Source organism: Hyaena hyaena, unplaced genomic scaffold (assembly GCF_003009895.1).
Source record: "Hyaena hyaena isolate Hyena2069 unplaced genomic scaffold, ASM300989v1 scaffold_262, whole genome shotgun sequence".
In the NCBI taxonomy this organism is placed as follows: Eukaryota; Metazoa; Chordata; class Mammalia; order Carnivora; family Hyaenidae; genus Hyaena; species Hyaena hyaena.
Window position 1 is genome coordinate 1,343,368 of NW_024080895.1, and position 68,797 is coordinate 1,412,164.

Here is a 68,797-nt window from a genome sequence, read left to right on the forward strand (position 1 = left end):
CTGTCTCTCTCAAAAGTAAATAAACATTAAAAAAAAAATGGACAGAGGACCTGAATAGACATTTTCCCAAAGAAGACATACAAATGGCCAACAGACACATGAAAAGATGCTCAATAGCACTAATTATCAGTGAAATGCAAATCAAAACCACAATGAGATATCCCCTTACAACTGTCAGAATGGGAAGTACCAAAAACAAGAAATAGCAAGTGTTGATGAGGATGTGGAGAAAAAGAACTTTTGTGCATTGTTGGTGGGAATGTAAATTGGTGCAGCTACTATGGAAAACAGTATGGACATTACTCAAAAAATTGAAAACAGAGGGGTCCCTTGGTGGCTCAGTTGGTTGAGCATCTGACTTCAGCTCAGGTCATGATCTCACAGATCGTGAGTTTGAGCCTCACATTGGGCTCTGTGCTAACTGCTCAGATCTGGAGCCTGCTTCGCATTCTATGTCTCCCTTTCTCTCTGCCCCTCCCCCACTCATGCTGTCTGTCTCTCTCTCAAAAATAAACATTAAAAAAGTTTTTTAAAAAATTGAAAACAGAAATGCCATATGATCCATTAGTTCCATGACTGGGTATTTACCCAAAGAAAATGAAAACACTAATTCCTCTGTTAATTCCTATGCACCCCTATGTTTACTGCAGCATTATTTACAATAGCCAAGATATGGAAGCAACCAAAGTGTCCATCAATAGGAAAGAAGATGTGGTATATACAAACAATGGAATATTTCTCAGCCATAATAAAGAATTGAGTTCTTGCCACTTGCAACAATATGGATGGATCTAGAGGGTATAATGCTAAGTGAAATAAGTCAGAGAAAGACAAATAGCATATGATTTCACTCATATGTGGAATTTAACAAAACAAATCAACAAAATAAAAAAGAGATAAACAAAAAAACCCAAAAACCCACTCTTAAATAGAGAACAAACTGGTGGTTGCCAGAGGGGAAGTGGGTAAGGGAATTAGTGAAATAAAGGAGAGTAAGAGTACAAATTTCCAGTTTCAAAATAAATCACAGAAATGAAAAGTACAGCATAGGACATACCGTAAATAAGATAGTAATACCGTTGTTTGGTGACAGACAGACAGTGGCTGCACTTATTATGGTGAGCACTGAGTAATGTGTAGAACTGTTGAATCATTATGTGTGCACCTAAAACTAACATAACACTGTGTGTTAATTATACTTCAATAAAAACCTGAGCATATAAGATCTTAACTATAAGAGGGGACATTTGAGAGTCATCAGTGTATAGGTGATAATTAAAAATGTTGAAGTAGATGAGATCATCCAGAATGCAGAACATTAGAAGGAAAGAGAGCCACAGCTGTGCAATGTGTCAGTTAAAACAGTAGCTAGAAAGCATTTTGAGATTTGGGGTTATTTTTGTTGTTTCTTTAAGATAAGATGAAAAATTAAGCATGTGAGTTAGAAGACTGCTCTCAAAGCCTGAGAAGCTGATCTGAGTATATAATTAAAAACTGAAATGAGAGTTTGGACATTGGCATCCTCTGGGCCCAATATGGTACACAGATATTCTTTTTTTGGCCAGCAGTGTTGATAGAAGTTCCATCCTTTAGATGGAACACATGCTTTCTAGTTTGCCCCAGTCCTCATCACTCCCAGCTGGCCTGCTTCTCTCATTTACATCCCGCTTTTATCCCATGAACACATTTGGATTTGTGTCCCTTTGGCTTAATAAACAGTTATCTACTATGTAATTTTACATTTTCTAAATTTAAGGTCTTCATGGAAATTATTAAGGATGTCTGCAAATATTCCACTTTTCCTCTTCCATCCAGGAGTGTGGCAGAATTACACTTCCCATCCACCCTGAATTTAGACTTAGCCACATGTGGTAGGCAGAACAATGGCTCCCCAGAGATGTCCATGTCTTTATTCCCAGAACCTGTGAATATACTGTAACATGTGGAAAGGGAGAATTAAGGTTGCTAATCAGATGACCTTAACATAAGGAGATTATCCTGGATGATCTGGATGGGCCCAATATAAGTAAAAGGATCCTTAAATATGGTAGAGGGAGGCAGAAGAGTTAGTATCAGCTTGATGTGATGTGAGAAAGATTCAATCTGCCATTGCTGGCTTGAAAGATGGGATGGGATCATGAGCCAAGGAATGTGGGCAGCCTGTGGAAGCTTTTGGAAAAGGAAAGAACAACAACAGACCAAAAACCTAGAACCCCCATGAGAGATGCAGCCCTACTGACACCTTGATTTCAGCTAAGTGAGACCGATTTTGGTCTTCTAACCTCCAGAACTGTAAGATAATAAATTTGTGTTGTCCTAAGAGCTAAATTTGTAATAATTTGTTATAGCAGCAATAGGAAACTAATATGCCACAGAACTTAATGAAATACAAGAGTGACATTTAATTGCCAATGTGAGATACTACTGTACTCTCTGACTTGCCATTGTAAATTGTAGATGATACAGATGGGGTGTTCATCCAGCTTGAGTCTCTGAATGAGGAGCAGTGATCTAGCATGGACATGTAACATGAGTAAAAACCTTTGTTTTCAAGCCACTGAGATTTCAAGATTTGTTACTATAGCATAACCTAACCTATCCTAACTGGCACAACCCTCTTAGGAAGGAATCATACACCAAGTTGTTACTCTTACTACATAAGTGGGGATGAAGGGTGGTTGTTTCAGCTTCTGGTAAATACTGCACCCTTATTAAAAGGACCAATTGTGGGGCACCTGAGTGGCTCAGTCAGTTGAGCGTCCAACTCTTGATTTTGCCTCAGGTCATGAATTCACAGTTCATGAGTTTGAGTCCTATGTGAGCCCCATGTCGGGCTCTGTGCTTACAGAGTGGAGCCTGCTTGGGCTCCACACGAGCCCCACAGCACTTGGGATTCTCTGTCTCCCTCTCTCTCTGCCCCTCGCTCCTTAAGATAAATAAATTTTTTTTTAAAAAAAAGACCAATTGCATAATAAATGAGGTAATGAAAACTGTTGTCCTAGTAAATTACTTCACAATGAAAAGTGGGAGAGATGGGCATCTGGGTGGCTCAGTAGGTTAAGCATCTAACTTCGAATAGGTAATGCTTGAGGATGTGTCCGTGTTGGCTGAAAGCTCTCAAACTTCCCCTCCCCTCTGTAATTTCATGGTGTATATCATATGAGTACTTCTTCACAGGACAGAGATTTTGTAATGTTTCCTATGGAAATGAAAGGGAGTCCTGTCTTTGTTCTAAAATGTTGATCAAAACTTTTTTTTTGCTATTAAAGATATCAAAAGTTTCATCTTCACAATAATTTCGAGTAGATGATTAGAGTGGTGTCCAAATTTGATACAACTTCTATCAAGTTTTTTTCATAAATGAACTGGCAGGTTTCAAGGCATTTCAAGATTTTCTTGTGCAGCAACTAATTTTAAATACTCAATAACCAGTTTTTCACTAACGTCCATATTGTAGTGACAATAAGTTTTGTGTTATCTCTTTAGATATCACTATTTTGTGTCAAATCAGCAAGAAATTTGTATTTTTTTCCCAATGTATTCTCACATAATTCCTCTTAATTGCATTATCAGACAATCCAAAAGTCTATTATTTTTATTAAAAATTTCTCTTAAGAATTACTGCTTTAGTATAACCTGGAAATATTTGTTACAATTTGTCACTAAATGTCAAAATACTTTTTTCATTTATATGCTTACTTTTTAAACATCATTTTTGTTTTATATTGTTAGTTTTTTCATCTGAATTTTCCCTTGGTTCCTTTTCTTTTTTTTTTTTTTTTAAGTTTATTTATTTGAGAAACAGACAATGGGAAAGGGGCAGAGAGAGAGGGAGGGGATAGGCTCCATGCTGCCAGCCTAGAACCTCAAACGAGGCTCGAACCCACGAAACTGAGATCATGACCGGAGCTGAAAGGAAGAGTTGTACACTTAACTGACTGAGCCACCCAGGAACCCCTTGGTTCCTTTTCCTTTAAGAAAAAATAGCCTTGTTAAGGTATAAATGAGGTATAAGTTGTACACTTTTAAAGCACACAATTTGTTTTTACATATACATATATCCATGAGGCCGTTACCACAGTTGAAAGTGAACATATTCTTCACCTCCAAACATGTCCTTGTATCTCTTCAACACATATATATATATACGTTGCAAAGATTTTCTCACAGTCTTTTCACTATCTTAGCAGTGTTCTCTTAAAAGCATCGTAAGTGTTTAAACTATTTTGAAGCTCGATGTATCTATTTGTGCCTTTCTTGATTGTGTTTTTGGTGTTGTATCTAAGAAATCTTTGAATAACATCTAGGTCATAAAGATTGTCTATTTTTTTCTAAAAATTTTATGGTTTTAGGTTTTTCATGTAGGTCTGTGATCCATTTTATTTTTTATATGTGGTGTGATATATGGGTTCAAGTTAGTTTTTTTGCAAATGGATGCTAATTGTCCCAACACACCATTTGTTAAAAGGCTATCCTTTTTCCGCATTGCCTTTGTGCCCTTAAAACTTTATATATTTACAGAAAAGCTGCAAAGATAGAATGGAGGATTCCATCACCCAATTTCCCCAGTGTTAATATCTTAGTTTTGACAAATGAGCTGGAGTTATGTAAGATGTTAACATTAATATTAGTACATTACCATTAACTAAATTTAAACTTTACTTAGATCCCACTAGTTTTTCCACTTATGTCCTTCTTCTGTTCCAGGATCCAACCCAGGACACCATATTGCACTTACTTTCATGTCTCCTTATGTTACCTTGGTTTATACATAAATCAAATAAAAATGCACTAGACCAAAGCCTTATAACAGAGACAAGAAAGAACTTTTAAGTATTATTCTTAACTGCTAATTAATAGCTGTGGCTATTAATATTTAAAAGCAAAACAGAGGATTCAGAGTTCATAATGGACAGTAGCATTCTTAAGAAACATTTCATCAAAGTCATCAAAATAATTGCTCCTTTTAATCCATGAGCACCTGAGAAAATATTAAAGTGAAAAAAGCAAATTTAGCATTTATCCAAAAAGCTTTATTAAGAGTTAATTTTAAAAATGGGAGTGTTTATATAGAATTAGGTGGTTAAAATAAATTAGCAGGAATTAATAGGTAATTATTGGAGATTTTACTTCAGATATGACAACCCTGATCAAGTGCTGACTCTTGTGTACTATAGTTATGATTGAAAATCCAGGTGTAACTTTTAACTATTGAGCTGTGGCTTTATTCAACCAAGTGAAGCAAGTTCTGGATGATTTGAACCTACTATTGAATGACATTTGTGGTCAGTTGTTTAACAACACAGCTGTAATGACAGGTGTGAACAGAGTGTTCTTTAAAAACAGGAGAAAGTACATAATATGTGCTCTGTCTAGATATTTTTTTTAAATCTCATGGGAGAAAATATGGCTTCTTCATTAGAATTTGTTGACGTGGATTCAATATTTCGCAACTATTACTCATATTGTTTTCAGATACATCTCACAGAGGAAGTTTTTAAAAGATACATGCCAACTAGATGATCTGCCCATGATGAAGCTGTTCAAACTTTGCAGCATTGATTCAATACCATTTTAAGGACTTTGAAATATATTTTCAAATAGTTGAAGAGAAGCTGGAACATTATTTCTCTTCTAAAAGCCAATAAAGCTGAAATATATCATTAAATTCCTTTTACATAAGCTTACAGGAAAGTTGAAAGAATGTTGTAAAAATTGTTTTCCCTGAATCATTTGAGAATTGCTGAACTGATGTCCATCACTTTAGGCATATTCTTACAAACAAGGACATTCTCCTACATTGCCATGATCAAAATCAGAAAATTAACACTAATATGTTATTATTATCTGATTCTTAGATCCCATTCAAGTTTCACTATTTATCCCAAAAATGTCTTTTAGAGCAAAAGAATCCTTTCTTGACTTTTATGATCTTGACAGTTTTGAAATCATAGTTAATTCATTTTGAACAAATGTCCCTCAATTTTGCTTTGTCTGATTTTTCTTCATGACTAGATTCGGGTTATGCATCTTTGGCAGGAATACTATAGACATTAGGCTGTGTTCTTCTTCATGCATTCTATCAAGTAGCACATGGTATCCATTTGCCCCATTACTAATAATATTCACGTGATCATTTGATTATGGTGGTTTCTACAAGGCATCTTCAAATAAAATTAATGTTTTCCCCTTTATAATTAGTAAGTAGTTTGTGGGAGCTTTTGAAACTATGCAAATATCCCATTCTTTATCAATTTAACCTTCAATTTATTTTTTTTATCTGTATAGGCTCATTCTTCTTATTTTTACAATGTGTTAAAATCTTTTATTGTCAATTTTTTTGCAGTTTAAAAAACTGGTAAAATACATAATATAAAATTTAACTAAGTGTACAATTCAGTAGAGTTAACTATATTCACATTGTCATATAACAGATCTCTAGAATTTTTTTCCTTTTTCCTTTTTTTTTTTTTTTTTAAATGTAGGCTCCAATGCCCAATGTGGGGCTTGAACTTGCAACCCTGAGATCAAGGGTCACATGCTCTACCAACTGAGCCAGCCAGGCCCCCTTCTAGAATTTTTTCATCTTGCAAAACTGAAACTCTATACTTACTGAACAACAACTCTCCATCTATCTCTTTCAAGACCCTGGCAACCACCATTTGACTTTCTGTTTCCACAATTTTAACTGGAAATTTGGAATCATGATTGTGATTGGGGATTACTCTAGCTATCTCAAAAGAGTGGAATCATACAGTATATGTCCTTTAGTGACTGGCTTATTTCACTTAGTATAATGTCCTCATATGATATAGCATATTACAGGATTTCTTTCTTTTTAAGATCTGAATAATATTCCATTATGTATCTATACCACACTTTATTCATCTGTCGATGGACATTTGGGCTGCTTCCACCTCTTGGATATTGTGAATATTGCTGCAATAAACATGGGTGTGCAAACACTTCTTCGAAATCCTTTCAATTTTTTGGATATATACGCAGAAATATATCCAAGTGGGATATATTGGGATTGCCAGATCATATGGTATTTCTATCTTCAGTTTTTTGAGGAACTTCCATGCTGATTTTCATAGTGGTCGCAACATTTTATATTCCCACCAGCAGTGTACAAAGATTTCAATTTCTCTACATCTTCACCACCATTTGTATTTTGTATTTTTTGATAGTGACCATCCTAATGTGTATGAGGTGATATCCTATTATTACTTTGATTTGCATTTCTCTAATGATTGGTGATGTTGATCATCTCCTCATATGCTTGTTGGCCATTTGTGTATCTGCTTTGGAGAAATACCTATTCATATCCCTTGTGCATTCTTTAATAGGGTTAATTGATATTTTTGTTCTTGTGAGACTTATTTATCCTGGGTATTAATCCTTTATCAGATATATGATTTACAGTTGTCTCCCACTCTATAGGTTGCCTTTTTACTGTATTGTTTTCTTTAATGTGCCAAAGTTTTTAGGTGTGATGTGGTCCTATTAATCTATTTTTGTTTTTGTTGTCTGTGCTTTTGTTGCCATATCCAAGAAATCATTGCCAAATCCAATGCCATCAATTTTTTTCTCCTACATTTCATCTAGGAGTTTTATAGTTTTAGGCCTTACATTTAGGCCTTTAATCCATTTTGAGCTAAATTTTGTATTTGGTGGAAGAGTCCAACTTCATTCTTTTGCAGGTGAATATCTACTTTTCCCAACACCATTTGTTGGAAGAGATTATCCTTTCCCCATTGTGGTCCAGGCACCCTTGTCAAAAATCATTTGACCATATATGCGAGGAGTTACTTCTGATCCCTCCATTCTGTTTCATCGGCCTATGTGTCTGTACTATTACTTTTTTTGTTGTTGCCTAAATTGTCCCCAATTTGGCGAGGGGAGCACTCATCCAAGATGGCTTCTGGGTTGTTTTGGTGTGTCTCCATTTTTTGAGAACTTCCTTGTTTTCTGGCACAAGACATTCTGTTATTATTCACTTGGCCTGTTACAGCCTCAAAATCAGGCATTTCTCTAAGGAGAATTTCCTTTAGTGGATATGGCATTTAGAAGTCAAGACTAGATACTAGATATCTTCATTGATATTAAAGTGTCCCTGTTCCCAGTCCTCTGAATGGATAGAGGAAAAAAATACACACACAAAACTCCAATTAAAAAAAACCTTATGGTTCATTGCATTTTTCATCCTTTCTATGTTTTTACCTTTCTTCTCACACAGTGAGAAACTTGTCTTCCTTCTTCCTGTTTAATCAGTTCCCTCATATGGAACCAATCTCCCTTCTCCATTGCTATCCTCTTAGACACACAGATCTCTCCTCTTTCTGCTTGGGTTCTGCCACTCCACAACCAGGCCACATTCCTGCATGGATGGCCCCCTCACACCTGCTTAGCCTCTGACTCACCATGTTGCCTTACTCCCATACACAGATGCTCTCCGACCCTAGAAGATGTGGCAACCTGCAACAGGCATTCTTGGAAGACCTTACTCAAAATCTGACTCCCCATGTCAAGGCGCAGCCCATCATGAACCCCTTCCTCATTTGCTTTGGGCTGTAATGCTCTAAAAGGCTATTCCTCTCTGTGGACACTCTGGACTCTACCCTCCCCAACCCACCCCTCTGCACCACACACACACACCCCACCCAGGCTACTCCTTCCATATAGACACTCTACTAATTCCACTTGGGCTCCAAAGCCTCATCACCCTGCCTGGCTCTGCACCACACACTGGGCCAGCTACATGCACAGACTCCCTCTTCACCCTGCTCAGGGGAGGCCAGGTCACTCTTTTCTATTCTATGGAAGGTTTTATGTAATAGATGTTATTTCTTCCTTAAATGTTTGAAAGAATTCACCTGGTGGTTTCTTTGTGGGAATTATGGAATTCAATTTCTTTCATAGACAAAGGATTATTTGCTTTTCTTCTTATGCCCATTTTGTTAAGTTAGTTTCTCCCCTGTGGAACCTTTATTAATTTCTCCTTTATCATTCCTGATGTTGGGTAATTTTTCCTTGTCTTTCTCAATCTCTATCAATTTCATTAGGGGCTTAGCTTTTTAATTATATTTTGGAAGTACCAATTGGTGACTATGTTGATTCTCTGTTTAGTATTTTACTAATTTCCGCATTTATATCTGTAATTGCCTTCCATTTTTAAAAATTTCCTGTTGTTTTGGTATCTTATCAAGGTAGCTTAGTTAGGGAAGAGCAAACTTCTATAAATATTTTTGGTAAATACTTTTGGCTTTGTGAGCCATTGAGTATGCTGTCACTATGCTGTTAGAGAACAAACGCATCCACGAACATACATATGTGAATGACTGTAGGTCTGTTCCAATAAACTTTTATTTATAAAAACAGGCAGGGGGCAGGATCTGACCTCTGCACCATATGTTGCTGATCTCTGGCTTAGATCATTTGATTCCTTATAGGCCTGTTTCCATTACCTGTCATTTCTTTTTTTGTCCATATCTTGTCTTCTAGTAGGTAAATCACATTATTTTTTTTTTAATGATCACATCTTTGTTTTTTTTTTTAATGTTTTATTTATTTCTAGGAGAGAGAGAGAGAGAGAGAGAGAGCGTGAGCAGGGGAGGGTCAGAGAGAGAGGGAGTCACAGACTGAAACAGGCTCCAGGCTCTGAGCTGGCAGTCAGCACAGAGCCCGATGCGGGGCTCTAACCCACGAACCGCGAGATCATGACCTAAGCGAAAGTCGGACGCTTAACCGACTAAGCCACCCAGGCGCCCCAAATCACGTTATTTTTCATTGAGTGCCAGAACTGCACCTGAAGAAGTGTAATCTTCCTCCAGATAACTACTCTTGTTTCTACCAGGTAGGCAGACTATCACTTGCAGTACCTTTAATCCAAACAGGGATTGAGAAAATGTGAAGCCAGATGAGCCCTTTGGGGTTCCAAATGTAAACCTGAGGAGTATACTTTTTCCCGGCAGCCCTCAACTCTAATTTGTGCCTCTTCAGCCCTGTGCATGTGTTAAAAATTGTGTTTAGCAACTAGACCTCTTGGCCTCTACTTTCAGAATTGAAATTTTAGAATACTTTTCAGAATCTCAAATGCCGGACTCCTATTTCCTTTCCTAGATTTTAACCCTGCAATTCTTCACTCATGTTTGGTTTTGATGCTTTTAAACAGATACATAATTTCTCCAGCTGTTTGAATTGTTTTCAGTGAGAAAGTAAGCCTCATTTATTCTGCCATTGCTGGAAACAGAACCCTCTTTGTACTAACCCAGTACACAGCGTGCCTTTTCAATGCAGAGATTTGAGTCTTCAGTTCAGAAAATTGTGTTCATTTTTTAGAAGTTCCATCATGAATATTAGGTTTTCCTTTTTCTTTTTTTGCCTGCCTTTCTCCTATTTTTGGAATTTAAAATTTATTTTTTTCAAAAAATTTTTTGATGTTTTATTTATTTCTAAGAGAGAGAGAAAGACAGCGTAAGCAGGGAAGGGTCAGAGAGAGAGGGAGACACAGAATCTGAAACAGGCTCCAGGCTCTGATCTGCTGTCAGCACAGAGCCCGACGTGGGGCTGGAACCCATGAACCATGAGATCATGACCTGAGCTGAAGTTGGACGCTTAACTAACTGAGCCACCCAGGCGCCCCTAAAATTTCTTTTTTTAAAGCAATAGTCCTTAAATCTTAAAAAAAACACTTATTGTGCTCCTCTTCAATTTTATTTTCATCTGATGCTTTTTCTTTTCTTTCCTCAGTCTGTCATTTCATATTTCATCTTCTGCTATGTGGCCACCTATATTTTTGTATCTTGACAGTTTCTCCTACCACAGCAGTAACTGTTTCACTGCCTATAGCTTTTAATTCATGGCAAATGTTTGACAGGTTGACTCCTTTCATTTGCAGAGTCTGGGGCAGGAATATAAACAGGAGCCTTGAACTGTATGTCTAAATTTAAAAGTTATTCGATCAAATATTAACTATTAAATATACTCAATTCTTCTCCTTGACAAATACACTTTGAAAACATCAAAGAAAGATGTATAAAGCTATGGTTTTAATATGAACTGAAATTCAGTAAACATCAGATAAGTTAATATTTTTACTGTACATGTCTAGGTGTTCTCTTGAGGGACCAGGAATTCTTGGATGTCATAAAATAAGCATATATTTCATAACTTCTTTCACTTATTCCATGAATTTTATTTTTTGCCCTTATTTCAGCACAATCCTTAATGTTATACTATTTTCACACAGTTTATGTTCTACTGACAGTAATGATCTACAAGATCACAAATTTGAACATAATCTTATTCAAAGTATACCAAATTTGTACACAGGTGTATACACTTTGATCATAAAGAGAAGAAAATGAATGGTTGGCACTTATGGGGAAACAATGCTTTGTCACGTGGGAAGGGAATATTTTGCATTTATGCTATGGGAGAACGTGACAAGTTAATTAATCTTTTCTGTGTCCCCATACTTCTGACACTCAAATCCTCCCTGCTCTATGAAGCAATGTCAGTAGCAGCACAACCCACAAACCTGCCTGGTATTTGGACATGCTTGTCTTTTGAAGATACTAGGCAGAGATCTGGGAAAGCATTTCCCTAGGGCCTGAATGGGGTTATTTAACAAGAACAGAAGTTTACAGTTGCTAAGTGCACTCTGCTGGCACTGAGCATCAGACTCGAAGTGACAGGGCTGCCTATGTGTTCTTTAATAAATCTGTGTGCTTATGGTATGTGGGTCCCACACTTTAGAGGGGGAGCAGAGCAGAGGCTCCTTTTGTCTGGGTCTAAGGGTGGTACTGGAATTTGGTTATAATTTTCATCTTTTTTTTTTTTTCGGTTACTTTTTTTTGTCTGATGCCAAGTTTTTCTACTCTCCCTGCATTTTTTTCTTTAGTATCTTTGTATCAGTGCAGCGCCAAATACTTCACACCATATATGCTTGCTGGCTTTTTAAAAAACTATCTATCCCTCTTCCCCCACAACTCCAATACTTTTATCTGCTCACACTTGTTTTCAATACCACTTACATATTTTGTCACTTAGGGATTTTGATCTATAATCCAGTTTTACAGGCCAAATGTGTGCCCCCCAGCCAAAAAAGGTATGCTGAAGTCTTAACTCCTAGTAATTCAGAATATGACCTTGGAAATAAGGTCAAGTGCAGATGTAACTGATTAAGACTGAGTCATGCTAGGGTAGGGTGAGCCCCTAATCCAACAGGATGGGTGTCCTCATAAACAGTCATGAAAAGTTGGAGACACACAGGAAGAATGCCACGTTATAATGAAGACAGTTTGGAGATCTGCAACTGCAAGCCAAGGAGTGCCGAAGACTACAGCACACTGACTCCTTCCTAGGAAAAGGACCCCACCCTACTGCTTTCAGAGGGAGCATGGTCCTACTTACACCTCGATTCTGAACTTCTAGGCCCCAGAACTGTGAGTCAATACATTTGTTGTAGTGCAGGTACTTTGTTACAGCAGGCCTAGGAAAATAATATGCAAGGTGTCCCTCCTGCCCACTTGTTGCTCTGGTTGGTGTCTAGAAGGTGGAGGGAACTTTGAATCTAAGCTGTCGTGAGGTTGACTGCCTACCATCCTCCACCTTTACAAAGAGATGGTCACTAGAAATGCCTACATGATTACCGCAAAAGGAATGGACTCCTATTCCATATGCTAATCTATCAAGGATCCTGAATAAATATGTATAAAGAGCATTTTCCATGGAGGCAAATGAACTTCTCCATAGTGTAAATGTGACTGCAATATATGACTTTTGAGTTACTGTGAGCATGTGTCCTTGCTAAGTACTTGCACTGTTAGGAACAAAGGTTCTCTATAAGTAGCTACACAATAAGTTCTGGTAAAAGTCATTAGGTCCTCCAAGTCTCATATGGCACACAGGCTTGCTGTGAGAGAAATGGGAAGCTCCGTTGTTCGGACTGCGGAGGCCTCCGTGAGGTCACTACTCCAGACCTTTAGATACTGCTGCTACTCCCTAACCATCAGTAGCTCACTGGAAAATAGCTATTTTGCAAAACTGTGTACTTCTTGGGGGCTTCAAATTTAAAAAAGGCAACAGGTGCAGAGGGCTTGGCCACTCTGAATAAATCATTCCAACACTTGGTTTGTGCAACACTCCAGACATCAACTGATTAGTAGTAACATCCCCTCCCAACTACTTTCCCACTTATTTGCTCTTTACAGTACTCTTTCAAAGACTATCTCCTCTCTCCCCTCCCATTCCCTTCCAAATTCACTCCAATCATTTTTATGCTCACCACTCCACTAAATCATACTATTCGGTCACCAATGAGTTCCAGATTGTCAAATCAAATGGTCAACTCAGTCTTCATCTTGATGAATCCCTCAGTAGCATGTGACACACTTCATGCCTCTTTTATGAAATGTGGCTTGAGACATCTTCCTGTTTGTCTCTTCCTTCCCCTGTTCCTACCTTCTTCCTTTCCTTTCTTTTCTCCCCTTCCCGCCTTTTCTTTTCTTGGCTCCCACCTCACAGGTGGTCATAGTATTCCATGTGTGTCATTCCATTTGCCCTATTTCTAGCCATAGAAGCACCCTATAGTTCAGTCTGCTCACCTTTTCTCTTTAGCCATCATCACCCTCTTGGTGATCTCACCTGGCCCCACTGCTTTAAATATCATTTAGATACCGAGATTTCTCACAATTGTATCTCTGGCTGTAAAATTTCCCCTGAATTCCAGATAAGTATATCCAATGACTACTTGATGTCTCCAATTAGACTTCTAAGTTTTCTTAAACTTCACCTTTCGATTTCTGCTCCCCCCCCCCCCCCCCCCCCCGCCCCGGCGCCTTAGTCTTCTTCATCTCCGTAGAAGACAACTCCATATCTTGTTTGTTTCTTAGGTCAAAAACTTGAGAGATTTCTTGATTTCTTTCTCTCACATTTACTTCTTGTCCATCAACAAATGAAATTGGCTCTACCTTAAAAATATACTCGAGATCTACTGCTTCTCCACTGCTATTACCACAGTCTAAACCACTGTAATTTCTTACCTACACAAATGCAAAATCATTCCAATTGGTCAACCTGCTTCCACAATTGCTCTCAATGGCCTATTCTTCAGATAGCCATCAGTGATAAAAATATAAGATTATGTTGCTCTTTTGCTCATGTCTTTCCATGTTTCCTGTCACACCATGAGTGAAAACTAAAATTTTTACCATTCCCTATAGAGCCCTACACAACCAAGTCCCCAGATACCTTTCTAAATCTATTTCCTACCATTCTCTTCTTTCCTTATTTTAGCAGCCTTTGCTTCTTCAGTTACTCTTAAGGGTATTTGCACTTATTATCTCCTCTGCTACAATGGTCTTCTCCTTAGTATCTTCTACATGACTGACTTCCTCTACCTTGAGATCTCTGTCCTTTGCACTTTGCAAGGATCTTCCCTGATGAACCCTTACAAAAATACACTTTGTTTTACTTAATAATGCTAACATCAAGTGGTATATTTGACCATTGTCTCTTTCCTCACCAAAAGTAAATTCCAAGAGCGATGCTGTCTGTTACATTCAGTGCTGCATTTCTAGTACCTCCACTGGTGGTCAGCACATTTGTTCTATGAACAGATGACCTACCTAGAGACGTTAATCATACAATGTGCTGATTCAGACACTGTATCTGACCTCACAGATATCCCTGCTCTAAGACTTCTGGAATATTGCAGCACAACCTCTTCTGGAGCTAACTGTGAAAAGTACACACATATAAACACACCTGAAAAGTGAAATTCCCAAGCTATATCTTCTTCAACCAAGGTAATCAACAAGAACTCAGTCATAGTAGGTCGGGAGCCCTCCAAACTGATGAAAATATACCATTGCTTTATAGAAAAATTAACTTCTCATCTCCCCACTAGTTTTGAGATGAAGGTTTTTTTTTTTTTTTGGTTTTGTTTTTTTTTTTTTTTTAGTTTGGCTGTAAACAGTGCCTGGCATCTAGTGAGCAACTCAGTAATTCCTGTAAGAATGAATACATGGAACTCACTGGTAATCAAGGTGTTTAAGTATTGAAAGACACTATTCACTATCATACAATAGGTTTCCTTAACCCAGCCTGGCCTGCCACCTAATGGTAGTTACTTCCAACAGTGTGCTAGGTAGGGTCCATTCTGTGCCATGAAGACTATCTACGGTTCTGAGACTTCCATTTTAGCCAATTGTTTTTAGGAAGCAGACTCCAAATGAGGTCAACATTCCAAGACTTGGGAGCAGTTAGCACAAATAGCTATTTTTCAAAACAGCATTTGGAAAACTGGAGGCAGAGTGGAAATGGATTGGCACAGGCAGAGAACTGTCCAAGTTGGGCTGAGATACAGGCTCACCAGAGTGGCTCTAGAAAGCATAAAATTCTAAACATTCTGCTCGTGAGGAAGGATAGCTGTTTAGACTACATCTAAGTATATTACTTTTACTTATCATTGCACCACACCCAAGACAATGAATACATGCACTTTTGTGTAGCCTCATGTGCAGTTCAAAATGTTTATCTTGTTAGTGACCATTATTGGTAATTGTACTTTTCCTAAAACCCACTCCAGTACCCTGGACACTGGTGACCAGGCAGTTGGCTTCCTCTATCCAGCAGTGTGTGAAGTACCACGTGAATTTTAAGGTTGTTTCAAGAGAAAGTAGTGTCATGGGCTCACTTCTGATAATATACACCTTATGCTCTCCTTTGATGTTATCTGAAATTTTAAAGTAGGTCAAAGCAACCATTCTGATTAACAGGACACCTTAGGAGCCCCTTTGGAATATTTCCCTTGATCGTATTCCTCTAGCTCTCCACCCCCAGAACTACTATGCTGAATATTGGTAATGGTTTCCTTGTATTAGTTTTCTGTTGTTTCCTTAATATAGGAACCCCACCCCACCCCCACCTCACAGTTTTGCCTGTTTGGGAACTTTATATAAATGGAAAAACAGTGTGTGAATTCTTCTGTGACATGCTTCTTCCAGTAAACCTAATTTTAAAATTCATTTAATGTTGCTGCATGCATCTAGTTTTTGTATTTTAAGGCCAGGGTGTTTCATTGTACAAACGTCCTATTTGTGTATTCGGTGGACATCTGAGCTGTTCCGTTTCTCTGCTTTTAAAAATGTTGCTATAAACATTCTTGTAAATGCCTCTTAGTGCAGAGATACAAATTTCCCTAGGGTATATATGCATATTTACTTTACAAAATAATGTTAAACTTGTTTCCAAAGTGGCTTTACACCCCTTTGGGCAGTATTTTTCATTGCTTCATATCCTAGCCAATACTTAGAACCAATTAAATATTTTTGTCACTTTTGTATATATGAAATGGCACCTATAGGGGTGCCTGAGTGACTCAGTCAGTTAACTGTCCGACTTTGGCTCAGGTCGTGATCTTGTGGCTTGTGGGTTCGAGCCCCATGTGGGCACGGACAGCATGCAGTCTCCTTGAGACTCTTTCTCCGCGCCCCCCCACCCCCCGACCCTGCCTCATCTCTCAAAGTAACTAAAAATATCTTTTTTAATGTTTATTTTTGAGAGAGACAGAATGTGAGTGGGAGAGGAGCAGAGAGAGGGAGACACAGAATCTGAAGCAGGTTCCAGGTCCCCAGCTGCCAGCGCATAGCCTGACGTGGGGCTCCCAAACCAAGAGATCATGACCTGAGCCAAAGTTGAACACGACCAACTGAGCCACCCAGGTGCTTTTTTTTTTTTTTTAATAATTGTTTTTAATAGTGTTTATTTTATATTCTTGATATTAGTTCCTTCTTCCAGACTGTAGCTTCTCTTTGCATGATCTTTGTGGTATCTTCTAACAAGAAGAGGTTCTTAATGTATTCACCTTCATCTATCCTTCCCTTTTATACTTTGCCCTAAGAAATTCTTCTCTAATGCAAGGTCATGAAAATATTTCCTTTGGTGTCTTATGTTTTCCTAGATTTTCTAGTCTTGCCTGTGCCATTCAGTACACATCTAATCCACCTAGAACTCATATTTATGTAGATAGAAATCCTAGTTTTTCTCAGTATAGACAGTAGTAATTTCCATTCTAAAAATCCAATTCATATATATGTGGTTTTGGTCTCTCTATATTGTTCAATAGTCTGTTTATCTGTTCCTGCTGTAAGACTTACTACTCTGCACTATTTCTTACAAGTTTTGACTGAGGGCATCTTCACCCATCTCATTCTTGTTTATCATTTGCCTTTAACTTCCACATAAAGTCTAGGAATGGATTGACAAGTTCAATGACAAAAAAAAATAAGTCTCTTGGACTTTTAATTGAATTTGCATTAATGCTAAATCAGTTTAGAGGAACTGTCCTATTTATAATACTTTTTGTTCATGAACATAGTATGTCCATTAATTTGGATCTATATTCATGTCTTCCGATAAGGGTTTAACTTTCTCCAAAGAGGGTTGCTTGCACATCTTTTATTAAATTTAATACTAGCCACTTTATATCTGATATCTATATTGACTGTGTTCACAGAGCTTGCTAATCTATTTATTCTAATAATTTATATTTAGTCTTTCATATTATCTCTTATCATCTGTAAATAATGACCACTAGGAAGACCAACTATCATATTCTCTAGGGTGGCTCTTCTGACTCCATAGTAAAGTGGATTACTGCTTTGCTGCTACTGGATCTTTCTAAATTTGTTTCCCTGTAAAATGAAGAACCCCAATAAGACTGTTTTGACACTTATGAAATGACACATAGGAAAGTGGCCAGCATATACTAGTTTCATCAATTCTTTTCTTCCAGACAGCCCATTGCTTTCTTTCTTTGTATGCTCAAGGTACTTTGCACACTGCAAAAATTTTGAGTATTCACTGAATAGAAATTATCCTATTTCCTGGCTCCCAAACACAGAAAGAATGGGCTTATAGACCATTCCTGGATCCCATACTTAGCAGAGTAGGCACTCAAATGCTAAAAAAGATAGGCTTTCACCTAGGGTTAAAAAGAAAATACAGTATTATATAACTAAATAAAATTAAGCCCTCTCTCTTATACCTATCATGAGAATTCTATTCAGAATGACATTAGGATACTACACACATTTCTTCAAAGAAATGTCAAATACATTCTCTAATTAAAGTAATGGTCTATGTATAGAATTACAAATTTGTAGGTACAAAACACCTTCCTTTCAACTGACTTATTGTATGCACTGAGCGTCTGGATGGCTCAGTTGGTTAAGCGTCGACTTTGGCTCAGGTCAGGATGTCACAGTCCATGGGTTCGAGTCCTGCATCAGGCTCTCTGCTGTCAGCAAAGAGCCCACTTCAGATCCTCTGTATCCCTCTCTGTCCCTCCCTCGTTTGCACTCTCCTTCTCTGTCTCTCAAAAGTCAATTTAAAAAAATATTTTCAGTATAAGGAAGCAAGTAGAAAAAAGTTCCAATGCCATAAGAAAAACCAGGGTATTACTATTTTTATTACTTCATTTTAGTTTGACTGTACTGCTGTGACTTAACAGGTATACTGGATTAGAAAAGAATTATTCGGGTCTTTCTTGGATATTGGAACTTGCCTTGAATCTCTCAGTTCTTGTGTTTGCCCTTTATTGGCTCTATTACTTTGGGTCTGAATGCATACACTGAACTCAATTATAAAATGGAATTACTAAACCATAACTTACTCTTTTCTTATATAAAGCTATCACTAGATGGCAGCACAGTAACCTTTTAAAATATTTTTAAATGTAAAAATATTTTAAAATATTAAAACATTCAGTAACTAAAAATCACAAAACATTTAAAAATACCAGTTTTCACCTCCAAAATGGATAATATACATTTTAAAGGCAACCATTATTGAAAAGTATGTGGAGAAATATGATCTTTCATATACAGCCGGAGTGAAGGTAAACCAGAGGACAACTTTATGTGCAAAAACCCTCAAATGTTCATATTCATTGAATCAATAACTCTTAAGAAACGACTTTCTGCAAAACAGAGAAATACACTTAGATTTACTTAGAAGGATATTCACTGCCATATCCTTCATACTAGTAAAAAATCAAGTGAAATAACCTGAACACCTAATGACAAGAACCGATGAAAACTGTAAGTTGAAATACCAGGTAGCCAGCCATTAAAAGCAGTTTAAAAGCCCAATTTGTTGATCATTACTGTGCATAAGTCTCTTAGGCATCTTCTCCAAATGCAGATTCTGTTTCCCTGAGTCTGGGGTGGGGCTCCTGATTCAGCATTTGTAATGAATTCCCTACTCAGGTGATGCTGACGTTGGTAGTCTGCAGGTCACACTTTTAGACCATTTATAAGAAAATGTTGATACTGTGAAAACACTCCAGTGGCCTCCATAACCTACCTGTACATTTTCTCTATAAAAGACTTATTCACAGAATATGTATGTCCCAAAACAACTTTTTTTAAGTTTATTTTTTTAGTAATCTCTACACCCAATGGGGGGCTCAAACTCATGACTCCGATTAAGAGTAACATGTTCTTCTGACTGAGCAGTCAGGCACCTGAAAATCTCTCCTTACTAATTATATATTTACTATGAGTTAACTGTGTTTGCTCTTAGACTATGTCAACAGTACTTTTTCCTGTGATTCCATGACTTTGTATTATACAAACCAATGACATTTAAGTGCAAACAGACTTGGTTCAATGAAAACTAAGTTTAATATTTTGGAAAGACTCAGTAAAGATGATTCACTTTAAAAATCGCAGTTGATAATATGCTCATTAAGATAGCTATTACCAGAAAAATAAAAATTAAGTGTTGGCCAAAATGTGGAGAAACTGAAATTCTCATGCACTGATCACAAGAATATAAAATGGTGCAGCTAGTGTGGAAGTTTTGGGGTTCAGATATTTATACACCAATATTCATCATAGCAAACAGGTGGGAAAAGCCCAATGTTCATCGAGAGATGAATGAATAAAATGTGGCATATACATACAATGGATCATTCAGCCATAGAAAGGAATTAAATTCTGATACATGCTACAACATGGATAAACTTTGAAAACATTATGCTAAGTGAAACATGCCAGTCACAGAGGACCACATAGCACATGACTCCACTTATACAAGGGACCTCAAATAGGCAAATTCATAGACAGAAAATACAGTAGAGGTTGTCAGGGGATAGGGGTGAAGCAGCAATAAGGAGTTATTGTGTAATGGGTACACTGTTTGCTTGGGATGATGGAACAGTTCTGGAAACAGATTAGTGGTGATGGCTACACTTTGTGAATGTACTTACTACCACTGAAATGTACATTTAAAAATGGTTAAAATGATATTTTTAAAAATGTTTACAATTTGAAAAGATGCTGACCTAGTTCTTACAACTAGTATTACAGATTTCCCTGCTAACCTAAAGTAGAGCTAAGATGGCCTAAAGTGAAGGAATTACCATGAATTCATATGGGAAACTTTTTGAGCATTCCCAGGTCCAAAATATCTCAGGCTTCTGATACCTTAGGACACATTTTGCTAAAGGATGTACAAAATAATCAAGATAAAGCCCAGATGCTCACAGTCCAATGCTAGGGCAGTTTGACGCGGAGTGCAGTTCCCAGGGAAGGAGCTTGGCAGTGACACTCAACTGCTCACGGTGCACACACAGCCTCTTTAATGGCTTGTTGTAAAACAAACACAACACTATTTTCACTTTTTACCTTTTCTCATAAAAGCAAAAATCCTCTTCAGATTTCCTTAAGTTAGCAAAAACAGGCACTAATGTAGGTCTTTCGTGAGTGAAGTAGCAAAAATGCAAACTTTTGCAAACTGGGGGACACCTGTATTGGCTTAAGCTAACAAGGTAATGTGGTAGACCTACACTTGCGACATTCATTCAAACATTTATTGAAGACCTAGGTGCCACACACTGATAAGAACTTGGGACTCGGAAAATAAAACAGGATTCTTGCTTTCATGGGCCTGTACATTCTAAGGGACAACAAGCATACCTTGTATTGTGTAAGGAAACATAGTATGTTAGTAACTGCTTGGGAAAATAAAGCAGAGGAAAGGAGTTATCAGGTTCCATTCTTCAATAGAAAGGTGAAAATAAACCTCATTAAGATGACATTGTTATGCAGATATCCAAAACATTCCTTGCCGGGGAAATAGCCCCTGCAAAGACTGAGAGGCAGAAGCATGTCTGGCCTATTTGAAAAAGTGAGTGGCTGGGATGCAATGAGCAGGGTGGGGAGTAGTATTGGGAGATCTGGTCAGAGAAGGAACAAGGGCCAAATCATGGAGAAACTTTTTAAGGACTGGAGCTTTCCTGATCAAAATGAAAAGCCACTGCAGGATTTTGAAGGGACATGATAAAAAATTGACAGTTGTGCTGAGAAAACAAGGAGGGAAGCAAGAACAGAAAGCAGTGGAATTCGAAGTGGTCAGATTCTTGGTATTTTCTAATTATAGACAAAAAGATTTTCTGATATACCTGATGTGAAGTTTAAGACTGATTTCAAAGTTTGGACCTAAGCAATGGAAATGATGGTATTGGGTGTTAGTTGTTGAGAAAGACTGAGGACTTAGCAGATGGCGGGGGAGTGGGAGAGCGTGAAGAGTTGAGCCTTGGCATGTTGTTAGATATGGCTATTAGGTATTTCAGGTGTCTAGCAGACATTCTGGGGAAAATGTTTGAACTGGAAATTTAAATTTAGAAATTGACAGCATACTAATACCCAACGCCAGGAGACAAGAAAAGAGCACCAAGGAATGCAGGGAAGCTAAACCTCCTAAGAGTATCCCCAAATTAAGTCTAGGGAAGAAAAACAGCAAAGGAAACTAGGAAGGATGTAGGGAATAATGAAAATCTCTATGACCCTCAGCTTTATCTGCCTATTTATGCTAACTGATCAACAGCTGACAAGAGGGTATGTTCCGTTCTCAGCATTTGTGTAAGCAGGGGTAACAACTGGCAGAAGGTAACTCTAGGTAGATCACTACAAGGCATCCTCAACAGAGATGACAAGTTGCGCCCTTCATCTCCATCCTCCATTTAGCATCCATTCATATACTCAGATCACTTAGAAAGCCAAGGAACAACATAAAACAGATTGCTATGGAAGTTTATAGGTAGGCAGTCTCCCAGTGTGCACAGATACACATAACATGTTCATAAGTAACGTGAAATATGAAAGAGTTTAAAATTTACACATTTGGGATAGAATGGCTGCCAGCAATCCTGGAATAATTTCTGAGCTGCATAAAAATAACTGCGACAGACAAGCGTTTACAATGGATATACTATTAACCAAAAACAGCCATCACTAAATTCAGTAACAATTAGCTCTAGCCTTCACATTCTTGAAAATCACCTTCTCTTAAACTGAGCACATTCTCAGGAGATTAGATGCTTAGGAAAATTCTTTGGTTTATATTTTCATTTAAAGTGATTGATTCCCCACTCAACCTATCCTCTACCTGCAGAAATGTGAAGAGGCAATAATGTATAATGGTTTAGCCAGTTTGGGGGATAAAAAAAACACACACACTAAAGTGATACACAGTGGTACCAAAGTTTCTATTCTGTACTGGGGTGAAGCCTAATTTCTTAGTCAATGCCCAAATTTTCCACAATGTTAACATTTCCACAAATGCTATTCATATCTATCTTAGATCTAAGAGGATAGCTAAAGTAATTATGCAGGTAGAACCCATACAAGTATTTACATATTAAAAAAAAATACCACTAAGCTGCTAAAGGTCTAACACGTAAGTATCTAGCACAGTATCTTGTACAGAACAGGGATGCTCAGTATTTGTAGAAGTGTAACATTCCACAAAATTCCATACACATGTATGTATATATACACACGTATACACATGCATACATGCATACACACATATACATACATACATGTATCAAAGTAGACTCCATGCCCAGTGTGGAGCCCAACACAGGGCTTAAACTTACGGCCCTGAGATTAAGACCTGAGCCGAGATCAAGAGTCAGACACTTGATTGAGTTATCCAGAAGCCCCTAACGAAATATATTCCTAAATGTTTACAGTTCCGCTATCAATAAAGCTTTCTAAATGAGCACTTATGGTGGGGGGGGGACATAGTCTGATAACATTCAGCAAATAACTGAAAAAAGCTGATTTGGAATCAACACATTCTAACTTTGAATCACCATTCTGCTAGCAGTCATTTAACTCTTCAGAGCCCACTGGCTCACTTGAAAAAGAATACTATCAATCTTTTACAGTGATTTAATAAACTAAGAGAATAGGTACAAAATCCATTTCTAAAAATGCTGTTGTCACCTTTCCCCTATCAAACCAACCATCCAACCATCAAGAGGGCAGAGATAACTCTATTCTGTAGCTGGGTTGACAGAACAGTGAAGAAAAAACCATTACTAACGTCTTCCCCATCCCAGAGCTTGACCCAACTACCTACCTCATGGGTGACACAATGTGTTACTAAGTGGACTGCCACAAAAACGGAGCCTTACTCTCAGCTAGACTAACCAAGTCCCAAGTATCAACATCAATTCATTCTCCCAAACTTAATCACAAACCCTTGCACAGTGCCCTCAAATGTAAAATGTCACTAGATATACCACCTACTTGTACAGCCCCCAAAATTCCATGTATTTTTATCTGTATCTTTTCTCCTGAGGAAGGAGGGTTTCTCTTCTAATCGAAAGCTACTTGCTCTGGGTACCTGGCTGGCACAGCTGATAGAATACATGCTTCTTGTTCACAGGGTCATGACTGCAAGTCCCATGCTGGGCTTAGAGCTTAAGTTAAAAAAAAAAAAAAAAAAATCCAAGTCTCCAAAGCTACTTCCTCTCCTACTGCTGATTTCAATGAGCATCATTTCCTAAACCAGAAACCTGAAGTAGTACCAAACTCCTCCCATTTCAATGGTTTTTTCTCTATTTTGAATGTTACTACAAAGTTATGGCTTTAACCCATGTCTTCACAACTCCAAGACTATATAACTAATTACTACTTGCTATTTCTTGGATCTCAAAAGGCACTAGGTCCATACCATCTCCATTATCTTTCTCCAAAATTTCCTCACTTGGGCAGTGACATGCCATTACATAAGCTGTCAAAACTCATTCTTCCTACTTTCTCATATCAAAACATCCACTAAGTATTATCAACTTAGTTTCAAAGTCTTTCACTAAATCAACTTTTCTCTACTTCTAGTATCTTCACTTTTTCCCTGTGGCTGAAGACTTCTGTAATGGTTTCACTGGGTTACCTGCTCTATTCTTTCATTGATTTTACAGCCAAAAAGTTCTGAAATGCTAGTAACGGACACTTCTCACTTCAATGATTCCACATAATTTGGGGGGCAATCTTTAATGTGATTTTTAAGCCCGAGTCTTGGCTCCTGCCTTTTTCCTGAAACCCATACACAGGTTAATGATTCTCACTTCTCACTTCTACCAAACTGGTGTTCTGCCAATTCCTACTAATCTGCTCCCTCCTGCCAAAAATCCTTTCATGCAAATCTCTTGGGCCAGAGGTTTCCCTCTTCACCAAGTCTTACTCGTTCTTCAGGTCTCAGTATTAACAATAAGGAACCAAACCCTCCTTTTTAGACATTTCATATAAAGCTAAATATAGTTTTGTTTACATGTTTTATTTATTTCTGAGAGAGACAGACAGACAGATGGACATCATGAGCAGGGGAGGGTAAGAGAGAGAGGGAGACACAGAATCTGAAACAGGCTCCAGGTTCTCTGTCAGCACAGAGCTCGACACGGGGCTCGAACACACGAACCAGGAGATTGTGACCTGAGCCAAAGTCGAACGTTTAACTGACTGAGCCACCCAGGCGCCCCTAAATACAGATTTTTGAAAGGTAAGATATAGAACGTATATATCCCTTATCTGGCACTGACAACAGCAGCTGAGGGGAACTGATATAACATAAAAGTCCAACAGCTCTGTTAGTGAAATATAAAAGGGAGACAAGATGAAAACAAGAAGCACTGGAAACCATTTCTAATAACGTTTCTTGTTTCATGGTAATGGTTAGGTAATAAAACTAGGAGAACTGGGAAAATTCTGTCTACAAATCCTTTAAAAGAAAAGGTCCATCTGGGGCACCTGGGTGGGTCAGTCGATCTCAGGGTCATGGTTGATCAAACCCCGTGTCAGGTTCCATGCTTAGTGTGGAGGCCGCTTAAAGATTTTCTCTCTCTCTCCCCAACACTTCCCTGCTCCCACACTCCCTCTCTCTAAATTAAAAGGGAAAAAAAGTCCACAAGTCCACCTTTCACTAAATCGGGCCTTGACTGACTGCTATGGAGTCTTAATGTGGCATAGGGTTAAAAAAAAAATGTTCCTAATAATCTTTCTTTCAGTCAAATATTCTCTGCAAGAATCTCAATTAATGAAAGGATAATCAATGAATGCAGTCTTCTTCAAAATGTAAACATGTAACAGAGTAATCAGGAAACTAAGACCTTAACCACAATTTTAATGGGGGCATGGAAACAGATCCTAATAATGGTAATTTATTTCCTCATATGGCTAGGACTTTTATAGGCTTACCTTCAACATACTTTAAAGCATTCAAGTGAGAAATCTGGGGCCTAAATCCTGGCATACAAATCCTTACTGAAATCACAATTTGTTACTGGTTAAAAGTACTCTATACTGTCTCCAAGCTAGCTGGTAAAATATTTTCGCTGTGATCTAGAAACATTTTTACTTGACCCAAGTCTAAGCAGATCAATAATCCCCTAAAACTAGACAAATATTATTATCTGAACCTTAGGTTTGAGAATAAAACAGCCTAGAACTGTTTTAGGTTTCTAAATCCTAATTTTACAATGAACTATAGATAATAAAAAAATTTAAAAAAATATATCCTAATTTTAGGATCCTAATCATCAGCTTTAGAGATCATCAAAATATCAATACAGAAGAAAATAACCACCAAGTAGGAGGCTGGCTTAAACACAAAATATAGACAAGAGTCCAATTTCTGTCATACTGTATATTACCAAAAGATATGAATTATTCAAACCAGACACAATGGTTAAATTATGAATCAAACAAAAAGACAAACTATAAAGTATTATCAAAACTGTTTTATTTTCAATACAAGATAAATACCATGCTTGTTACTAGTGCAGTTTAAGGCCAACAATGGCCATATAGCAAACTGCTGAACAGTCACCTAAATGCTAAAGAAAGAAAAGACAGAAAATAAACATTAAACACAAAATTGCAATTACAAACATTTTAATAAAATGGAATGAGCTTTTTAATAGAAGCTAATATGGAAGTCTAGTTCTCATGGACACCAAAAAGAGGTCTATTTGATCAAATATCATCTTACCTTTTGCACAGAAATCTTATTGTGAAGTCACCAGAGTCAATAGCTAAAATTTTAAGACTTTCTTTGGCCTTCTGGTATTAGACAAATTATTTACAAACTGTGATTTCAGTTAATTCATGGATACTGGTAATATGATACAATTTTTTTGTTCAGGGCTTTCCATTAAAAATTGTAAAACAAATCTATAAGGCTGTACAAGGCTGTAAACTACTTTGCTAATATACCATGGGATGAAGAGGAAGAAGAGTAAGAATAGACCTTTTTTAAGGCTAAAGTCATCAATGTTATAGATGCATTCCTTAGAATACATTATGATTTACCCCAAGGATCCTTTCCCCTTAAATACCACCTGAGTACTACAATTTTCAAAGTAAAAAAATAAACATGAATTCACCATTGTATTTTAAAATAATTTAACTTACAGAATGCTGAGAAGTGTTATGCAGTAACAGTGACCAAAAAAACCACATCTTCAAAATTAAATGTTTTTACTAAATGCAGGGTCTGTCCAATTATGAAATTAACGCAAAACATTTACACCCATGGCAGAGTTTAGGATGCTCCCACATGGAAAACTTTCTGTATTATTTACTATCTGCTAATACCATTTCAAGATTTGTGTGACTTCAATTAAATACTACCTAATATTTTAAAAGACTCCTATTACAATATGTTAAAATAGCAGGACGTCTTTAAAACATTAAAGTCTGTCTATACCTAACCAAGTGTTTGTATGTCCCATACAAAAACCACAATAGCTGCATACTCAGGGTGAATGTCAACAACCTGAAATTTTAAAGAAACATCGGTTAAGACAAACCTAAATCAATCTAAACTGGATACAATTGCTTGAATATTCATAAAAATCCATATTGCTTCTTTCTAATGCCAAGAAAGAAGAGTGAAAGAACTTCCTCCCAGAAGCCTAGACATTTTGACACATTTTCTATTTCAACTTACAATGAAACTTTAATCCAGAATCTTTTGATTTCTCTAATCAAAAATCTCACATTACAAACACAAGGAATGCTATATGTAAGGCCACATCTTAAATTTATTATTTTTGGTTGAGTATTTACTATAAAATTAGTCTAAGGCTTCTAAGAGTCAAGTTGCTAAAAAATGAAATAAATACTCCAGTGTTTAAACTGAAGGTTAATGTAAAAAAAAAAAAAAACAACACACACAGAGTAAGAACAGAAAAATAGAATGCTTTGCTACAAAAATCCCACTTAATATATTTTAGCACAAAAAAATGTCTAATATGTACAATGGATAAGCGTGCATTTGAGTACATACAACTGCAAGAAACATTTACAGACATCTATGGGATGCAAATGAACTTAATGAATAAAATTTGAAAGGCAGTTATCTGTAAAACAGTAAGACTCTCAATACTGTATTCTCAGTAAAGAATCAAAACATAAACTTCCTCTTAAAGTAACAGGCTGAAGCTTAAAACACAAAATTGGAGCCATCTTATAAAATACAGAAAATAAAATGATCATTTAGGTATGAAAACCAAAATGTTGAGAGCACTCCAACAGAAAGTTTCGTATTAAGTAGCATTTCATTGTATAAAACAGTATGTATTTAGGTTATTGGCACATTTAAATACATGAGGGAAAGAGAAGTCTTTACCCTTCCAACAATTTTCCCTTTCCACTATAAAATGTTATACAACATTCATTAAAATCCCGTGTTTGTTTTAAGAACTGACCTTAAACTAGTAAAAAACAAAGCAATATTCTCCACAGGAGAATTAAATGAAAATAATACCTTAAGCTACAATCCATAAGTTTTCTGTGAACTTCAAATTGTAGTTAACTGCTTAAGAATATTCTACATAAAGGGGCCATTAAGTGGGCTAAACTATGATCAACAGCCACTGCAACTTACTCCAAATCTTGTTGATGAAAACTGACAAAATATAAACACTTCCAAATTTACAACGGAATGTCATTTCCAAAATGTATGTCCTTTAACTAAAAGCAGCACATTCAATTGGAAGTGTTGCTTCAGACGCAATACCAGTGAGGTGCTGCATCAAGTCATTCATAACTTTACTGGCTGAAAGGAATGTCACTGCACAGCACTAATAAATGCCTATGGTTCAAAGTTAAACTCAAGTTTGTTTTCATATTCACTACAATTATTATTAAGAAATGAAAAGGTCTCTGAAACTCTTTCTTTTTTTTTTTCTTTTTGGTGACGTACGTAATGATTTATCTCTTTGGATTGTTTTTACATGTTTAAAAAAAAAAAGAAAGAGTTTTTGAATAACATTAGCTCGTAAACAACAAAAGGGATATGACAAATAAAACAAGGCTTGCAATTTTCACCTTCACTGCTATACATTCATGTGTTATCAGGTAGAAAAATTCTAAAAATTAATGGGCCAAACCAAAGTTGTTTCCTTCTGACACCGCTTAAAAATAATGGGCTAGCAGCAAACAATTCTAGTACACTCACATTGTCTGCAACAAAAGTCACGTAATGAGATCAGTCACATAGGGAGAAGAGTGAAACAGAATGAGCAATTAAAGGGTTCCACTGATAAAAAATGAAAAGGTAAATGAAGGATTTAATTAGTACAAAATTTCCAGTTTCACCTCAAGTTCAAGCGGTTAGATTTTTATAATTTCATTTTAAAACTGTATCTTATTCTCATGGACATTTACTTACCTTTTAAGCTTACTATTAACTAATTTCCCTTGTAATATACGCATGTCCACACTTCTTCACATTAGAGCATTGTAATTAAAATATAATAAAGCTAAGGAATGACAAAACAACACCTATGCACAAAACAAGGAAACTGATTTTGATACAACTCTCAAATGTTAAAAAGGCAACTGCATTTTCAACAAGATAGAACACTTCAAAAATCTGAGAGCAAACAGTTTCAATGAATGCCAGTGATCCCATGCACAGATACTCTAATCACAAAATGTTTTAAAATAAAACTAGCAATAATACGGATAATTTTGTAAGAACTAGTGTGATAGGAAAAATGAACGTGAAGAACTGCAGTGCAAATCTCTGGAGGGCTTCTACAAGTTGCACATGACATAATATCTAGGGTACCTAAATACTTTAATCATTGTCCTGAAATTTGGCTATCTTTTAAAATAACCAATGTATATTACCAGATCTCTCAGATAATCAGATCTTAAAAACATTAAAAACAAATTAACTTGCTTAGGATTTCAACTCAAATTTCTGAAGTAGTGATTCGGAATGACCTTCCTAAAAAAGTGTCTAATCAAGTTGACACTGCCTATGCTAATTTTGCAATTAAGAACACATGCTAGCCAAGTGCTTTTAATGTGGGCCTATATGCAAGGCAGATTTGAAAAAAATCTTTGATTAAGTAACTCTAGCATGAATCAAAAGGTTGCATGAATACACACAAGATTCCTTAAACTGTGGTGACAGTGTACACCTATAATCACCCATTACACATACAGGAGAATACAACTTGACATTAGTAAGCATCACGCCCTTCCAAAATCTATAGTAACCAGAAAATAAAACTAAATGCTCTCCTTACTCACATTTGTCTTCTGCATGGCTGTATTTACATTGCTCATGGCTTCAAAAATAAACCATAAGCGCTATTAATATAAAACAGCAAATAACTGCCGCATCAAATTAGAATTGTCAAAATATTTCTTCAATGCTAGCAGTTTACAATTAAGCGTTTCGGTACATCTGTGTTGTAATTAAGCTGCATTACTGTAGCAAATAACGTATGGGTTTTTACTAAAATGTTAAAACCACAAAAATTTTTTTGACCCCTAACACATTGACTGGATTGCTATGTCTGTGAAATTTTACAAGTTTACATACCATTCAGCAAAATCACAAGCTAACTAGGTAAAAACAGCTAGAAAAGCAGAATATAGAAATATTAAATATCCATGTAATCACCTACTCTAATATCAAAATCAAGGGCAAGAAGACACTTAATTAGTATGTTTAATTCACTGAACGCAAAATTAGATTGGTGCATATCCAAAAACGCTATTGCAATGCTTTTTTAAAGGACAGTATAAATGTCATAGTAACATTATCTTTAGATATTGCTGAACACAAGACTTTCCCTGAGGTGTAAACATCAAATAACTTGAACAGCTTTACACATCAGCCCCATTGAACAGTTTATTACAACACTACATCTATAGTAATCAAAGTGGTGCTGTTTACAGACATTATCATATGAACATTTTTAACAAGAACAAACTACTATAAAAACAAGCATTTACTTGACGTTTTTTCCAATTGCTTGCACATTATAATGGCCAAATGTATATAACCAGTAATAAAGTTGCAAAAGCTATAACTTTTTTTTTTAATCACACAGGTTTCCTTCAAATAAAACAGTTAAGCAACATAAAAAATAAAAGTAGAGCTACTGGTTACCATTTATGCAGATTTGCTTTATTCAGATCTATTCCTGTTCATTTTATCCATGAATCCTTACAGGTTCAGTTCAATCACAAGAAGCAAACTGCTGGACAAGCGTCATTTTTCCCCCATGAAGACTGTTTTGTCTTGGAAGGTGTTCCTCTTCCTTCAGCTGTAATGTGTCAAAATTTGTGATGTAGATTTTGCTATTCCCCATAATACACAGAAAAACGCTGGCTTAACTATACATACACAAGTCGTGCATCTACTTCACTGTTACGTATTCTAACACAATAAAAGTTAACTGAAACAGTAGCTGCCTTTGTGGTGGAGAAATGCTCCCAAATTTATGTGATGATTAAAACTGAGACATTCTCATTTCATTCTTCTTAGTTATTCCTGCCTTATCAATTTAATGACTGAAAATAGAAATGAAAATATAGCAGCTGCTGTTTCTGTGATGATGGAAACATTTAGAAGTCATTTTCTAAAGTATGTATACTACAAAATAAATGGAAATGCTCGAATGATTTTAATGTAAATATTTTTCATTCACCCACATATCAATTCTATATAACTCATTAACAATTAAATATGAACTGAATATAAAATGCAATATTTTACAAATTAGTTATATTTATTTGACAGTATACAGGAACTTCTGCAAATGTTATAAATCAAACTGTTCCATGTTACAAAATTTATAAATAAAAAGCTCAGTATGCACATTTAAATAAATATGACATCCACGTACAAATCTTTAGACATGATACAAATTTAAAACATTAACTTTACTTTCACTCTATGCCACCTATATTGAAATACCTAATGTAATAGATAATCTAACCCAAAACAAACTAAATAAGAATCTACAATGATAAATTTCATAGGAAACTCACATAAAGAAAAAAAAAACAATAAATTTGATAAACTAAAATTTCAACAATACATAAATATGCAAACTTCAGGTAGAGGTTCACAAAAGAAGCATTCAATTAACTTGCATATAAGTGATCACTGAAATACTGGATATTTAAAATATAAATTCCAAGAGAGCATTTCAATAAGATGATGTAGTGAGAGGTAAAAGGGCATAATATTTAGTGATATTCTTGCCATAGAAGTATTGGAAAATACTTTCTGCTCTATAATTAAGAGTAATTAATATTGTCACAACTATAAATGTTATATTTTATGTCCTTTCCTCCCCAACTAGGCTATAAGCATCTTAAGAGCATCAACATACATATGCATTCACAGTGCCTAGCAGTGAAAACCTAAATTTTACAACTGTAAAAGAAAAAAACAACAACCAGATGTTACAATCCTGGACTTTTTCTTTAAAATAATTTCTTTTGCCCATATTTTTCAATGAGATACTAAAGCCATTGCTAATGTTACCTTTTATTGCACCTTTATGTTGATGAGGCTTTAAGTAGAATTATTTCATGAAAAAAAAATCTAGAAAGGGAGCTTTCATGTTTTATTTTTATTCCCTGCAATGCATAAAGATAAGAAATATGTTCTAACCTGAAAAAATGCACTACTGGGAAATTCATAAATCTTACTACAAAAGTATGTTATGTCCCTAATCTTTTTGTTGTGATGTGAGAGAGAAAGAGAGATCTGGTCATTAAGAGGGGAAAATTATTTAAAGTCACAGTGAGCAAAACAAAAATATCCAATCCTTCCAAAAAAAACATATGGCATACACTGCAACTTTATCTTATTCATCACTCCAAAGGAGAATTTTACTACATTTTATGTAAAGAATCCTGTTCGTGAAATCATAACCCACACCTTTATGCAGGACAAATGCACTCATCTTTTGCTTAATTATACTTCATAGGTAGACCTTTACTATTAATAAGTCTCTCATTTTCACCATATAGACATAAAATCTGGGGGGATAGTCTGACAGTTTTTATTTCTATTTCTAAACACTTTACATTTATCCATTTGGAAATACAAATTTTACAATCTCAAACGGAAGCAAATTTGAAGGCAATACAACCCATTTCCAATAATCCAATCCCATATTATACTCTCAAATTTCTAGGACACCTACATAAACAAAGATATCAAAAAAGAAGCTTAAAAGTGACAAATACATTCAATGCTCACGTTTTCAGAAAACCATTTAGTCAGATATGTTAATATCAAAGCCACACAATTACTAGTTTTAGCTATCAGTTATAAAAGGAAGATCTATGTTAAACAGTTGATAGGAAATTAAGAAGACAAATGGAATCTACAGCTCTTAAACGAAGTATTTAAAGTAACCGCTAAGTAAAATCTCAATTCAGAGAAGCACCTGTATTTTGAGAAAATGTAAGATCAAGCCAATACTAATAACTCAAATTATGAGCATTTGTTAGAAATTTGTCTAAGAAAATTTGTTAGCATCAGTGTTCCTAAATTCATGGCAAATTCACTTTTCTAGAAAGATTCAAATACATATTTAACATGGCTCTTTTATAGATTTTCACATTAATATTGAATTAAAAGAATTAACTGAAATAATACTGAATTAAAAAAATTCTACAATTTTAGAGATATGCTTCTATTAACTCAGTGAAATAAAATTCACTTTTCTCTTCTGAAAATGTCTCCCTAAGGCAACCAATAGGGAAGGAGTGGGCAAAAGAAACAGGAAGTATCTGAATATAAGTTAACTCTTATAAATCAAAATTCTTGTGCTGACTAAAACGTACTATATAAAATTCTGTTTATTGGAGATATTTACAGAAATTCCCTTACTATCACAACATTTGATATTTCCTTCTTTCTACCTGTGGACATAGTACTTACCTCATTTTAACTAAAGTTTTCATTACACTATAAAACATACACAGGATTGTTGCTCTAGGCAGTTCACTATAAAAATAAACTTCGTCATAGTCAAAGAAAACTCCTCTTTGCCCCCTAAATTTCACAAACATATTTTTTCAAAATAAGCTGTTTATATGATTTAGAATTTTCTCTGAGGATTAAAACATGCTATCACAGAAGGCAAATTAGTAAATTTGGATACCACATATGGCACACTTCCCCCTTTTTGGTTATTAGATTTTCTTTGAACAACGCTAACTAAATAAATATTCATTCAAAACATTACTTATTCAAAATGATCTGATTTACAAACTAAAACAATGGTAGTATATTTCACACTGAGATGAAGGTGAGAGCAAGGTGACCCACATTGGCACTGAATTTTCTTTTAACAGGGAACATTAATCATTTGTAAACAAAACATATTCTTAAACCACAATGAGCAAAAATCACACTACACATCCATTCAAGGGATTACTTCCTACCCTCTGTCACTTCAATTAAGACAGTCATATAGTCAGATACTGCAAATACTAAAAGCAAGGAAACTTTGAGCAAAAGAAGAGGAGAGAGCTAGCATATCCAGATGAGGCAGAGCAGTTAGGATATATGGGAAAACACAAACACAGGCTGGATAATATGAGGCAGATCTCAGATGACCTAAGAGTTGCAGAAATAATTTTTAAATATCATTAACACCAGTATAATTCATTAGATAATTAAAGAGAATTTAATTTTCACATAAGCCTCAAAGTAACACTACATCTTAAAGACCTAAAACACCTTAGCACCTAAGAAAAAACTTTTTATTCTTTGGCTTTTTATTCATTTTGGCTTTGTTTTTTTCCAAATTAATGAGCAACTATCAACTAAAGACTGCAAAGCACCTTAAATCTTGTGCAAGAACAACACAACCTAAAATCATAATGTCTATGGGAAAAGAAATCTTATAACAAATGTAGTTATTTAATCCAGATCTCACACAAAATGATTAAAATTTTATCAAAGAAATGGATATTGATTTGAAAATATATTTTAAAAAATAATCTGGATTCATCACTCTTTGTACACAAAGAAAAACTGAATCATTACCAAAAATTTGCTGTGTAGCATTTTTCCAAACAAGAGGAATGTAATCTAAAGTAACTCAACTGTGAAAGTAAAATTATGTTAATAAAAACTGTACAATCTTAAAACACTGAACTACTTTTGTTTTGCTCAGAGTGGTCTGAGAATAGAGGCAGAAATTACAGAATATGAAATACAATGTATTTACAGGCTGAAAATTTACAATACTGATATTCCCATTAAAATATCACCTACTTGAACTTACTGAAAGCTTTTAGAAAAATTAATACATATTTTAAATGAGAGAATGCAATTAACATTACCAACAATTCAAACACAAAAAAATTAAGATGGGACAGACAATAACAGCTTGCCAACATCATTAAGTTTCCAGTTAAATTAAGAACTTGCCCTTTTAGCCATTCATCACTTTAATAATAAATTACATTATTGCTTTATTTATAAACACGCTTACTGACATTCACGTTAGTTTCCAAGTTACTTGTATTTCATTTAGTCCATTTAAGATTTACATGAAAGCTCAAAAGGACTCATATTTTAAAACTTCTAAAAAGGTCAACAGACCCTATTATAATAATTAGATGTGCAGATAGGTTTTTTATTTGTTTAAAAGTTTTTCACTTGAATATATTTAATCCTGGCCCCCACCCCTGTGATTCACAACTGCATTGCAATAAATACTGTTTGGTATAGCAAAGTTACATTATTCCAGGATAACAGATTTTTTGTTCTAGAAATGCTTATGTAAAATTTTGCTTGGATGAAGGCACATAACAATATTACAACTCAATTCTGATTAATGTACAAACAAAACATGGGAATTCTGGTATGGTACACATCAGTGATTAAGAAAAAATGTCAACAATAGTTTGCAAGTTAGGAATTCATAGTTAATGTCTGAATGTAATGAAACTCAAGTCATGATATAGTTAGGTATGCCCATTACTAGAATGTATGTTAGTTAATTCAAGGTATTTAAAATTAACAATGGACTTTTCAAGGAGTTTGCTTGGCTGACTATGCTAGTTTAGCTAAAACCAGGAAGAAATCAATTAACTTTGAGTCTAATCTGGTTCAGAAGCCCCTTGATGGGCACATCCAGTCTCGGAGAGGACTAAAGATGTATGCAAGTTTTGCTTATCATGCCTTCAGGAATTAGAAGCTTGTTGATAACTGACAAAGTCTAATTAAAAACATAACTTGTTTGTAGAAACTATATCTTACTATATATAAATGAAATGGCTGATACAAGTAAGCATTTCAAGTAATAAATTGGCCATAATTCACCTTAAGCAACATATGGACTCTTAAGAATTTTTTCAGAAGATGGGATTAAGATCCACTCCAGACAAGGGGAAAAAAACTACATCTTTAAAATTTAGTGTTTAGCTTTACACGACACAACACTTAATCCTTACTCACATCCAAAAGCAGTATTAATTTCAATAAGCTCAGTTTTAAAAGTGAAAAATGCTTTGCCTCATATTAAAGAAATGTTTTGAGATTTTAGTAAGTTCCGTAATACAATACGTGGAAAACTATTTTAAAATTAAAGTTTTGATAAATATTCAAGATGTATATTCAAAATGCTAGAAAAGTATTTAAACTGGTCTTTTCACTTCAAAAAGCCCTTATTCTGTAAATAATATAATAGCTTACATACCATAAAAATAAGACTTACATGTTATTTTATAAATAGTATTATTTAAAAAGGATCTCGTTTGCTAAAATATATTATAATGAAAGAAAATGCTATTCTGTCACAGAATTACATACACTTTTAGTCTTTGATTCTGCTCATTACAATTTAAATACTAACAATAGCCATGACTAAATTTTCAGTGTTTCCCAGGATTATGGAAAATAATTGTGTCAAGTGTAGTTACCTATAAGGGGTTTGTTTTTGCCTAATTTAATTTGGATATGCCACCAACATATAAAGTAAAATTTTTTGTTTACAGAATAAACTCTGTGTCACATGCACAAACCTTATAGTGCCTTCCCCCTACTTTTCACATGAATAAATGCTGTTCACAAATATAAAAATAAAATTACACGTGAAAATGAAGTATAAACAGACAACTTCCCGCTTTATGAAAAATGTACACAAGAAATAGTTTTAAAATACAGAAAAAAAGACACAATGATTATGATTTATGAATGAAACATCAAAGAAAATTATTTCAAGGTTATTCTAACCTAGAATTCATGATTCGATACAACTTAAAATTCTTAGATATGAAATACCCTGAACCCATTTTAATTAAGTTTCATATCTTCTTTGCAAATTAAAGGATATGGTTTCTTTTATTTTGAAACAAAAACCATATGCCAGGAAAAATGTCTTTTCTAAAGAATACTTTTTAAAGTACAAAAGCTCTTTCAATACTAAGAAACCATCCTCCTGTATTATAAACTATTATAGTGTTAACTTTTCTTTAAAAGTTTTAGGAACAGAGTTAGTTCAAGGAGAGAAACTTTCAATCTAAAAGCCCAAGCACGATTACATATATATATATTTATGAATTAACTCCCTATATTTTGTATTTCAAACTACATGCAAACTACGTATGTAATTATAATTCCCATTTTTAGATTTTAGAAGTAGACATGAGTCCTCTTGATTATTTTCTTGCTTTCTTAAGACCATTAACAATCTAAAAGTTTTCACTCAGCAATATTTAAGGATAAAAGGTCAAATTTTTTTTAACTTGTCATTACTTACCTGTCATTTCTCTCAGATGTTTCCAGAAGATTAAATTCAGAACAAGTAGTTGGACCATTTAAAATGTAGGTATATACTGGATAAACAATAGCCTTGGAGTTATAATTACTGTTAATAACACATATGCTACATATAACAGGAACAAGGAATACCCACCTTCTAACGATGACGATACTCGCGCTCTCGGTCACGTTCTCGGTCCCGGTCCCGGTCCCGGTCCCGGTGTCTCTCTCGTTCTCTGCTTCTCTCTCTATAATAATCATCATGACGATCTCTACTACGGGATTTATGACGCCGACTCTTTTCTCGTGATCTACTATGGTCCCTCTCTCTTGATCGTTCACGTCTTCTAAAAGAAATTACTGGATTAATGCTCTCTGTAAGTGGATAGCAGTGTTTAGCACCTAAAGCAATAAAATTCCTTATAAATCCAGTTTAGACTTCGGATATCCTGAACATCCAATAATGACTTATTGACTCACCTATAAGCATGAATTAGAAATCCCATTTTTGGAGCACCTGGATGGCTCAGTTGGCTAAGCAACAGACTCTTGATTTTGGCTTAGGTCATGATCTCATGGTAGTGGGATCTAGCCCCATGTCAGCCTCTTTGCCAAGCATGAAGCCTACGTTAAGACTTTCTCTCCCTCTCCCAAAAACCAACACCCCCCTCCCCACAAAAACAGAAATTTCATTTGTAAAACTAATCACCCCCAAATTGGGATCCAGACACACCAGGACAATACATCTTACCATCTATTACATCTAATTGCCTGCACCAGACATGTATTTATTGAAGGAACAACAGAAAAGTAAAGGAGAAAAAAATTTCAAAGGACAACTTGTTTCAAACCAAAGACTGTATAGAAGAGTTTTTTAGGCATAAAATTCATGAAATTATTCAACACAGTGAGATTTAAATATATAAAATTACCACCCCACTAATAGGTTACCTAAACCTATTACGTAAGTATTGATTTTACATTTATAACTAACCCAAATCTGATTTGATTCACCATGAGAGCTACTCCACTAAGAAAATTTTTATTTAATGTTGTAAATTATTTATGTATTTTAAGAGAGACAGATAAAGTGCAAGTGAGGAGGGCCAGAGAGAGGGAAAGAGAATCCCAAGCAGGCACAACACTGTCAGCACAGAGCCCAATGTGGAGCCTGAACTCACAAACTGTGAGATCATGACCTGCGCCGAAATCAAGAGTCAAACACTTAACTGACTTAACCACTCAGGCACCCCAGAAACTTTCTAATAACATATATGCCTGCTTCAGGGGTGGAGGTGGCTGGGGGGGCACGGTGGGTAACAGAATTCAAAACTTAATATTTATGACCAGTAGAAAAGACTGGGATATAATTCACATTGTTATTCAATAAAAAGAAATGTTTTATAAGCTGCCTTCAAAAACAAAACAAGAAACAGGAAATTTAACCAAAAAGTTTTTTTTCAAAAAAGTTTTCTTTTTTCCTTTTTCATTTTTTTCAAAATGTTTCCTAAAATATTTCTAAAAATTCTGCTACATTCTGAAATTCCTAATAAGGAAATAATAACTGCCTGTAAGTTGAAAAATCTATTTTGTATTTTGTACCAGACAGCTAGACTTAGCTCTTTGATCAAGAAAGCAATTCTTACACTGGACTTAAAAAGTTAAAAAGAAGACTAGGTAAGGTATGGTCTTCAGCTATGACACATCTGTTCAGATACAAAGATCCTTAACTGGGTCCTGAAGGTAGTAATTAGGAGGCTGGGAACCATGACAAAGATAAGCTCCTTTCTGTTATCTTAATGAAGACTCTAATCAGAGTACACTAAAGACAGACCTATGAATATTACATAAAGATTAAAGATCTATCTTTCAAATATATGCAAAATTTCAAGGTTAGCTGTACTGCTAAAAAAAGGAATTACCTAATCAGAAAATAAGAACAGATAATTCATTCATTAACTTCTTTGTTCAAGAAATTCTTATTTAGCACCTATCCTGTACCAAACACTGTTTAGTCATTAGAAATCTCATAGTGAACAAGACAGGTATGGCCCTTTTCCCTTTTCTAGAGGAGAGAAATGTGCAATATAAAAAATAGATTATAGTAAGTACCATAAAAGAAACAAAAAGAACAACATGACAGAATGACTGGGAGACGACCTCTCCTGGAAGTAAGATGGACTTGAGACATGAAGGATAAGAAACCAGCTTTGCGAAGAGCCAGGAAAAAGGGCTCCCAGCGGAAGGAATATCAAGTATTAAAACAGTAAGTATGGGCTGCTTGGGTGGCTCAGTGGGTTAAGCGTCTGACTCTTGATTTTGGCTCAAGTCATTATCTCACCATTTGAGGGTTTGAACCCTAACCTGACTCTGCACTGGCAGTGCAGGGGCTGCTTGGGATTCTCTCTCCCTCTCTGGCCCTCCCCCACTCATGCACATTCTCTAAATAAATGAATAAATAAATAAATAAATTTGAAAAAAAGAAGGTATAAGTACAGTGAGGTGGTTAAGTGCTAATGTATCAAAGAAAAGAGAAGGGAGACCATTGTGACTAGAGAATGGTGAGCAAAGAGGAAGTACACAATGAAGCTAAAGAGAAGGCAGGTATCACACAGTTCCTGACTGTTCAGTCTTATTCTAAGAGTAACCAGAAACTCTTGAAGAGTTTGGGGGTTTTTTTGTTTGTTTTTTTAATGTTTATTTCTTTTTGAGAGAGAGACAGAACACAAGCTGGGGAGGGGCAGAGAAAGAGAGGGAGACACAGAATCTGAAACAGTCTCCAGGCTCCAAGCTGTCAGCACAGAACCCAAACTGGGGCTTGACCCATGAACCGTGAGATCATGACCTGAGGTGAAGTCAAGACACATAACTAATTGAGCCACCCAGGAGCCCCTTTTGAAGGGTTTTAAAAGCAACCAAATATCTGACATTTGATTCAATGTTAAAAACAAGAACAAAAATATCTAACTCTAGCTGCAGTATAAACAGCAGTAAGTAAAATCAAAGTCCTATTTTAAAGTTCCAAACACAACATTTTTTCTATTTGTAAAGTAATAGTTTTAAATAGACATGAGACAGGAAAGTTTTACCTTGATCCAGACCCATAAGACTTGGATTCAATTCCATGAAGGCAATCTTGCAAAGAGCTAATAAGAACTTTGCAACGATCATCAGCAGATACTTTGGATTGTTTAATTAAAGAAATTGCAGTTACCAATGTCTCAATAGCACTCCCATAATCACCTATCAGGGAAAGGAGAGGGGCTGAAATCAAATTTTGTTTACAAAATACCACCGAACCACTTGGGATAAGAGTGAGAAAGCATTTTACAAAAGAAGAACACTAACGTTAACTATAGAAGATGTCTTGTTTTTTTTTTTGGGCTTCAACCATTTGTAAAAAGCTTTTATGTACATGAAACTAATACAATTTATTATTATTATAGACATGCAAAGCACAGGTTATTAATCTGTGAATATGCGAATCAGTTGCCTTAAGGTCCCCAACCCATTACATGTTAAGACTAAAATTTAAATCTACACATAAGAATTTATTTTTTTTTTTTTACAAATAGTTTATTGTCAAATTAGTTTCTACATAACACCCAGTGCTCATCCCCAAAGTGCCCTCCTCCATGCCCATCCCCCCCTCCCCCCCACATCCATCAGTCCTCAGTTTTTGTCAGCATTCAAGAGTCTCTCATGGTTTGCCTCTCTCCCTTTCCCCCACCATTTCCGCCCTTCTTCTCCCCCTTGTTCCTCCGTCAAGTTCCTCCTAATCCTCCTATACGTGCAAACATATGATATTTGTCCTTCTCTGCCTGACTTATTTCGCTCAGCATAACACCCTCAAGGTCCATCCATGTTGCTACACATGGCCAGATTTCATTGTTTCTCATTGCCATGTAGTATTCCATGGTATAGATAAACCACATCTTCTTGATCCATTCATCTGTTGATGGACACTTAGGCTCTTTCCATGTTTTAGCTATTGTGGAGAGTGCTGCTATGAACATTGGGGTACATGTGCTCCTATGCCTCAGCATTTCTGTATCCCTTGGGTAAATTCCTAGCAGTGCTATTGCTGGGTCATAAGGGAGTTCTATTGTTAGTTTCCTGAGGAACCTCCACACTGTTTTCCAGAGGGGCTGTACCAGTTTACATTCCCACCAACAGTGTAGGAGGGTGCCCGTTTCTCCACATCCTCGCCAGCATCTAGAGTTCTCTGATTTGCTCATTTTAGCCACTCTGACTGGCGTGAGGTGGTATCTCAGTTACACATAAGAATTTAAAATCATTGGTCTCTTCACTGCACTGTGACATATTACTTCCCTCAGTGTCTTTTAAATAAACACAGGTAATAATTTGGAAATATGAACATAAGTACTAAATGTAAATGACCCATCTCCAAGGCTGCACATAGGTTTTTTTTTAGGTCATTCCTAGTAACATAAATAAGAAATATTTATATAGGAAGAAATATACAAACCAGCACTGGCATCAGACACAGCTCTTGAAATAGCACTGCTTGAGATTGCCCTGTTTCTATTCATGATTTCTTCAAACTCAGCTTCACTCAATGGCGTTCTCGCAGTATCCATTTCCCTTTAAAATAAAAACGAACCTTATATTGCACTCAACAAATTTTTAAGTTAGTCATAACAGTATAAAACAATTCATACTACTTGCTTGTGACAAGTGCCTTAGAGCTAGTAGTTACTTTGTCAGATGGAAGTATGCTATTTACCCTACAAAGAGAGCAAGTCTAAGCAATATTCTATTACAACACTATCTTTCAGCTGAAATAAAGTAGCAGCTTGGAAACCTTGTCTTTCTGGAGGTCAGAGATAACGTATTTGCCTATCTTCAATATTTTTCAGCCATACAAAAACATATAATAAACTGCCCTGAATATTATATAACAGAAAGTAGTTACATATTATTAGCTCTTTTATTTATTTATACATATATTAAAATGTTGGCAGCAAAAGCTACAGCCCTACACAATCAAGGAATTTGGTTACATTTATGTCTGGATCCTCTAGGCACAGGGTCCAACTCACAATAGAAGGATAACAAATGTCTGATTAATTAATAGAACTTCAGGGAGGGACAAGATCTTAGACCATCTTGTTTGCCACTGAATACCCAGAAGAGTATCTGGCAAATAAAAGATAGTAAGTGTAAACATTTGTTGGGAAAAAAATGAATTCAATGCCAAAAGTTTCTAAAGATGCTGGACTTTAAAAATTGTACATGTGCATTACATGTCAACTATACTTCAATAAAAAAAAAAAACCTGTACATGTACAATACAGGAAAAGGTAAGCATTTTTCCATCTTAGTTACTAGTGACAAGGTAGGACACTGAATTGAGGAAAGTAGTAGCAGTTCATTCCAATGAAATGATAAAATTGTTAATTAACTTTTTGCATGCTTTTAAGGTATTACTCTCATTCCCAAAACTTTATAGACATCCTGACCACATTACAAGTTGTTCAAAATCCATGTATAATTTCAACTAAATACTGTGACTTGTCCCCATTCTATCCCTCTTTAAAAAAATCCCATGAAAGAAGAGTTTTCTCTGATTTTCAATGAAAATTAGTCATATATAACCATTCCCAATTCTTGAAAATCTAATACTACAAAAATTCTATTATGTTAGGAAAAGTATTTGAAACTCAAATTTTAAACAGTAAAACCAAGTCACCTAACCCACTCCTACATTCTAAAGGTGAATACTTAATTCACTAGAATTAAAGTGAACAGAAGCAATTATACTGGCTCAGTAGATGTTTTCTTAAAAAAAACAGACTTTTTAATGATTTTTTGGCAGTCATAAAGATGCAACCTCTATGAACAGATAATGGTCAGTGTGCTTTGTTTACAACATCAAATTTATTGCCATGTGCCTGTATAACTGCAAGGAATTAGGCAGATTCTCAAATCCATTCCTTCAAGACATCATCAGAGAAAATAAAGCACAAAGTAGTTTAACAGTAATAGTTAAAAAATAAAAAATCAAATGACAAACTCAGAAATAATTAAAGAGGGCAAATTCAAAGGGTTCTTAAGAGATTATAAACATAGCTCTCCAAATTATATTTTTAAATTACCTTGGAAGTGGGCTAAGAGATCACTTACTTCAAATTTTTTTTTTTTTAATGTTTTATTTATTTCTAGGAGAGAGATAGAGACAGCATGAGCAGGGGAGGATCAGAGAGAGAGGGAGTCACAGACTGAAACAGGCTCCAGGCTCTGAGCTGGCAGTCAGCACAGAGCCCGACGCGGGGCTCAAACCCACGAACCGTGAGATCATGACCCAAGCGAAAGTCGGACGCTTAACCGACTAAGCCACCCAGGCGCCCCGATCACTTACTTCAATAATGGTTTCAAAAAAAAAAAAAAAAGAAAAAAAATAATGGTTTTCACCCAGCTCTTCTTCAAGGATCATCATTAATTATCTTAATTTCCACAACAACTATGTTTTATAAGTCTTTGTCTACCCAAATATACTTATAAATTGTTTAATGTTCCCATTTTAATTAGAAGTTAGTAATGTGATAGTCCACACTTCTGGTGAGCAACGAGATAATCAATAGTACCTATCTAACAAATTGATCAAATTCCTAAAACAAAGAAGAAACTTTAGTGCTCTGAGCTGTATCATTAATTAAAAACAAAAACAAACTCAGCAATGGAACGTAAATATCTTTTACCAATCAAATAATACACCAAATCTACTGTCATAGATACATACTAACTTACCTGCCAGGAGGCCCATAGTCACCCCTATCATACGGTGGAGGTCGGCCATATGGATCTGTCGGTGGTGGACCCCGGCTATCTGATGTAGGCATGCCGCTGTTAGTCGGTGGAGGAAAGAAAGCTGGGTTCACATGTGGAGCTGGTGGTGGGGCACCTGGAGGTGGTCCAGGAAGATGCGGAGGAGGAGCAAGTGTAAGGGGCGGCCCAAGAGGGCCAGGTGGGCGAGGTGGAAAAGGGCCTGGAGGTGGAGGTGGTCCCTGTTGTGGAGGTGGTGGACCAGGAGGGGGGCCGTAGCCTGGAACTGGAGGTGGAGGGCCAGGAGGAAGCGGACCCAGTGGAGGCTGCCCAAAAGGTTGTCCAGGAAAAAGAACTGGTGGTGGTGGGCGATCTCCTCGATTAGGAGGCCCAGCTAATGGAGGAGGCAGAACCTGACCAGGAGGTGGAGGACCTGGTGGACCAGGTGGGCCTGGAGGACCTAAGGGTGGACGTGGTGGAGTCTGTCCAGCTATAGAATAAAGGAGAGAGAAGGAGAGAGAAAAAAACCACTTCAATAAGGTATTTTTAACCTTAATGCCAAGATTATACTTTTAAAACACAACTCATAGACCAAGATTCTTTCTCTTTAAATGAAACCCATATGGTAAATGCTACACTAACAACTATGAAAGTGAAATACATCTTTACAAATTTAATTAGCTCAATTTATGCTTAAGAAAAATTAATTGAAACAAAAACATTAATAAACATTACAATGCTTAGAGTTTCCATCTTTCAGTGTACACACACTTCTTACAGTGAAATCACCCACCTTATATTCTACTCTGATGCCAAGCTAGAAAGTGAAACAAGGAAAAATGGTCTTGAAAGGATTTTTTAAGAGGTAAGAAAATTAAGACGGATGTAAATATTCTATATATAAGTCAAGCAAGTTTGGAGAAAAATAAAGACCTTTTAGGCCAAAAATGGGTATTTCCTCTATGCTGTGCCCCATATGCCATGGAATCCTAGTTTCCAGGAACAAAGGCCGAGTTCCTTTAACAAGATGCTTGATCAAATTTCCTGGATTCCAAAAATAGCATAACAAGGAGAGTAAGTCACATTAATAATGCATTACTTGAAAAAGAGAGAAAAGGAAAAGAGGTATTAAGGTAGACACATTTTATCCATGGTAATTTAAGAAAAATTTTACCTGGAAAAGGTGGGGGTGGCCCTCCTGGTCCTGCTGGTCCAGGAAATCTGTCCCCACCGGGAACAGCCCCTGGAAAACGGCCCCGTCCTCTACCACCTTGTGGAAATGCTGCACGTGAACTGCCTCCTGGAGGACCAGCTTTACCTTCCCCAGACATTTGTCCTGATTGTGTAGCTGCAAATATCCAAATACTCATAAATAGCATTTATTAAAATAATCCTCTGAAATGTAACCACTGTTATTAGAAATAACTCTATTTCAAAGTTCATGTATGCTATATACTAACTTGCAGAGGTCTTGGGCCTGTCCAAACTACATGAGAAGTACTGGATGGAAACAGTCAAATCTATTTAAGTTCTTTTGAAGTCTCAAAATATCCAGAGTTAAATGTATTTCCAGTGAATAAATATGGGTTACTTTCAAAATACCAATACTCAGCAGCAGCCAAGACTGAAATTCTCCAACAGAAATCTGAATTTCAGTAAGCACAGATTATTTAAATTTCATACCAAATTTCGTATCATATTCTTCAGTTAAGTCTTAGCTGCTAAAACATTAAAAGAAAAACAGCCACTTGAATTTGTTAATTACATGATTATCCACCTTATCTCTTTAAGTGAGAGCATTTATAAGTGTGTGATGGCCAATCTTTTCTACATTCACTTTACCAAGTGGTGAAAGGTCTTGGTGCCAAGCAGAAAATCAATGAGTATTTTCTGGTTATCAGTGGTTTCTCCCCCACTTATCCACATAACTTTCCTTCAATCTAAGGATTAGAATGTAGTTTCCTCCTTTCTCTAGGATGGGAATGACAGGACAGGAATGGCAGGGCTACAGAACTTGCACACTGTTGTATAATATTGGGTCTGTGACATCTAGAGAAAAATGGGAGTAAGTTTCCAGTACACAGGACCATAGCCATAAACCAGAATCAAGTCAAATTTAAGGGATGGACTTTCTAAAACAGATTCTCCAATGAACTAAATATTAAAATGACTTCTCTAATATAACATCGAACAAATGCTAGCAACAGTGGCTAAAACGCACATCTTTTAATAAAGGCCTCTGAGGGATTGCTTACTTTTCCTGGACTGCATTTCAAATTGACTCAGGAACTGTTTATTGCATGGAGTTACAACAGGATTCTGACCATGAAGTTCTCTTTTAGGCAACAGATCCATTAACTTTTTTGAGGATGCTTCGGATCCAACACCAACAAGGGCAAACCTAAAAGATGTTTAAAGGGGTGAGGACAGAAAGTGAGGAGGGGTTAACAAAGCTATTGTTATTAAAAAGGAAATGATGTGAATTCACCTTTAAGAAAAATGAAAATATTTTTTAAATTAATACTATACAAGTACAGACTTTCATCTTTAACTATTTCAAAATAACAACACACCATACACCTCACTCATTTAAAGTGCACAATCCAGTGGGTTTTATTATATTCAGAGGTTTACAACTATTACCACAATCAATTTTAGAGCGTTTTCATCATCTCAAAATGAAACCCCACCCTCATTAGCTGTTACTCCATTTTCTCTCATCCCTCAACCTTAGGAAAGCACTAATTCATTTTCGGTCTCTATAAATTTGTCAATTTTGAACACTTCATATACATGAAATTATACAATATGTGGCCCTTTATGAATAGCTTCTTTCACTTAACATAATGTTTTTTAGATTTATGCATGTTGTAGCATGTACCATTACTTAATGTCTTTTTTATGGCTGAATAATATTTCACAATATGGATACAGGACATTTTTTTAAAAAATCCATTCTTTAGCTGATGGACATTCAGATTGTTTCCATTTCTTGGTTATAATGAATAATGTCACTGTGTAAAGATGCTCAACATCACTAACCATCAGGGTTATTTATCAAAATCAATAAAAATCAATCAAAAACCACAATGAGATGCCATTTCATACCCACTAGAACAGCTATAATCAAAAAAGATAAAAAGTGTTGTTGAGGATGTAGAGAAATGGAAAATTTCATACACTACTGATGGGAATGTAAAATGGTATGGTCACTTTGACAAATAAGCTGACAATTCCTTCAAAGGTTAAATATAGAGTTAACATATAATCCAATAATTCCACTACTGGGTGTATATACACCTAACAGAATTGAATACGTGTATTTACAAAACTGGTATAAGAATATTCACAGGGGCATTATTCACAGAAGCAAATGTGGAAACAACCTCAATGTCCATCAGAGGGTGGACAGAATAAAAACGTGACGTATCCATATAATGGGACAGTATTTAGCCATAAAAAGAATTAGGTACCGATACATTCTACAACATGGCTGAATGCTGAAAACATGCTAGTGAAAGAAGTCAGTCACAAAGGACCAATATTATATAATTTATTATTATATAATTTATATGAAATATTCAGGATAAGCAAATTCAGAGGCAAATTGTTAATGGGTATGGGATTTCTTCGGTAGGTGATGAAATGTTCTGGAATGAGATAGTGATAACTGTACCAAAAATCAGAGTGAATATTTTTAAAAGGTAAATTTTATGTTATGTACATGAATTAGAGCTCAATTAAGAAAAATAAATTTAAAATAGAAAAAAAAATGACTACAATTTCACACAGTTCTAGGATATTCTAGGTTTTTCTCAGAAGTGTTTTTAGGATCTTAGGATCCTTCTGTCCCTAATATTCAAAATGGTCCTTTGACTAAACCCCTTACTCTAGGCAACTGACAAATTCTGCTGTGTAACTCAATTCTATCTTGGGTTACAATGCTTAATAAACAATTTAATGAATTCACTAATTTAACATGTATTTACTGAGCACCAACTCCTACATGCCAGGCACAATTCAGGGCTAGAGATACAAAACAAAATCCTTCCTCTTGTGGTGCTTACAATCTAACTGGAGAGAATACAAATAAGTAAAATACACTATAATAAACAAAAAATGAAGGAAATAAATTGGGGATAAAATTTTTATTTTATCTGCTCCTATCTTACAGTGATATGAGCAGAAGCTAATATTTTGAATATGGTGATGAGGGAAGAGAAAGAACTCTTTCAACAGAGTCCTTAATGAAATGAAAAGAGGGGCATCTGGGTGGCTCAGCTGGTTAAGCGTCTGACTCTGATTTCGGTTCAGGTCTCATGGTCTTGAGACTCAGTCCCGCATTGGCCTCTGCACTGAGTGTGCAGCCTGCTTTGTATTCTCTCTCCATCTCTCTCTGCCCATCTCCCCATTCTCTCGCTCTCTCTCTCAAAATAATTAAACATATTTAAAAAAAAAAAAGGGAGAGATCTATGTGGATATTTGGGGGATAAAACAAACCAAGAATAAAAAACAACTAGCGTAAAAATCCAAAGTAGGAATGTTTTTGAGGAACAGCAGAGATAAATATTACTAAAACAGCATAAGAAAGGTGAACAGTGGTTAAGAATAAGGTCAAACAGGTGGTGAGGAAACAGATCACATAGTACCTTATAGGGCCATAGTTAAGATTCTTAGGTAGCCATTAGAAGATCTGAACAGACAAATATTGATGGCACTTTTTTCCTAGGTTTACATTTTGTAATAGCATAAGCCACAGGGGATTTGAGGTGAAAGCAGTAACATCAGGTAGGAGGCTATTACAAAAGTTCAAGTAAGAAATAATAATGGGTTGGGCCAGGTAAAATAATTACTGTAACATACAAGATATGATGGAAAGAATTAAGACATTAGAGAGGAAGTGTATTTATGGATAAGTACATTTTACTCATTTTACCAAACATGTTCTAAAACATGTGAACTGTAATCCTGTTTGTTTTTTCATAAAAATATGATATAAGCACTAAGAAAAAACCTGAAAATATATTCACTAAAACGTTAAGAGTGATGATCTATGGATGGTGAGCTTGTGGCTTTTTATTTTCCTACTTCTGGGTATCTGTATAATATTCCTATAATGATCCTATCTCATTCATATAACTTAATAGTTAAAAAAAATTAAGCAAAACATTCATGTTACATTATTTTCTAGTTGCCCATCTCTCCCCATCCCTTAATCACAGGATAATAATGCTTCTTCAAACTGTCGTTTCAAAAATCATTTCAAACACACATAGAGAAAACTCTGGAAAATTAAATAGACCTAATGTGTTCACACTTCCAGATTCACTAGTTTTGGTGAGCTAGACCACAAGGTAAGTAAAATAAGTACATATCTCTGCCCAAGAACCTTCCACCAATGTGGATAATAAAGCAAGCATATGGTTAACATTAAGAATAGTTACTACCAAAATTACAATCTCTAGTTATGAACATATTAGGAAAAAAAATGAAAACAAAATTCTTACCCCTTTGATTGGCCATTTGCCCGATTTTCAAAAAATTTTATCTCCAAAATATCATTTACTCCCAAAGAATGAACTGCTTCAGTTAAGTCTTCATCTGTTGTCCACTGCAAGATATTTCCCCTTCATTAACCATCAAAATATATCCAAGATTTTTATTGTTTCTATTTAGTTTTTAAGGGTAAACTCAGAACAAACAAAAGATAATTAACAGTGCAAATCTAAGTGCAATTACTGCCAATTTTTAAGTGACACAAAAGCACTTGAGGACATAACCATCCCTTGAAAAGAGTTTCAGAAATCAGAAGGTATACATCCTTAGAGATGAGATGCAATTTTTTTTTACTCTTAAAGAGTTTCTGGTCTCTTCCAATTTTAAACTGCTATGACGTTAAATTTTTAATAAAACCAATCTTGCTCATCCCTTCTCTCCCTAAAGGAAAATTACTTTGGGAAATAAATTCCATCTTATGCTTAAGACTGGAAAGAAAAAAAAAAGCACTAACATGTATTGAGGACCTATCATGTACTTTATATCAAACTCTTAACTCTTAAAACAATCCTACATTAAGTCCTATTAGTATTTCCATTTCACACATGGTGCAATAGAGAAGTTAAAGAGCTTGCCCAAGATCACAAAAGTAATAAATAGTGGAGCTAAGATACAAAGTTTTATTTAACAATCGCACTCCTCACAACTACACTGCAATGGTCTCCAATATTACAAAACTGCTCAGACTGAGTGATTATGGAGAGGAGTTTGTTTTTTAAAAATGGGAACATTTGAAAATAAAATGCTACTAGTGGCACCTGGGTGGCTCAGTCGGTTAACCTTCCGACTTCAGCTCAAGTCATGATTTTGCGATTCTATGAGTTGAGTTTCAGCACTGTGTTAAGCTCTGTGCTGTGAGCTCAGAGCCTGGAGCCTGCTTTGGATTCTGTTTCCCTCTTTCTCTGCCCCTCCCCCGCTCATGTTCTGTCTCTTGCTCTCTCTCAAAAATAAAATAAAACATTTTAAAAAACGCTACTGAAGGGTGACAAATGTTAATTTATAGCAATCGGTTAAGCATTGGCTTAAGTCATGATCTTGCCATTCCCAAGTTCAATCCCTATATTGGGCTCTGTGCTGAGAGCTCAGAACTTGGAGCCTGTTTTCAGATTTCTGTCTCCTTCTTTCTCTGCCCCTCCCTTGCTCACCCGTGCATGCTCACACTCTCTCTCTCAAAAGTAAACATTAAAAGCAGAAATGAAACTCAGCAAGTCTATAATGTAAATTAAATAATGCAAACTTAAAATTTTTTTTTGTTTTATTTATTTTTGAGAGAGAGACAGAGCATAAGCAGAGGAGGGGGCAGAGAGAGTGGGAGACACAGAATTGAAAGTACACTAGAGGCTCTGAGCTGTCAGCAAAGAGCCCGACGTGGGGCTCAAACTCAAGAGCCTTCGAACAATGAGATCATATCTGACCTGAGCCAAAGTTTGCTGCTTAACCAACTGGGTCACCTAGGTACCCCATGAAAAAAAATTTTAAAGTAATCTCTACACTCAACATGGGGCTCAAATCCACAACCCTAAGATCAAGAGTCACTCGCTCTTCCAACTGAGTGAACCAGAAGCTTTTAATAATGAAAACTTTTAAAAACCAGAGTCGTACTGTGCTTTTCCTTGCAGTTCTGAATCCTGGTTTCAGATCTTACGTGAGTATTTTTCTTTGTAAAACAGGATACTATAAATGTAGAAGTAGTAAGGTAAAAAGAATATTGAATTTTAAACTCAAAAGAATTGAACTATATTTAACTGGAATCTCTACCAAAACAAGCTGAATGACTGCAAAAATTCAAAACTAGATCTAAAATTTATAATGTTCTAGGGGCCCCTGGATGGCTCAGTCAGTTAAGCATCACTTCGGTTCAGGTCATGATCTCGTGGTTTTTGAGTTTGAGCCCCACATCAGACTCACTGCTGTCAGACTGTAAATGCAGAGCCCACTCTGGATCCTCTGTCCCCCTCTATGTGCCCCACTCTGGCTTGCACTCTCCCAAAAATAAATACCTTAAAAAAAAGGGGGGGGGGGCACCTGGGTGGCTCAGGTGGTTAAGCTTCTGCCTTGGCTCAGGTCATGATCCCACAGTTTTAAGAGTTCAAGTCCCACATCAGGCTCTCTGCTGTCAGCACAGAGCCTGCTTCAGATCCTCTGTCCCCTTCTCTCTCCCCCTCCCCCGCTCCTGCTGTCTCTCTCAAAAAATAAACATTAAAATAACTTTTAATAAAAAAATACACACCAAAAAAATAAAATTTATAATGTTTTAAATGTATTTGTACTTCTCTCCTCATTGCATAAACAAGTATACAAAACAAATTCTTCAAATTTTTGTTTTATAAAAATGGAAGAAATTAACTACTTGAACAATTCAAAACAAACTACCAATGAATTTAATTCATATGTTAAGTTTACTTACCCATGTTAGATTTCCGATATACAATGCAATTCTCTTTCCAGTATACGTATAGACAACATTTGGTGCTGCTCCTTTACCCACATCATCACCAACAGTTGGTGGGAGAGTATCCATGTAATCACGGTCTTCTGGGGCATCTCCATTATTTGCAGATGGAGAGATGACATCATCATACAAATCTATCTGATCATGTCCACCATATTCAGCTTCCTGAGACACAGAAATAATGCTCTAGATTATATAGCAGTCAGACTACCACTAAATAGATTGGAATACAAATTCATTCAACTATTTTGTTTTAAAAATCCAGTGAAGATAAAGCCCCAAAGATCTCAGTACAAATCTTTATGCCATATATGTAATCTTGAATGGTGCCTATAAAGTGAATTTCTATACAATAAATCCTATTTTCCCCACTGATATATATTATAGTACAGGAAATAATGTTCCTCAGGGAAAAGAATATGTAGTCAAAATAAAGTAACAATATAAAACTTTTCTTGGAAGTACAATACTCTTGAAGTAGAAATAACAATACACGAATGCAAATAAGCTTTAAAAAATACAAAAATATCACAAACAAAACATAAAGCTATTAAAAAGCTTTAACTGAAGAAGAATACAACTATCATTTTCTATGGTACTCAGGATGTTGTTTCTCAACTCTGCAAGATAGTATTTTTAGAAAAAAGCACACTGAGCTAAGCCAAAGGGAAGGGATAAAGAAATGTAGGTACCTAAATTATTTCAAAATCCTAACAAATGAACAGGAAATGAGAAACAATAAATAAAATGAGTAAGACTATCCAAATTAGTATCTAGCAATAGTTCCATTATTCTCAGACAACAAGGAGTTAATGCTTACTTGACTTCTTAAATCTCCAGTCAATTTAGCAAGAGGTATCTAGACAATTAGCAAGAGAAAAGGATATGAACAAGGATCTAGTAAAGCTCTGCCACCAACAGAATTCAAACAATGCTAGTGGATGCCACTTACATGCCTAAATGGCAAGCAAGGAAAAAAGGAAAGCAAAAAAAGAAACACATGTAAATAGGAGAAAAAAAAGAAAAAGGAGGGTTCTACCATAGTAAGTATGAGAAAACCGAAATGCATACATTGGCATAACACTCAACCCCATTTAAATTGCTTTTAGTAAGGGCCACAGACTTGACTAGCCAGAATCAGAAGAAAAACTATCATCTTCCTTCTTTTCCATCACTAAGTATCTAAATCAATGTGAACTATTTTATTTTTCTTCTGAAAAATAAAGGTAAAATAAGGTAGACTATTTGAGACAGTAAGAACAGAAGCAATTACAACTGTAAAACAAACTTAAGAGTTCAGATATAAGCAATATAAGCTATAGCCTCTCATTAATATTACTTATTTAAGGATGAAATGTTATATAAATGGCACATAAGGAGAAGCTGACAGTTCTAACAGTTTTAAGGACTATTACAAGAATAGAGAATGATCCACAGAAAGCATTTGTAATATGACCAAACAGATCAACAAAATATTGTCATCATAGGCCCCATGGGAACAGAGCTCAATAGCTCTGTTTTGTTATTCAGAAGAGGGCCAGAGTTAAGATTTTTTTTTAAACAAAAAAGAAGAAAAAAACCTAAAAGGGGAAATACCAATTATACACACAGTCAAAGAGATCTGAAATTTACAAAGTCATCTTCAGGTAACCTTTTGCATAACCAAGTTAACCAATTTACTAATTATATAACAGCATCTTTACATAACATTTTGTTATGAGGCAGAATTTCTGTTAAGACTTTTTAAATAAGGAATCCAAGATCTCAAGGTAAGTTAAAGAACAAAGCCATCTTTAGTAATGGGCAGAAACTAAGACAAGTCACTAAATTATGCCATCATTTAATTTTGTTTGTTTGTACAAGCAGTATCAAAATAATCTTTTTGACCCGAGTTTTTCTTAAAGTAACATGTTCCAATTGCAGTCACAGTGAAAATAAGGAAAAAGGAGGATAAATTTTTGTTATGAAGTTCTCAGTGCAGGTGAAGCTTCAGGAAGCTTGGTGGCAGCAGTGGTTCCATATACGTAAGATACTAAAAAGATTCCCACAAGGGGCAGTGGGCATTTGAAACTCTTGCAATCTGGTTTTGTACTTTATCAAATGGAATTATTATTATCATCATCATCATTATTATTCAAAGGGAGTTGTGTTTCCATCCTCCTTAGCAGAGACTATAATCACAATACATGGTCTGAGGGAGAGTAAAAAAGAATGCAAGGGTTATTTAAAGGGTTATAAGATAGGTTAACACATTACTTGATTTTTCATTAGTTGTAAATCTAGGAAAATGTATACACAAGTAGACAATAATTTACAAGTATAATCGCAGCTACACTGACCTGGTGAATCACAATCACTTACTATTTTTGTCCATCCACGAATTGCTATGTTGACACCAACCAATTTTCCATATTGATATGATTCTATCAATATTTAGGATCAGCCATTTTGTCTGGTAGTTGGACTGCTTCCAATTGGTTGAAGTATGATGCTAATTGAGATCAGGGTCCTGGGGTTTGATATCCATGTGGACTAGTTAGCTTCACTCTGTTCCTTCTAGCCCCAACAGTATGCATTTGAATGTGGTGAAAAATTATTAATGAATCTAAATACATTTGCTACCATTACTAAAAATGCAACTCAAAGCACATATTCTTGTAATATCAGTAATCTTCCTTCAGCTTCAGCATATTACATCTATCCTCATTAAGAAAAAAAAAGATACAGAACACATCCACTTTCTGTTCCCACTTTAAACGGGGAAGGGGGGCATGCATCAATATATCACAGGTCAAATAAAAAGGTGAGATCTGAATGTCTACTGAACCAAAAACAAGCTTCCACTTTGTCAAAGAGAAATGGTCAACAGTGTCAAGTTCTACTATGGAAAGAATCTTTTCAAATTATTACCTTTAAGAAGTTTTAATGGCATTCAAAAACTAACCAACCAACCAACCAACCAACCAACATCAACACAACGCCGCTAAATATTTCAGATGCCAAATACTGCCCAGTCTTTATCTACTTTTCATAGTAATTAACCTACTAATAGAGCTGCACATTATACAGAACTTCCAGTAAAATAACAGCTCTTAGGATTTGTTAAAAATCCAAGTAATGTTTTCATTCCCTACATTCTAAATCACTACAATCATTGTAAAGGCAAGGCATCCTTTCAAGATTTTATACTTCAAGATTATAGTCCACATGATATATATACAAGTAGCTGTTGCCACATCAGTGAAAACACTAAAATAACATGGATAGTAAAATAATAAAAATTCTATTAGGTCCCTTTTAAAGGCAATGTTTCTTAACTGTTTCATTACCTCCACCCTCTTCCTTCCAAGGACTTATTTTTAGACATTTTTTTCCTTAATCACCTTACATAAATGTTTTATTTTATGTATATACTGTATATACCATTACTGAGATGACCATGGAATAACTGTATTACACTCTTCATTCTCCCTAATAAGCCCAACATGGCCTTTGGTGATCCAAAACTGCAGGGGCGCTGGGTGGCTCAGTCAATTGAGTGTCCGACTTTGGCTCAGGTCATGATCTCACGGTTCGTGGGTTCGAGCCCCACATCGGGCTCTGTGCTGACAGCTAGCTCAGAGCCTGGAGCCTGTTTCAGATTCTTTATATCCCTCTCTCTCTGACCCTCCCCTGCTTATACTGTCTCTCTCTCTCTCCCTCTCTCTCTCAGAAATAAATAAAACATTTTTAAAAAATTGTAATAATACCATTCCTGCATTATATGAGTACCAGTGATGGTATAGTAAGAGCCCCTTATTTCAAAGCGCTCTATTGAAAGAAAGAAAGAAAGAAAGAAAGAAAGAAAGAAAGAAAGAAAGAAGAAAAGAAAGGAATTTAGTAGTCAGTTCCATTTGGAGTAATATAAAGGAGGGGGAGGATTATATTTTGTATTTACAAAATGTATTCCATACCATGGAAGAAAAATACTAGCATGCAAAATCCAAGAAAGAAAGAAAGAAAGAAGAAAAGAAAGGAATTTAGTAGTCAGTTCCATTTGGAGTAATATAAAGGAGGGGGAGGATTATATTTTGTATTTACAAAATGTATTCCATACCATGGAAGAAAAATACTAGCATGCAAAATCCAAAAGCAGATAATCTAATACATATTTATCTTTATAAAAAATCCATCACCTTCTGATTTGTATCTACTTATGGTATGAGCAGGTTTGAAAATTAGTCTGTAATCCCTGCAAAAAGCTCAACTAATGGTAAGGAAGCCAACTTGGTACTAAAAATATGCCACATAAACCAGAAAGTGGACAGTTCACAGGCAGCTGATTAAACTACACTGATAAATAATAAAATTAAGAGTTCTAGCTCCCCTAAATATTTCTACCAAGGTTTCTGAATCATCTCTACCTACCTCATTCTCAACCTTACAGTTTTATCTCCGAGAATTTTCTATTAAACATAAATTTATCAGAGATAAGTTTTCACTGACATTTGTCCAATAAACTTATTTTTCAAAACTGGCTAAACAACTGGCTAGAATAGAAACAATGATTAAATATAAAGTATAAATAAGGGCTCATGAAATAAAAGCAAGTTGACTTATGACGATGTCTAGGTCGTTAACTTCTACATGAATTTTTCCCCAGCCACAACGTATATACATTTTCATTTTAAAGCTAGGTAGTCAGATTATTAAAATCAGCACTGCTATCAGTGATCTACCACCAGATGGATCAATAACTAAATTCTCTATACTGAGGTTTTGATCTCCAAACAAGCGAAACACACACTTCAATGTATATACAGTGTAAACTTTCCTGAGGTTCCTAGAATTTTTTTACTTTCCCCCACAAACAAAAATGCAACAGATAAAGATACACATAAAGGAGTGGGTTTTACAATACATGACTTGCCAAAGTGTTATAATTATGTAGATATCCCTCACTGCCCCACTACAGTGCATTCTGAACTTTGTAACCCTCCTTGTTGGCATATAACAAATAATCAAGAAATGTATTTTGAACAACCAAGTTAAAAAATTTATTTACTCTTGGTCAAAATAACGTCTATAATATATTAAATATCAGGCTAGTAACTACCACATTAGAGTACAAATCCCAGTTCAAACTGGACTAGCATATACTATAGAGACTGAAACAGAACTGCTTTCTTCTCAACTCCAGATCAAGTAATGTAGAGGTTTGGATGTAGTTCAAATTCTCTTTCTACTGGAGCAACTGACTGTTCTCAATTTGGTTACATCCAAAAACCTTCAATTTAAGAACTAAAGAGCACCCACAGAGAATAGCCAAGTCCCTTGTGCCTTCTCCCTTTTTCCGACTTTATTCTCCATTCTTAAATTCATCTGGTGAAGAAAGGAACGCTATAGTTTCACTAAACTTATTCTCAACCCCATCCCCAAACTGAAGGTTTGAACGTCTCTACTTTTTGAAATATGAAAGAAAGCAAGCTTCATAAAATACACCTGAAAAAAAGCTTCATAAGTATCACTTAAAACAGAAGAAAATAGAAAATAGACTACAGAGAATTTTAAAGTATACAAATGCAATTAAAACTGCAACTCACATGAAGAATAAAGTTTTCTTGAAGGTTTATAGCAGTTTAGAAGCCAAAAGAAGTTAAGATTGTTTCTACTTAGTAAAACACTTAGTTAAGTCACAGTTTATTTTAGCAGCCAGTAGAAAGGTCACCAGCTCACAATAAGAAAACTAAATCAATCAATAATAGTTCTGTAGTTACATCTAATTCTGATCAAATTTCAGAAAAAGATTCAATGACAGTAATCGTTTAAAAAAAAAAGAGGATGAACCCTGAAAATGACCAACCATCCTTTTGTGTCCATATTTTGTACAATTACCACAGCAAACAAGAAATAACAAAGGGCAAAGATACACAAAATAACAAAAACAAAGCTTCTATTTAATCCCATTAATCTATTCAAAAGTACTGTATAAAGATTTTACTGGTAAGACTATACAACCATGTGTGAGATAAAATGCTAGTTCAAGTCAACAAAACGCTACATTTTTAAGAGAATCCTACAGACAGTTACTCATAAGGGCCACAAAATTTTAATCTCTTTTTACCTCCTGCTCAGTAGCACGAGTTACCGCACAGGGATAAACAAGTATCACTCCTTCCAGCTATATGTATTAGAGAAATGCCCATCCCAAGTTAATTATGTGAAAGCCTAAAATAAAAAAAACTTTCATGCAGAGGTCAGGTTCTAAAACTGTACCCAAATTCTTCTTTTATCATAAGGAAAAAGGCAAAGCAAATGTATTTTCTTTTATGAAAACCTAATGAAGAAATCTTGAACATTTAACCGTTCCTTTACTTGTGGGTATGGCCCTCTTTTAGATGGAATGTTATGCCCATTTGATAAATAAGAAATTTCCTAGAGATCTTGGTCTACTGACCTTAAGAGCATTAGAATCTGATGATAGCACTCAAAATGGTTTTCTAATTTGTCACTGACACAACTCAGGCATCACATGTCCAAAATATAAACACAATAAAAGCAACGAAGATTTGAAACCTTAGCAAGGAAGATTTTAAAACATAACGTTTGATTACACTATCCAGTCTTTAAGGGAGTAGCCAACATTTAAAGCAACTTGAAAAAAATTTTATTTTTCCTTTCTAATACTTAAACCTGGGGCACAAAGTCATTCGTGAAAACCAGAACAGTAAGGACTTCTAACTTTCCCTATTTGAGCCCCTAGTCACAAATAACGTAAGGGCTTCTGTGTCGCTCAGTCCTTAAGCCTCCGATTTAGGCACAGGTCATGAGCTCAGGTTCCTGACTTCCAGCCCAGCATCTGGCTCTGCGCTGACAGCGGGGAGCCTGCACGGGATTCTCTGTCTCTCTTTCATTCAAAGATAAATAAGTAAGCATTAAAAAAAATTATTAAGTCTTTAATGCAGGAGGGAAAAGAAAACAAAAAAGAAAAACGCATTAACCAGCGGAATTGTATTAAGCTTCTCTGACGGACCTGGAAACCATAAAAAATAAAGCTTTTAGGTGCACTACAGTAAGACACAATTTATTTTTCAAAAATGCGTTACTACAGAAAGGCAGCGAAGATGTGAACAGCAGGTTTAGAGCTTACACGTCACTACTCTAGTAACAAACAGAGATCTTTTGCAAGGATGCTCAACATCAGACATCACAGCTCCGCGGCTAGTTCTTCTGGGCAACCGTGGCTTGTGAGATACCGGAAAAACCTTGTCTTCTCACTTTCTCCTACCTTTCAAAAGGTAAAGCAAATCCCTGGGAGAACATTTAACATTTTGCTTTTTTGAATATCGGGTCTTACTTACAATCCTTTATTTTTAAACTATACTAAAGAATTTCGGCTGCACGGTCTTTATTTTAATCAGTCCTCTTATCTCTTGGTGAGCTACCACTTTTTTTTTTTTTCTTTCATCCAACCAAAGCACTTCCAAGCCTTCCTTTTGGTTCAGGCCACCTATCTTCACGCGTATTTTCATCACAAAAGCCAAGAACAACAGGGCCTCCGCGGTACTGCAAGACCTCGACCACCGAGGCACGGCCCACACACCGATTTTTAAACACGATCGATGGTCCAAAAGTCAAACGACTTGTTGCAAACGTGCCTACACCTAAGCCGCCTTCAGAAAGTGTGAAGGCAGGAGGAAGAAGGCGCCACGCCGAAACCCGTCGCAAACGCGAGCCAGGAGCCCAGGAAACTGGGCGCGCGGGATACAAAGGGCCATGAATGCGGCCTTCCATGAGGCGACCGTGCGCGGCCGGGGAGACAAAATGGAGCGACCAGAGGAATCGGAGCCCGAGCTGCAGGGCCGGGGAAGAGGCGGCGGCCGGCGCGCGCCCCGCCGGGCTTCCTCCTCGACCCCGCGGCGGGGGAGGGGGCGCGGCGGCCCGTTCTCCCCGCCGCGCACACGCGGCCCCACCGCCCGGGCCTAGCGCGGCGGGAAGCGCCCGCGGCCGCCGCCAACAATGGGGAGGGTGGCGGCGGCGAAGGAGGGGCCGGCGGCGGCTGCACGGCGGCCCGCGTCCGCGCTCCGGGCCCCGTGGCGGGCCGCAGCGCCCGCGGCCCGCGAAACGATGCGGTAGAACGAGGGGTGAGGGGGGCGCCAGCGCCGGGATCGGACGGCGCGGCCCACAAGCGGCAAGGGCGCACGGTCTGCAGCCGCGCCGGCTCGCAGCCCACGGCGGGCCCCGGGTCGGCGTCGGAACCGCAGCGCCGCCCGCTTCGGCGGCGTGGGCCCGGGCCCTCACGTACCTGGTTGAACTCTTCGCCCACATCCGCGTAAATGTCTATGTGGTCCACACCGTCCGCCATCTTCCCTCGGCTGAGGCCGCCGCCGCCTCCTGCAGGTCTGCCCGCCGCGGCAGCAGCAGCGGATCTAGCGGCGGGGGCGGGGCGCGCTGCGTCACTTCCGAGGCCCGAAGGACGAGGCGGGGGCGGCCGGGGGCGGCCGGGGGCGGCGGTCGCCTCTGCAGCCCGCCCGCTCGGCCACGCGGAGTAAAAGCTTGCGTCCCTACGGGCAGACGCAGCTTCTTTTGTGTGTCTAGGTTAGGCTTGGGGTGTGGGGGCACGTCCCAGCGGGTTCCGGAGAGTGTTTTCACGTTTCCTCTGGCACACTCCAACGTTTTGTAATACTTTCATTTCTTAGTTTTTCTTACAATTCTCACAGCCAAGGCTTCTCAGAGGTGGAAGTTTTATGTCCACGATTAAATATGAAGTGTCACCCAGCATTCTGTGAGCGCCTTGAGAGTGAAAACCTTGTTCTTATCCCTACATCCTCAGAGACCCACAGTTTCATTCGTCTAATAAACGCTGGATTCCCGCGGATTGTTATCTTGAGCAATTTGCAAGCTACTTGGGTTATTTGCATGCTATTTATGTTTGCATCTGAATCTCCTGTCACCGGCTCCTTTCATCTCCTTCCCCCACCCCATTCTTTGCCCGCCGTTTTTTCCTCCTTAGATAGCAGTTGGTTTTCTAATTTGAAGGCAGTCACCCTAAAGCCCACCCATCAAGCCGCTTGAGGCAAGCGGCTTCTCTCTTAGAACCATAGAATATGTCTGAGCGAGAAGAGAACTGGAAAAGGTGTCATCAGGTCCAAACGTCTCATCTAACAAATGTGGAAACGGAGGCCGAATAGAAGGTAAGTGATTTAACCGGGATCACGTGGTCAAGACCCAAAGAGCTTTTGTCACAAATACTTTAGTCAAAGATGCCTCTCCAGTTTGAAACCCTAATCCATTCTTTCTTTTTCACGCGTTAGAAGCCCACCAAATTAGAGTGTTTGCTTAGGTACAGAAACCTTTCACACAGCGATAAGCCAAACAATATCCATTTCACCTCTACTTGGTGTGGTGGAAAAAGCTTAGAGTCTGAGAGACCAATCTGGTGATGTGGATACGATTACTAGTCAAGACAGTTTTACCAGCTAGACGACCTCAGTCAAGTTACCTAACCTCTCTCATGTTCAATCCAAGAATCTGTAAACTCCGGGCAATAATATTTGCCTCACCAAAGCTGAACGTTGATGGTGGTTTAAATGAGGTAATATGCAAAATGCCCTATCCTCTTCTACTTCTTGAAAATACTGGTTTTCTTGTCTTCCATGGGGCTTTATAGAAGAAAAGAGCTACTCATGATAAAGGGTGAGACCTTTTTGTAGGTTAGTATTGGGGTAGGCATAATAATGGCACATCATAGATCCCCACATCCCAATCCCGGGAACCTGTGAGTATATTGCTTTATGTTGGAAAAGGAACTTCACAGTGTGATTAAATTAAAGATCTGGGATTGTCCTTGATTTCCTGGTAGATCCAAAGTAATCACAAGGGTCCCTATATGTGAAAGAGGGAGGTGGGAAGGGGAGATGTGATGAGAGAAGCAGTTTTTGTTTTTTCAGGACATTTAAAAATTATTCCAGGGTCTGACTTCTGTTGCCTACAAAAACTCAACTGTCAGTGAGACTCTTTCTTTCTAAAAGATTGGTTCATTTTCCCCCTCTGGCTGCTGTTAAGATTTTTTATCTTAGACTTTGGGAACCTCGTGGGGACTGATATAGTTTAGTTTGCCTTTACCTCCCAGAGTGCTGTCCTTCTGGTACCCTTAAAATATAGGGTACCAGAGTCGCTAAGAGTTCCTAAGTTCCCCTGCATGTCAAAAGTGAAGCTCAACCTCTCAGCCATCTCTTTTGAGTCTGAAATGCAAAAGTACCCTAAATGTATAGGCCTCATCCCCTTCTACTTCTTGACCAGGTGATTCCTCACTCACTCCCTGGCTCGCTTTTTTGATGATTTTAACAGGTTGTTACAGCGTAGCTGCTTACTTAGCAATGTTCAAGAAATGAAATATTATTGTAGATTACAAAAGAAAATGGATAATAATAATGAAAACAATAAGCAAAAATTCTACCACTTATTGAGTACTTTTATATACCAACCTCTTTGTTAGACATATTATAGTCATTAATGTACATAGATGAAAGATTGGAGACTTGGGTTCTCATCCCAACTTTACCCACCAGTCAGGTAACCTAAGACAAGTCCTTTACCTCAAGTCCCCCATGAAGGTCCCTCTCAGTTTTGAAATGCTATTATTCAAATCTACACAGAATTCAAAGTCCAGAGTGCCTTGAGAGGAATTTGATAATGGTATTACCAGAAATGTAGTAGCTTGAAACTATACAAATTCCTTATCTTACAATTCTTGAGCTCAGAAGTCCAAAATGGATCTCAGTGGGCCAAAATCAAGGTGTTGGCAGGTCTTGATTCCTTCTGGGAGCTCTAGAGACAAATACATCTTTTTGCCTTTTCCATCTTCTAGAAGCTGCCCATGTTCTTTGTTTTCTGTATATCTGTTTCTTCTCTATATAGAACTTTCTCTCCTTTTCCATACACACATCTATGCAACAATGGCAACTTCAGTTCCAGCATTCAAACAAACCCCATTCAAGAAAATGGCTGTCTTAGGGGGCGCATGGGTGGCTCAGTCGGTTGGGCATCTGACTTCAGCTCAAGTCATGATCTCACGGTTCTGGGTTCAAGTCCCGCGGTGGGCTCTGTGCTGACAGCTAGGTCGGAGCCTGGAGCTTGCTTCGGATTCTGTGTCTCCCTCTCTCTGACCCTCCCCTCCTCACACTGACTCTCTCTCTCTCTCTCTCTCTCTCTCTCTCTCTCCTCTCTCAGAAATAAATAAAACATTACAAAAAATAAAGAAAATGGCTGTCTTACTTTTAATTAGAAAATCTAAAGAGAAAGTGACTGACTAGCTCAGATTTTATAGGAGTCTGCTTTTAGTCCAATCAAGTTTGTCTAAGTGGGTGGAGTCACAGAGTAAGACATAGCTTAAAACATCTACTCTGTGAATTAGGAGAAGAGAATTTTCAGTGAAAGATGGCTACTTTTTTTTTTAAGTGAAATGATAATGCAATTTGTTAAAATCAATAGGATGCCACAAAATGCAGTGTTTAGAGTGAAAAATTTTTTTTCCTTGTATAAGCATTTCAGTACTTTATTTCCACTACTATGCTATTCCGAACAGAAATATGTAATTTATCTATCCTGCTGTTCATAAAAATTCTAGCTTTTAGTAATATATATTTACATATGTATTGTTATCCACATATATATGTTCCAAGGCTCTTTTTATGAACTTTGTTCCTAGATATTTGTTGGATTTTTTAAAAAATTTATTTATTGCTTTACATCTAAGTTAGTTAGCATATGGTGCAACAATGAATTCAAGAGTAGATTCCTTAATGACCCTTACCCATTTAGACATCCCTCCTACAACTCCTCCAGCAACCCTCTGTTTATTCTCTATATTTAAGAGTCTTTTATGTTTTGTCCCCCTCCCGTTTTTATATTATTTTTGCTTCCCTTCCCTTATATTCGTCTGTTTTGTGTCTTAAAGTCCTCATATGAGTGAATTCATATATTTGTCTTTCTCCACTAATTTTGCTTAGCATAATACCCTCCAGTTCCGTCCACATAGTTGCAAATGGCAAGATTTCATTCTTTTTGATTGCTGAGTAATATTCTACTGTGTGTGTGTGTGTGTGTGTGTGTGGGTGTGTGTGCGCACGCGCGCGCGTGTGTGTGTGTGTGTGTGTGTGTATCCATTCATTCCTTGATGAACATTTGGGCTCTTTCCATACTTTAGTTATTGTCGACAGTGCTGCTATAAACATTGGGGTGCATTTGCCCCTTCAAAACAGCACACCTGTATCCCTTGGATAAATACCCAGTAGTGCAATTGCTGGGTCGTAGGATAGTTCTATTTTTAATTTTTTGAGGAACCTCCATACTGTTTTCCAGAGTGGCTGCACAGTTTGCGTTCCCACCAGCAGTGCAAAAGAGATCCTCTTTCTCAGCATCCTCATCAACATCTGTTGTTGCCTGAGTTGTTAATGTTAGCCATTCTGACAGGCGTGAGGTGGTATGATTTGTATTTCCCTGATAATGAATGATGTTGAATATTTTTTCATGTCTGGTTGCCACCTGGATGTCTTTTTAGAAAAGTGTCTATTCATGTCTTTTGCTCATTTCTTCACTGGATTATTTGGTTTTTGGGTGTTGAGTTTGAGAAGTTCTTTATAGACTTTGGATGCTAACCCTTTATCTGATATGTCATTTGCAAATATCTTCTCCCATTCCATCGGTTACCTTGTAGTTTGGATTGTTTCCTTTGCTGTGCAGAAGCTTTTTATTTTGATGAGTTCCCAATAGTTCACTTTTGCTTTTGTTTCCCTTGCTTCCAGAGATGTGTTGAGTAAGAATTTGCTCCAGCCAAGGTCAAAGAGTTTTTGCCTGCTTTCTCCTAGAGGATTTTGATGGCTTCCTGTTTTCCATAAAGGTCTTGCATCCATTTTGAGTTTATTTTTGTGTATGGTGTAAGAAAGTGGTCCAGGTTCATTTTTCTGCATGTCGCTGTCCCGTTTTCCAGCACCATTTGCTGAAGAGACTGTCTTTATTCCATTGGATATTCTTTCCTGGTTTGTCAAAGATTAGTTGGCCATACATTTGTGGGTCCATTTCTGGGTTCTCTATTCTGCTCCATTGACCTGAGTGTCTGTTTTTGTGCCAGGAAGATGGCTGCTTTGAGCTAATCTGATACCCCAAAGGTGGTCTGACACATTCCACCTATTGGATGACAACACATAGACAGAGGCCTTATGGTTGGAGAAGGCAAATCCAAATCCATAAATATTTAACACATATTGTTATTCTGACTTACCTCAAGTCAGTCAATGCCATCATCTCTGTAGGAACATGATTTTGGTTCTCTACATCCTCTAGCATCCTACAGGTCATAGTTTAGCCCTGTGCTCCCCAAATTTTAGAAAACACCCCTGACATTTTATTTAATTTTTTTTAAGAAATCATTTTTTAAGTTTGTTTATTATTTTGAGAGAGAAAGAGAGAGTACAAGCCGGGAGGGGCAGAGAGAAAGGGGAGACAGAGAATACTGAGCAGACTTCTCACTATCAGCGTAGAGCCGAATGAGGGGCTCAATCCCACGACTTATGAGATCATGACCTGAGCCAAAATCAAGAGTCAGACACACCAGACTGAGCCACCCAGGTGCCCCTATGTCCCTAACATTTAAAAAATGCAGCCATAATATATGTAAATGCAAATATTATTTTATATTAATATTTTTATACCATGAACACACATACAAATATATCATTTTGAAGGATGAAGTAAAGATTTTTTTAACTGCCTGGCTATGATATCATAAAATACCTCATTTTATCACTGGTGGATATAAATCCATTTTTCAAATAGTCTTGAAATGTTTGGTCCTGCTCTTGTCAAATCTGATTACATAATCCTTGTTTTCATCTCATTATGGGATTGACAACAATTTATACTAGAAATAGATAGGTGTTGGCTCTGACACTTTCTTGTGTATCACTTTCATTATTAGCATTAACTATGAACCATAGTTTCTTAGAATCTCCTTTTTAAGAGTTGAGCATTTGGGGTGCCTGGGTGGCTAATTTGTTAAACATCTGACTTCAGCTCAGATCATGATCTCACAGTTCTTGAGTTCAAGTCCCACATCAGGTGAGCATGAGCCCTGCTTCTCTCTCTCTCTCTCTCTCTCTCTCTCTCTCCCTACCCCTTCCCTCTTCTCCCTCCTGGGATTCTTTCTCTCTGCCCCTTGCTCACTTGTACCCTCTAAATCAATCAATCAATCAATCAATCAATCAATCTGATATACTTCTAGAAAAAAGCTCTTGGGCATTTTGTGATGGTTAATTTAAAGAGGAAAAATATAATCTGTAAGTCTGTACAACTATGTTCTCATAAACTGCCATGTATCATATACACTGCACATGAAGTGTATTAAGTGCCTTTGTGAAGGAATCCCTTTAGAATCCTCTGCATTGGGGGCTCCTGGGTGACTCAGTCAGTTAAGCGTCCAACTTCTGCTCAGGTCATGTTCTCACAGTTCATGGGTTCGAGCCCTGTGTCAGGCTCTGTGCTGACAGCTCAGAGCCTGGAGCCTGCTTCAAATTCTGTGTCTCCTTCTCTCTCTCTCTGCCCCTCCACTGCTCACACTCAGTCTCTCTCTCTCCTTCTCTCAAAAATGAATAAAAACTTTATAAATTAAAAAAAAATCCTGTGCACTGGGGAGAAAGTCCCCCCTCTTTCCTCAGGACTACCCTGAGGAAATAGGAGCCATTATATGAGAAGTGAAAAAAGTTAATGATTCAAACTCCCTTTCATGGGCTCTTTCCATAACTTGTTTAAGGCCACTATTCCTTTCCACTACACTTTCCTCTCTGGCATACATCCCCCACTTTGTGTTGGATAGGGGTTAGTGTGGCAGCAGCCATCTTTTTGGATCTAAGTAGAAGCTGAACGAGGGGGGTTATATTTAGTTTGGATTTAATGGAAAATATTTATGTATAAGTTATTGGTAACCATCTTGACATAGGAATGCTTTTAAGAAATATTTTTACTGACACTATGGCAACTCATCCAGCTTCTGTGACATGAAAATGCAAAGCCAGAAGTCATATGGTGATCTGAGTGTGTCCAATCATGCTAGGCACTAGAAGTATGTGGGTAGTGGAGGAGAAACAAAGTTTGAAATGTATGAAGTCAGATATTATTCTTTAGAAAATTAGTCTAAAGAGACATGCAAAATTACAAGTGGAAGATTTGGTTCTCATTAATGCCTAGTCAAAATGGAAGTCTCTCCTGACAGGAATTAAATAATGAGGCATTTAAAATTATCAACTTGCCATATAGTCTCTTAATGAGGAAATCACATGAAGTTGAAATTCCTGAGTCTTTTCTCCTAAATAACAATTTGCTTTCATACCTTATTTTGTATTTGTATTTTTTATTATTTTTCTTTAAGAAAGCTTCCAAAATATGGATTTATCAACTCCTAGAAAACCTAGATTTATGCCTGCCACATGCCTTAGTAACTTGAAATCATTTGACATATGAATTGATTGAGTCATATAATAAATATTAGTTAATCTTAATTTTTCAGTTTTTTAAATAAAAAATAGAAAAATATGCTCTATTATCTTTCCATATAACTATAAATATGTTTGCATACAAGACTATTTCAACCCCAGAGAAGTGGGTCATCACACCCATCACACCCTTCTGCCTCTCCTTGAATCAGTCAGTTCCATATTTTTTCTTTTTGTTTATTAAGAAGGCTCCATGCCCAACATGAGGCTTGAACTCACAACCCTGAGATCAAGAGTCACATGCTCTATGACTGAGCCAGCCAAGTGCCCCCAGTTCCACACTTCAAGCACTGCGTTTCCCATTACCAAATTCTGTTCTGTTAGACTGAACCATATAAATGTGTAGGTTTTATAGGTCATAAATGGTCTAACATTGGGAAATTCATAGATTCACCCTCATATATCATTTAGAATGTATTTGGCTTCAAGTAAAAGAAACAAAACCCAAATTGACCTAAACAATAAGGGAATATATTCTGAGGATATCAGTGAACTCATAAAACTGACTGAAGGCTTGAGGGTCACATATGGAAAACAGGCAGAAATCAAAGAAGGCGAAATAGAGTCGGGATCGCAGTACTGAAATAAACTGCTTAGGAAGCGACTGCTGGCATTGTTACCAGTAGACTGTTGGTGTCACTCTACTGGATTCCACCATTAATAGTTGCTAGACTGTCACACCTTCAAATCACCTGCAGTCACCTCATGCCAAATCTGAGTGTTCTTTTGTGCATTCCCTCAAAGTTCAGAGTCCAGAGCTGCAAAATAAAACTTAAGGCACACGGTCAGGTATGCCCTGCCAGGGTGATCAGCTACTGACCTAAAAGCAAAGTTCATCTCGAGGTGCCTGGGTGGCTTAGTCGGTTAAGCGTCCAACTTTCACTTGGGTCATGATCTCGCAGTTCGTGGGTTCGAGCCCCACGTCGGGCTCTGTGCTGACTGCCAGCTCAGAGCCTGGAGCCTGTTTCAGAGTCTGTGTTTCCCTCTCTCTCTGACCCTCCCCTGCTCACGCTGTCTCTCTCTCTCTCTCTCCTAGAAATAAATAAAAACATTAAAAAAAAAAAAA

General features: G+C 36.7%; 1 protein-coding gene and 1 long non-coding RNA gene across 5 annotated transcripts in view; one reads left to right on the plus strand and one right to left on the minus strand.

Moving 5' to 3' along the window:
- LOC120240787 overlaps positions 1-5,604 on the plus strand; it is a 16,088-nt gene extending 10,484 nt beyond the window's left edge. The window contains exon 3 of the long non-coding RNA XR_005530723.1: positions 5,476-5,604. This is a non-coding gene — a long non-coding RNA (uncharacterized LOC120240787). The remainder of the gene's footprint in view (positions 1-5,475) is intronic.
- A 20,477-nt stretch (positions 5,605-26,081) lies between these two features.
- CPSF6 (cleavage and polyadenylation specific factor 6) lies at positions 26,082-60,593 on the minus strand. Of its 4 annotated transcripts, none has more exons than XM_039245622.1 (11): positions 60,489-60,593; positions 52,160-52,369; positions 49,704-49,807; positions 46,452-46,597; positions 45,371-45,544; positions 45,130-45,240; positions 44,182-44,686; positions 41,900-42,015; positions 40,500-40,653; positions 37,565-37,754; positions 26,082-30,934 (listed from the first exon to the last, which is right to left on the minus strand). In XM_039245622.1, the coding sequence occupies exons 1-10, from the start codon at positions 60,546-60,548 to the stop codon at positions 37,568-37,570; spliced, it is 1,767 nt and encodes a 588-aa protein (XP_039101553.1). In that variant the 5' UTR covers positions 60,549-60,593; the 3' UTR covers positions 26,082-30,934; positions 37,565-37,567. The 4 variants fall into 4 exon arrangements, with proteins under 4 accessions (XP_039101553.1, XP_039101552.1, XP_039101555.1 ...); XM_039245621.1 differs by having other exon boundaries at positions 37,565-37,757; XM_039245624.1 differs by lacking the exon at positions 45,130-45,240.
- Between the last annotated feature and the right edge of the window lie 8,204 nt (positions 60,594-68,797).

Coding starts and splice junctions, on each gene's coding strand:
- CPSF6 (XM_039245621.1), bottom strand. CDS start 60,548: ATGGCGGACGGTGTGGACCACATAGACATTTACGCGGATGTGGGCGAA. Junction 45,241..45,370: donor GCCACCCCCACCTTTTCCAG/GTAAAATTTTTC, acceptor TTTGGAATCCAG/GAAATTTGATCAAGCATCTT. Junction 44,687..45,129: donor ACCCATTTTTGGCCTAAAAG/GTCTTTATTTTT, acceptor TTTATTCTATAG/CTGGACAGACTCCACCACGT.